The sequence below is a fragment of the Coffea eugenioides genome, chromosome 11 (genome assembly GCF_003713205.1).
Source record: "Coffea eugenioides isolate CCC68of chromosome 11, Ceug_1.0, whole genome shotgun sequence".
In the NCBI taxonomy this organism is placed as follows: Eukaryota; Viridiplantae; Streptophyta; class Magnoliopsida; order Gentianales; family Rubiaceae; genus Coffea; species Coffea eugenioides.
In genome coordinates, this window is record NC_040045.1 from 28,950,023 (window position 1) to 29,022,111 (window position 72,089).

The 72,089-nt window shown below is 35.9% G+C and overlaps 3 protein-coding genes, 1 long non-coding RNA gene and 1 pseudogene across 4 annotated transcripts; 3 read left to right on the top strand and 2 right to left on the bottom strand.

Annotated features, from left to right (window-relative positions):
* The first annotated feature begins 4,032 nt into the window (after window positions 1–4,032).
* Window positions 4,033–4,782, top strand: LOC113752206. Its single transcript, XM_027296335.1, has 2 exons — window positions 4,033–4,210; window positions 4,352–4,782. Exons 1-2 carry the CDS (start codon window positions 4,033–4,035, stop codon window positions 4,780–4,782), a joined length of 609 nt encoding a protein of 202 aa, XP_027152136.1.
* Window positions 4,783–10,605: 5,823 nt separating this feature from the next.
* On the bottom strand, window positions 10,606–18,812 carry LOC113753832 (rab escort protein 1-like). The gene is made up of 11 exons (XM_027298091.1): window positions 18,659–18,812; window positions 18,297–18,447; window positions 13,955–14,786; window positions 13,451–13,576; window positions 12,791–12,890; window positions 12,390–12,428; window positions 12,034–12,277; window positions 11,882–11,957; window positions 11,400–11,601; window positions 11,117–11,197; window positions 10,606–10,971 (listed from the first exon to the last, which is right to left on the bottom strand). Exons 3-11 carry the CDS (start codon window positions 14,764–14,766, stop codon window positions 10,873–10,875), a joined length of 1,779 nt encoding a protein of 592 aa, XP_027153892.1. The 5' UTR covers window positions 14,767–14,786; window positions 18,297–18,447; window positions 18,659–18,812; the 3' UTR covers window positions 10,606–10,872.
* LOC113752207 lies at window positions 18,690–22,889 on the top strand (annotated as a pseudogene).
* Window positions 22,890–24,047: 1,158 nt separating this feature from the next.
* On the bottom strand, window positions 24,048–25,227 carry LOC113754116. Its single transcript, XR_003465130.1, has 2 exons — window positions 25,152–25,227; window positions 24,048–24,406 (listed from the first exon to the last, which is right to left on the bottom strand). It is a non-coding gene; the product is annotated as an uncharacterized LOC113754116 (long non-coding RNA).
* Window positions 25,228–31,146: 5,919 nt separating this feature from the next.
* On the top strand, window positions 31,147–60,296 carry LOC113754376 (L-arabinokinase-like). Its single transcript, XM_027298776.1, has 29 exons — window positions 31,147–31,490; window positions 32,976–33,083; window positions 33,197–33,265; window positions 33,383–33,466; window positions 33,984–34,060; window positions 34,163–34,229; window positions 35,330–35,387; window positions 35,510–35,577; window positions 35,660–35,722; window positions 37,325–37,378; window positions 37,474–37,576; window positions 37,665–37,774; window positions 39,070–39,189; window positions 40,825–40,881; window positions 47,127–47,299; window positions 47,395–47,563; window positions 48,660–48,743; window positions 49,377–49,502; window positions 50,084–50,214; window positions 50,294–50,375; window positions 52,168–52,255; window positions 53,608–53,651; window positions 53,756–53,851; window positions 53,943–54,019; window positions 55,583–55,780; window positions 57,070–57,235; window positions 58,721–58,792; window positions 59,233–59,436; window positions 59,864–60,296. The coding sequence occupies exons 1-29, from the start codon at window positions 31,401–31,403 to the stop codon at window positions 59,984–59,986; spliced, it is 2,961 nt and encodes a 986-aa protein (XP_027154577.1). The 5' UTR covers window positions 31,147–31,400; the 3' UTR covers window positions 59,987–60,296.
* The last annotated feature ends 11,793 nt before the right edge of the window (window positions 60,297–72,089 follow it).

The following is a 72,089-nucleotide window of genomic DNA, read 5'->3' on the forward strand; positions in this document are numbered from 1 at the left end:
TATTAACCCAACTAAAAAACCACAAAAGCAAGCTACAGCAGCCATAGAAAAATCTCTCCCGCCGCGTGAGAGTTCAAAATTTTCTCTCTTTTGGGAAGTGTGCAGATCTCCCTCCCTGGAAGGGCTTCTGAGTAACTTTGTCTGAAACCAGAGTGACCATACAACTTCAAACCCATATGCAAGAATACAAAACTTTCTACAAACATTAAAGATTCCGACAAATTTAAGTAGAAGCATTAAAAGACAACGGACAAGATTTATTTTCAGTTTCGGATTGGTGGAGCCAAAAATCAAAGCAGTCTGGTAGGATTTCCACTAACCTCTGTCTCCAAAGCTCAGACAGGTAACTTTAAAGCTTTACCATACGGATCTAGCCTAGTATTGCAAGTACTCTTGAAATTTTTTTTACTGCGTTTCCTGTTGAGGTCCTCTCTTCCCTCGCTTTTATCTTGTGCATTACAAAAAAAAAAAAAAAAAAAGGTTAATTCCGAAATTTTTTTGCTTCCTTCTTGTTCTTGGACCGGAGAGAGCACTCTGTTTTTTTCATCTTTCAACTGCAGCTTTAGAAGGTTAAAAATATAATTTAAATAAAGAAAAAGAAAAAAAGAGAAGGCCAAATTTCGTCTTTTTATTTGTTCTGGTTTTTAAGGGCACTGATGCAGTTGTACGCTTCAAATCCATTTTCTGTCCAGCCGTTTCTCTGAACTGCTTTCCCTTCAGTGGAATGTTCATACCTAGAGTGTTAGAGTTCTGCTAGACCAACCCTGCTTTGTAGACTTAACCCTTGCTTCATTACCTGGAGGTGTCTTGGTCAGTGATATTCCTTATCTAGAAACATAGCTGGATCTCTATGGCTGAGGAGATAGCAGAGATTTTGCAAAAATTCGTGCTATCAACAAAAGAGTTGGGTGGCACAGAAATTGACCTGGGAGACGTAGGACCGAGCGTCAAGGAATGTGAAGAAAGCCTGGTAGGGAAGATAAAAGGTGAAAAAATTATAAATTTTGTGGGAGTGAAAAACTTTGTTACTTTAGCATGGGGATACCCTAAAGGTTTGAAGGTTGTGGAGGTAGGAGTCAATACTTTCCAGTTCTTTATCCCCAGTGACAAAGATAGAGACAGGATCTCTAAGGGAGGGCCATGGATCATCGACAGCCAAATGTTAGTAGTTAGGCCTTGGTTTGAAAGATTCGAAGAGGGAACGGCTGATTTTAACATCGCCCCACTATGGATACAAATCTGAAACCTCCCAGTTCATTGGATCTCGAAAGAAGTGGGGAGAAAAATAGCTTCAGTGTTCCAGGAAACAAAGGAAGTTATAATACCTCAAGAGGGAGGTAAGGAAGGAAGGCCCATTAAGGTATTGGTGATGGCAGATATATCTCAACCCCTTATGAGAGGTACCACGGTTAAAATGGATGGAAAAGTGAAATGGGTAAATTTTAGGTATGAAAGGTGCCCAGATTTCTGCTATACATGCGGAAAAATAGGACATAGTGAAAGAAATTGCACAGCTTGTATTCAAGTGGAGAAAGGTCAGGTAGATAACCAATTTGGGCCATGGCTTAGGGCAGGAGGGGGGAAGATGCCACCTCAGAAAGAATTGAGAGGCAGACAGCCAGTTAATATATCTCCCAACAAACAGCGTTGGGGATTCAAAGATGGGGAACTGGTGCCAAGGATAGGAGGAGGGAAACTGATAGAAAAAGAGCAACAAGGTATCAAAGACACAGGAGATAAGGAGGTTGGACGGAATGTGGCAGGTAGTCAGGGGGGAACAAACCTGGCTACAAAAGAACAAGAAAGAGAAAGCGAAAAGGCAAAAGAAAAAAGGGAAGATGTTAGAAATGGAGAAGAGTGGGAATGTAAGGACAGTAAGTGTGGAACAGGCTACGAAAGATGGGGATGGGATGTCCTGTGCAGAAAACTTGAACATGGTTCTAGAGAATCCTGGGGAACAACTTTTAAAGCATTCAGAAACTGAGAGTATGCAAGTAGAAGAATAGTTGAAAAATGTGGGGGACACAAGCAATCAGAAGACATCTACAAGGACAAGGAAACAGGCCAAAACTCCAGTCACAAGGAGGAAACCTCTGAAACAGATACAAAACCTCTTGGTTAATAAAGAACCTGCAGGGAAAAGGAAGTTTCATTTAGTAGATGAAGACATGGTGGATGTTGACGTAGTTGAGGTTATTGGAAAGAAAGGAAAAATGGAGATAGGTCAAGAAAGTTGTGTAATGCAAGGTGAGGGGGAGGTGACCAGCCCAACTTGGTCACCCATGGATAAATGAAAGCTCTGGTGTGGAATTGTTAAGGTGCTGGGAGCCCCTTGACAATTCCCCAGTTGAGGGAGGCTTGCAACCTCCTCTCCCCAAACATGGTGTTCCTGTGTGAAACCAAAAATAGAAAAATTTTCATGGAAAAACTACAAAAGCAGCTGAGGTTTGAGGAAAGTGTGGTGGTGGAATCAATGAATAAAGCAGGAGGGATGGCGGTAATGTGGAACAATGATGTGCAGGTACTAGATGTGGTTACTACTGCCTTCACAGTAGAAGTCCATATCATGGACTCTGAGGCTAATGTGGACTGGTGGTTCATAGGAATTTATGCTAGCACTGATGATCAAATTAGGAGGAATCAATGGAAGGTGATTGAGAGAAGGAAGGTGCTATGGGGACAAAGGTGGCTGATTTCAGGAGACTTCAATGATATTATATCCAATGACGAAAAATGGGGGGGGCAGAAGAAGAGAGGAAGGTTCTTTTAGGGACTTTAGACTTTTTATCCATCAAAATGGTCTCGTAGATTTGGGTTTTGAAGGTAAACCGTGGACATGGAGCAACCAATGGACTCAAGAAGGAGAAATTAGACAAAGACTTGATAGAGTACTAGGAAGCAGTGCCTGGAGCCAACAATTTGACAGAGCTACAGTCAAACACATTGAAAATTTTGGCTCAGACCATAGTATGATCTTACTGGATTCTAACCCTCTGCGAGGAAGAAGGAAAAAAAGATTCATATTCGATAGAAGGTGGCTGAAAAAAGAAGGTTTGGAAGAAGTAGTGAAACAGGCTTGGAACAGTTTTCAAAGTGGATCAAGAATGTACAAAGTGCATAGGAAAATTGCAACATGCAGAGTTGAAATCCTCAAATGGAGGAACCAGTTTCAAGGAAATGCAAGGAAGAATATTGACAAGGTAAAAAAGCAACTGGAGGAACTGAAAGACATTGACTGCCATGACAAAAAGAGGAGAAACAAGATGCTAAAAAGGCAACTGAAGGAGGCGTATGATGAAGAAGAGATGTTTTGGAGTCAGAAATCTAGAGTTCAGTGGCTTAAGGAGGGAGATAGGAATACACATTTCTTCCACTCTAGTGTGAAGGGTAGAAGAAAGAGAAACAAGCTTCACAGACTACTAAGAGAGAACGGGGACTGGACAAACTCAGAAGAGGAGATAGGAGAAGAAGTGATGAGTCATTACAAAGACCTCTTCTGTAGTAAAGGGACTGAACAGCTAGACATGGTTCTAGAAGGAATATCACAGACCATCACTGACCAAATGAACCTTAAACTTACTGAACCTGTTAGGGAGGTAGAAATCAAAGAAACCTTGTTCTCCATGAACCCAACAAAAGCTCCAGGCCCTGATGGCATGACCCCAAACTTTTTCCAGAAAATCTGGAATATCCGCAAAACAGATGTAATTCAAGCCATCAAAAGCTTTTTCCATTCTGGTCATATGCTCAAAGCTGTTAATCATACCATCATATCCCTGATACCTAAGGTAGAAAACCCCACTGATGTAAAGCAGTTCAGACCCATAAGTCTTTGCAATGTCATTTACAAAATCATATCCAAAATTCTTGCAAACAGATTGAAAAAAGTGCTGGATAATTGCATCAGTAAAAATCAGGCAGCTTTTGTGCCTGGAAGACAAATTTTGGATAATGTTAGTCTCTCATGAGTGCTTGCACTACCTCAAAAACAAAAGGCAGGGATCTCAAGGTTTCATGGCTTTAAAGTTAGATATGTCAAAAGCCTATGACAGGGTGGAGTGGGGATTTCTAAAGGCAATGATGATCAAAATGGGATTCTGTGAAAAATGGATCAACTGGATCATGGAGTGCATCACAACAGCTACCTTCTCTTTCAATATAAATGGGGAAGCAAGAGGATATGTGATACCTTCTAGGGGAATTAGGCAAGGTGACCCCTTATCACCGTACCTATTCTTACTAGTCTCAGAAGGATTCTCCAATCTATTGGCTCAAGCTGAGAGTAACCAGAAGCTGACAGGAATGAAAATTAGCCGAAGTTGACCATCAATCAGTCACCTTTTCTTTGCAGATGACTCCCTGATTTTTTGCAAAGCTGATACAAGTCAAGCTGAAGAGGTGCTGAGGATATTGGAAAAATATGAAAAAGGCTCTGGACAAATGATAAACATGGAAAAGTCTTCAGTTTTCTTTAGCAAGAATGTGGCACATGAAAATCAAAAAGAAATCTGCAGCAAACTAGGAAATATAAGGAGGGTGCATCAAGGAAAGTATTTGGGTTTGCCAATGGTCATAACCAGAACTAAGGAACAAATCTTTGGCTATATCAGAGACAAATGCCAGAAAACTGTCTCTAATTGGTGCAACAAGAAGCTTAGCCAAGCAAGTAAAGAGGTGTTACTGAAAGCAATTACTATGGCTATGCCAACCTATACAATGTCTTGCTTCAAGCTTCCAGTGAAATTGTGTAAGGATATACATGCCTTAATGGCAAGATTCTAGTGGGGAGGGGATAATGAAAAAAGGAAAGTACACTGGTGCTCATGGAAAAAGATGGCAGCTGGAAAGAACCAAGGAGGATTAGGATTCAAAGACTTACAAGCTTTCAATAAAGCCTTGCTGGGTAAACAAATCTAGAGGCTCCTCACAAGTCCAAACCTGCTGATGAGCAAGGTGATGAAAGCAAAGTACTATCAGAAGGAGTCACCTTTGAGCTGTGAAGTAAAAGGCAATTCATCCTGGATATGGAAAAGTATGATGGGAGCCAGGGAAGAGGTTAAGAGAGGAGTAAGGAAGAGGATTGGAAATGGAAAGGGGACCAGAATTTGGGAGGATGCTTGGATCCAGGATGGTAAGGAAGGCAAGCTAGAGTCCCCTAAACCCACAGGGTGCCTGATTAGCAAAGTGAGTGAATTGATATCTAATTTTAGATGGAATTCACCACTTGTTTTCAGGACATTTAACGCAAGAGAAGCTGGTCAGATACTTAACATCCCTGTAAGCCTAACTGGTCGACCTGACTGCTACTCCTGGAGTTATAGTTCCAATGGTCAATACACAGTTAGATCAGCATATGAGGCAATTACAAGGGAGGGTAAGCAGCAGGAAACAAACAGGAAAGTGAAGGGGGAGACAAGCTGGGAAGGAGGAAGTGAAAAAGTCTGGAAACAGCTATGGAAGTTGAAGATAAAGCATAAACAAAAGCTGTTTATATGAAAAAATCTGAACCAAGCCTTGCCGAGTAGGGAAGCAATATACAAACGAATAGGCAAAGGTGACATGATTTGTAAGCTGTGTGGAGAAAGTAGTGAGACAGTTGAACACATCTTTTTTCATTGCACAAAGGCTCAAATGATATGGCAGATGGCACCCCTCCAGTGGGATGGAATTAAGGAACACACTGCTGATTTTAGAAGGTGGTGGAGTATGTTAATGGAGGCACAGACTAGACGGGAAGGACTGGAACATATAGCTCTAACAGTGGAAATACTCTGGCAAATTTGGAAAGCTAGGAATGAAGCTGAATTCGAAGAGAAGGATAGACATCCAATGGAAGTTATTAGGAAAGGAATTAAGGATTGGGAGGAGTATCAACAAATGCAACAGATGGAACATCATATGAGCATCTCAGAAACAGAAGCAGCACAAGAAGATGAGGAAAGGTTGAGGGAGGAGGATAATTTGCTAAACATTAGTGTTGAGGTGGGACAACATGTAGAAGGCCAAAACATGGGAATTGGAGTTACAGCAGAAAATAACATGAGCCAGAAATGTGCAGCTTGGATACTGAAGGAGAGAAGTACTGGTTCAGCTGTTTTGGACAACTTTTTGGCCATCAAACTAGCACTCTGCAAGCTAAACGAGAAAGGGTGGCAACATATCAAGATCCAAATGCCATGCACTCAGATTCTGAATATGCTACGACATCAAGCTACTAGCAACTCAAGGCTGGCAACTCACCTGGAGGATATTAGAGATCTTAGCTCAATGTTTAGGAAATGCTCATTTGATAGCCTACCTGTTGAAGTGAATAGGCTCAGTGAAAAACTGAGTAAGCTAGCTATGCGTATACTTTAATGAGGAATTCTATGCTCCTCAGTGGTTTAGTCCACTTTTGTAAAGTCTAAGCTTGAGCCCTTGCTCATATAATGTGTTTTGTTCTCATTAATTTTATGAATAAAATCTCTATCGTTTCTGGAAAAAAAAAAAAGCTACAGCAGCCATCACAGGTCAAGAATGGAGGTGTCGGCCTACTGCTACTAGGACGTAGAATTTCTTTAAATTTTCGTCTTCAACAAGCCCTAGTTTGTCATCAAATGCTCATTCGATTTTACTTCCTATATACACCAAAAAAGGAAACAAGAATAGTACAATAGTTTAGTGAGGTATATAAATTATCTGCAGTTCTAAAACATCCAAAATTGTTCACTATTCAATTCCAACAAATGTTCACACTTCTGCGAACCAAACCACTAAAATGTAAATATCAATATAGGGGAGCACTCTCCATAGTTTACACTTTAGAACCAACCACATATTCCATTCAAGACCATCTAAGAAACAACTTCGCTAAAGCAGTGACCCAGCAATGAACTCATGAGAGCCAAAAAAAGGCATCCATATGTTTGCTTGCAAACGCAAACCAAAGGAGAAAAACAAAAAAAAAAAAAATCAGAGGAAGTGGAGCTTAATAAGAACAAACTTCTTGTCTCTGAAATCAAATAGAATCATTTTACTGGTGTGCTTCATATTTCAACCGGAAGGGGAAAAAAACCTAAATGGCTGGAGAACAAGAGGTTTCCAGAATTCCAAGCATCATTAACATAAAAATCGTTCCAAAAAAAAAAAGATGAAAAATGAATGTAGGATATCATTAGTATCAAAGTTTGAGCGAAGAGAGAGGAGGATATCATTTAGGATAAAAAAAATGATATCATTTAGGATATCGTTTAGTACCTGAAATTTTTCAGGCAATAGTAAGAAGAAACGAGATAGCAGAGAACTGAGAAGGCCTGAGGGAGTTGGGACTGGGAAGTGAGAGGTAAAACTGTAGAAAATGGGTGAGACCGAGGGAGTATGTGACTGTGTGTTGGGTTGTTGAAATATGGACAAGGGGCACAAACGGTTGCAGTACTTGTGGCGGTTTGTGCATTTTCCAAAAGCGCGTAATATTTTTTGCACGTCGCGTAACTTTCTTTACACACGGAGTAACTTTAGAACAAATTTTTGTGGGCCCCACATATGACGTGAAAATCGAGGTACATACTGTAATCTGAGCCGCACAAATTTCTGAGGCCACATCGTAGCCGTGAACCTTCAGGAACGGTTGTCCCCATTTCCTTGAAATATTGTGTGTGTGTGCGCGTGCGCGTGCGTGTCAGAAAACAGATATGCTTGAAGGCCAAGCTAACTGAGGCAAATCTGTTAGTCCCATTAAGATGTTTATAAAACACGCGTTTTTTTGGAAAGAAAGAATTCTTTTTTTTTTTCCCTTAAGATGTTTATAAATAGAGTCTATAAATAATTAAAAAAAATAAGAGTCTACAAATATAAGTTTACAGTCATTTCTCCAGCAAAAAGCCACCTATTAGGAGAAAAGGGGGGTTTCGATTGTCAACTCTTATGTTTAAGCGTCACCATTCTATAATAATCGTCAAATGATACGTCAGGATTTATTTGATTGGCTAAAAGACACAAATATATAAGTAAATTATTAGTATATATAAGGCTGTGAGGAAACAAACTACAAGAAATCAAATTTATGAAAAAGTAAATTATATGCCAGAATGAAGGAATAGAAAAGAATTCATTACGGCCAATTATGGGACCCAAAATTTTTTTTTTTAAAATAGAACGGATTATTTCTGGTTGAGTAAAACAGCTGTTTGGATTCATCAGTTTTTCAAAAACTAAATTTTCAAATACTATAAAAAATTTTAAAAAGTACTCTAAAAAGTAGTCTAAATTTTTTTAATATTTAAAAAATATCCCAAAATATATTCTAAAAATATCTCAAATTATACTCTAAAAACTCTGTTACAGTAAAATTTTTCAAAAACACACCAAAAAACAACTAATCCAAACAGCGTATTTACATGGTGACCCATACTAGGGCTGGAGCTGAACCAAGTAGCTCGGCTCGAGCTCGCGAGCTACTTGGTCAGCAGCTCGAGCTCGAGCTCGGTTGACCAAGCTCGAGTTGCTCGTTAGAGCTATCGAGTCGAGTTCGATCTTGGAAATATGATACTCGAGAGCTCGACGAGCTCTATCGAGCTTTTTATAATATATATTTTAATTTTTATTATTGTGAAATGTTAATAATATCCTTTATTTAAAATTATTTATAAAATATTAATTTTTATTACTTGAGCTTGATTAGGCTTGATTGAGCTTGAATAAGCTCGATTGAACTTGATTTGAATTAATTACATTTAATTAAACTCGAGCTCGAGTTCGAGCTCGAGTTCCATAAATTGATGTCGAGCTCGAGGTCGAGCTCGAATTTTAAAAGCTTGACGAGGTCGAGCTCGAGCTTAGTTATTTTGCCTCACTACTCGAGCTCGACTCGACTCGACAGCACTCCTAACCCATACACACAAACAAAAAAAAAAAAGAACATTAACTAGCAACAATTGGTAATATATTTTAGATAACATAGGGCTTGTTATTAATTGATTATTTTAACTAATTATAGATTCTGATTTTGAATAATTAGTTTTTGTGATATTCTCGATTGCTTCTGTATTATAATTATAGATTATTTAATCACTAAAAAAGCTAAATTTTATAATCACCCAAAGAGCAGCTTTTGCTAATTCTAATTATTGTCTATAATCAGTTTCTATAATTAGATCTTGTAAAATCTAAAGTAATTGAGAACAAGGCCATAGACTTCGGATGGATGCCCTTTCTCAAAGAAAATAAAAGAAACAATATGCCTTAGGCAGAATTGCATAAAAAGAAACCCAGACCTTTTTGTTTCCATCTTTTTTTTTTTTTTTTTTTGGCTGGATAAACTGGCAATACTTGAATGATTAGTACTCTTAAGACTTTATTTTGTTCATCAAGAGTGATACAAAACCCAAAAAATTTTCTTCATCTTTCTCAGATGCGAAACCTTGTTTGAAGTTTGCCGTGAAATTGCGCGTCCCATGCGGGAGCAAGTTTATATGTTCTTCTTCTTTGTAGGCACGTTATCATCCTATTCAAATTAATTGCAATGAAAAATTCCACACGAGATTGCCCACAGGAAAGAAAAGTAAAGAAAATCGGAGATTAGAAATTGCACTCGTCGAATGGATTAGAAGGGATAAGGTTCCTTTACAAAACATCCGAGCTAAAATTGATTATTGTTCCTATACAGTTCGAACTATCTATGATGTATTAGGCATAAAAATTTAAATATTTATAGACGAGGAATAATAATAAACTTTGGCTTTTCTTTTCCTTTTATCTAATTTAGAAAGCTAAATTTAAACCTCTTCATTCTTTTTCTCAAAACTAGTTTTAATTCCATAAGGTTAAATAAAAATTCGATTGATTATTTGATAAAATTGCTATGCTTAGTGTGTGACTTGTTGATTTTTTTAGGGTTAGAATTCAAAAAATCGGCCCCTAATAACCAACCCAGCACTTCGCAAAATCTATTTTTAATTAAGAAGTCTCTATCAGAAAGCAGATTGAATTCTTCAAATTAGGCAAAAAAGACGAATTTATTATTTTTATCTTACGTATATAAGTCAAATAAAATATAAAAAAATAAAGAGTTTTTTTTTTATTTTTCTCTATTTTCAATGATGCAATACATATTAATAATCTCCTATTATTCCAGTGTTTTGAAAATCAGATCGAATTGACCGATTCGACCAGTCAAACTACGAACGGATCATGCCTCCAATCCAATTCAATGAATAATCCAAAAAATCAATTGAATTCGTCAAATTTGGCCAAAAAACGGTTGAACCATAAAAATTTTGAGGTTCAACCAATTTTTATTATCTAAAATAAATATTTTAATTTTATTCAAAATTTTTAATGCTAAAATAAATAAAAAATTATTATACATTTGAATCGAAATTGAACCAGGCAAACTGAAAATTTTTTTGGTTCACTCTTAGGCCCGAATTTAAAGACATTGATTATTCCTAGCCTCATATACTTGCTCAAAAAGGCTATAGAAGTAGCAAATTTGGACGAGCGGACTGATACTCCACCCTTTTTTCCCTTTCTTTTTCCTTTTTTGTAAAGGATGTATTGCTGGCTGATCTAATCTCAGTCCGGACTGATTAACACATTTGATTCCGTTTGTCTACGGACCCCATTTAAAAAAAAAAAAGCTTGTGATGAATAAAAGTTGATACAGAAGGATTTCTCCCCAAGTATACCTGCCACTCATATTCATACTATCACAAGATTTCTTCGCAGTTTCAACGATGTGTCTCAATTGGTTTCTAGCAAAATATGCATGAAGCACAAAATTTATCAAAACCGCCCCTTAACTTAGTAGCAGCATACTAGCATCTATATCCTATATGACAAAAACAGAGAATTATTCAAAATCCCAGCACTTTCAGCTTAAAGATGTCAGGAGTTTTAACCCTCAGACAAGCATGCACCATTCTCTACGACCTCATTCCACCATGGCATTTTCTTCGGGAAGAATTCATCATCTGGATACATCTTCTGAAACAGCTGCCACAAATAGCAGAAGGGCCTTCCCTCAGTATACATATGTTACTATGCTACAGATCCAAATCAAATCTCCAAGTTCCAGGACAGAAGAATAAAAAAAAGATTAAACAGATCTCGTTCTGAAAATAATTGCAGCATCATTTACCTTTAATGCTGCATCTACAACATGGCTATATTGCAGATTCCCATCAGGCATAGGGGTTGAACTGACACAATCAAATCCACCCTACACGTACCAAGATTTCGGAGCCATCAGCCAAAAACAAAACGAATGCACATTTCAAACCAATATTAGCTTATCCGAAGGGTAAAAATGGGAGGATGAAATGCAGAAAATACATGCAAACTAATTGTAAACATGGTGAGAATCTAGTTTATAAGAAAAGGGGTAAGATAGCAAAAGAAAAACAGAAAGCACAAAAACAAACCATAATTAGCTCTTGTATGTACAGAGTGCTCCAAAGTAAAGTCGGTTTCACTTTCACAACTGTATTCTCCCTCAGAGGATCCCTAGAATTATCCTCTGAGTTACCAGAAACAGAAGTTGAAAACAAAGCTTCTATTGCTGCATTTATTGATCTCTTCCCTTGAACAACATCGCCACATATAGTTGATAGATAGACGACGAACCTGCACAAGAAGGGAAAACATCAGAGGATGGCACGTTCAGCTCCACATAAGGAATTTCAAGTTCAAAAAGCATGATTACTGTGATTTATAAATTGCACTAAAATATTGTTCAGAATGGCTCACATCTTTAGCAACTAAGAAAGAGTTAATTGAAAAGTATTTCATCGTCTCTTATCTTTGAATCACAAAAATAAGCATGTCTGGCACAAATTCTTTCCTAGCACATAGAATCTACCAAAATGTACTGGCATTCCACGTTATCTTTTGACAGGTAACTTACATGCCAGAGGGACAAGCCCGCACATTACTGCTCAATTGGAAGATGCGGACTGATGTCATCTGGTCAGGGCATAAAGCTAGAGAGTGAAAGTCAGCTAATAAAGTAGTCTAAATCAAATACAAGAAAAGAATTATGTTGTATTCGGAACTTACATTTAGGGGTATAGAACACCAGACAATTTGCTACATCCGGTTTAAAGGAATTATCTGTGATGCAAATTCCCCTGACCACCTTCTCTCTGGCATCTTGTTGGACAAAATCATAATAAACATCTTGTGGAGAAACTGAGGGAGTAGTCAACCCTGGTGGGATCACAAATGTGGGGGCAAGGATAAGATGATGGCTGAATAATTCTTGTCCCGTAACCAGCTTAACACCCTTATAATTCCCAACATCCTGCAAAATGTGCAAAGTGATACATACAAACTCATAGATTTCTCATCAGCAGCTATGCTGGGTGTAGAAGAGGAATGGCATAAAAAAGAAAGCAAAAAAAATTCAACCAAACCTTGTCAACAAGCAGACCAACCACAGGCATTTGAGTAATCTGCATGGAGAAATTAGTAAAATTAAGGAATGCTTATGACTCAACAAAAAGAACAAGAGAATCAGTGGCATGACTCATACATCAACCCATCACTCATCAGCAGTCAGGTCAAGGAAAAAGAGAGTAGGAATAAAGCAGCAGTGACACCCACAGGTTATTTTAGAGAGAGATGTTGCTCCTTTTAATGTTTCTTCCACCCCTTTTCTACCTTGACAATGGCAGCTAATTAAAACCCAAGTCCAAAAGCTTAATGTAACTAGTAATTGTCAATGCCCCATGATGAATAAAATGAGCAGCCCAGAATAAATAAACGTTTGAGTTGTCCAAATGTTAGACCATATGCTTTATGATTAAATACTCACCGAAATGCCACCCATGATAGCAGCACGACGGCAAAAGAAATGTGCCAGTTCTCCTTGTCCATAAATAGGATATAGCATAGCACCAGTTGCACCACGGAACCTATAAAAGTTGATAGAGTAATGCCCTTGAGCATGAAATTTCAAAACTGGAAAAAGAACTGAATGTATTCATATCTTTACTTCTTTACAAGAAAAATGAACAAAGAACTACAACGAAGTACAAGGAGAAACACCTTTGCTTCAACCCAGTAATCTATAAACACAACAATGGTGGCATTATAGCCAAATTGACTATGATGCAGGTTATAAAATCAATGACACAAATCATACAACTAATGAATCCCAGATGGGCTCTAATAAGACAAGCAAGAGTTTTAAGAGATCATAAAAAAAATATTAAACCTGGGGAGTTGTGATCATTTTGGACTGGACAACATACAGAGTAGCACAGGACAGAATTAAAATAATCCTGAGCGTAAGAACATTTACTCCCCTCAACTGCCAAATGTTGTCTGCGTGTTTTACTCGCTGTTGAGAATCAAATTAATGTTGATAATTCCCAATCTCTCTACCTCACACAAACTTAAGAATCGATGAATCTGTACATAACAACATTGGATGTGGTTCTCAAATGAAACAAACATGATAGAAGACGAAAACCTGCCGACGGATTTATGATAAAGCATTAAACGATCAATCCCCACTTTTGTCTTGACAATGTCCTTTTTGCAAGCTTCCACATTGTCCTGTTCATAATCTGCCATCGTAATCGCATATAAAATGATCCTAGACAGACAGGCAAAAAATATATCAAAAGTCAAAAATATGCTGAAATGCAACTAAACTCCAAGTAAATGCATCCTTAAGAAAAGAGAAGTTACAAGTATTACACTAGTTGATCAAAACATGTCAGAATTTGAGAATTTACTTTCACTTCGGGTATAGTAAACAGAGTCATAATTCAGGCAGTATTCACTCATAGTATTAGGCTAAAATTTAAGCCAATAAGAAGCCAATCGGAAAGAAGAGAAGGTAAAACCGTCCCATTCTATATCAAACCACAAAAGAGAAGTTAAAAAATAAACCCAACACAGTAAAAATTCATATAAGTTCAGAAACAGAGAAATCATGGGTAAATGGAAGAAATAATGGTTATCTACTTACGATGTTAGCTTGGGAGACAAGCGAATTTTGCAAGTCAAAAACTCCACAAATGGAGTCTCTAAATCCTCTGGGGTGATTTTCATGCAACTATTATTTTCGTCGTCCTCCTCGTTACTAGTCGTGGTACTAGATTTAGAATTGGAATGATAATGGGCCTGAAGCAGCTTGAAGAACCTCATTAACTGATTCTTCTCCTTCAAGCTCAAGCTTCTATCTCTGAATATGGCGTTACGTGAACCCGGCACACTATTCCACAAAAGCCCCCCACCTTTGCCTTTTCGGCATTCATCATAAATACAATAGCTGGTGTCCACGCTCATGAAACTCATGCAGTTCTGAACATCCACATCCACAATCAAATCCACCATGGGATCCGCGCAGAATAGAACCCTAGGCCCCGCTAAATCAAGGTTAAATTCTTTTTGCAGTGAATCATCCAAAACTTTTTCAGGGGAGTACACGTGGACCTCCACGGAAGAGTAGAGAGGGCGAGTGCTGAGGGGCAGAATGTTGAATGAGGAGTCGGTTGTTTGGTCGGTTGGTGAATCGACCGTACGAAAATCAGTATAATCATGATCAGAAGTGGTAGCAGAATGGAGATGGAGGAAAGAGATGAGGTCTTTGGGTGAAAGGGAAGCGAAGGGGCTATGGTAGTAAGGGTCAGGATTGATTTGAAGTACGGTCTTTCCGGCTGAAGCTGCAGCGGCGGCGATGATGGACTCCGGAAGTCCGGTGCCCACCACAATTAGATCAAAACTGGTGGGTTCGATTCGGGGCGGCCCTTCATCCTCCTCAGCCGCCATGTATGTCATCAACTCACCCGCTCTTTCGCCTACGGGGCAATGTTTTAAAACTCGGACCGTCAATTGAACCGGTGAAGTGAAAGGGTCAAGGTTCAATCGGTCGGACCGGTTCAACCCCGGTTCAATAAATAAATATATATATACACACACATATACACACACACCTATGCACATAATTAATACATAGCTAATTATGAATATTCAACAAATAAATTAATACATAGCCAAGGAGGATGGGAAATTTTGTATCAAATTTCTCAAATAACAAGAAGACATCCAATGGCACCTTAACAAAAGATAATCCTAGTTTTGTAATAATTGCCAAAACTAAAATATACACCTAGTGATGCACGGCTATGAAACATTAGTGCTACTAGTGATTCGGGACACATTATAGTGGATCAATTGTAAATTTAAAATGATTTGATGCATTGCAATAATTTTAGTAGAATCAATGATGCTTAAGACTATTCGTCCTTCTTTAATTCCATGATGATTTGAAGTCAACATCCGTGAACTTTTTCCACTTGTGACCATGAAACTTTCTATCTAAAATGGTACAAATCCTTACTCGATCCATCACTGTAATAAAGAAACAAGTATGCAAAATTTATGAAGACTTGCGGCTTTATCATTGTGGAATTTCAGGAAACATACGTCTACTGGAGTTCATGTGCATATGAGGTTTTTTTTTTGACTTTCATTCACAAAAGCCTATTCAAAAACATTTTGTGCAGAAACTCGCACTTTCTCTTGGCCAGCAGTCTCCATAGTAAGATAATAGATTAACCTATTGATTCACCTTTGCTACAATCTTCGAGCCAGGCAACAAAGGCAACTAACGAGTAAAAAAACAAAACAAAACAAAAATTACAGGACAAACAGACTGATGAGCTTATCTAATTTGAGGACAAACCAAAAAAAATACCTTATCTAATTTGAGGACAAACCAGATCTTTTGTTTTTCAACTTTTTTTTACTTTACCAAGTTAGTCTATGAAATGGAGGAATAGCAAAAATATAATCTAATCATTTAGGCTGCTGCTGCAATGACAAGTCAATAAAGATCATATGCCCAACAAACAAATTGTATAATTAGAGGCTCCCCCAAGACATTGAACGTACGCATGCAAATTTCATTACCGAATATCAGGAAGTATCGTAAACCAATTCATAGTGAAAAAAGAAGATAGATCCTTTCAGTTTCTTCATAGTCCTGCTAATTTCGAACCAAAATGACGCAACAAAAAATTTACCAATCAGCTGTGCAACTCTGGAGCAGGAAAATTACAAACATATACAAAAATTTATTCACACTATCTTATCTTTCAAGCAACAACTTAAAATGAAATAGGATTTTACGGCATCATCATTCTTCTTCAATTATGACGCTACTACAATTCCCTTCCAACAAAAGTTCCAACTGAACTAGTAACCAAAAGAAGATAACAGTACAGTTCAATCAGCTATTACAGAATCAGATCTACCACCTGCAACTGGACCAATCTACAACTACAAAACTCATAACTGCAGTGCAAGAATTATAACTAATAATCAAAACCCACAAAAATTCACAGAATATCAATCCAGAAATTCACATATTGCCTCTGATCTTCCTATAGCAAGGCAAAACATGAAACTGCAAGCATCAAAATTCAATCTTTTTCCCAAAAACAGCAACCACAAAGGGCCGAGGGGACGGTTCCTAAAACCCAGCAATCAACAAAGAAAGATTAAAAAAAAGGGAAAAAGATAAACGAACCCGGTAATAGCTTGAATTCCAGAGTTTTTTGGCTTAGAATCGATGCGGTGAGTAGAAAAACTTCATGCTTCCTTTTTGCTGATTGCTATGGATCAAGATTGGAGTTTGGACTTTGGACTTTGGAGAAGGATTAGGATTAAGCCATTAAGGGGAGAAGGAATTAGAGACGGCAATTTTAGGAAGCAGGAAGACCGAAGAGTGAAGATTGAAGGCTAGGTTTAGATAATTTCGGTAAATTCCACAATGATAAAGCTGCAAGTCTTCATAAATTTTGCATACTTGTTTCTTTATTACAGTGATGGATCGAGTAAGGATTTGTACCATTTTAGATAGAAAGTTTCATGGTCACAAGTGGAAAAAGTTCACGGATGTTGACTTCAAATCATCATGGAATTAAAGAAGGAGTACGATTACTTGAACAGAAATTCGCAACAGAAATCCAACTGCCGCCCAAAACCATGACGCCAATAAGATTACTTGTTTGGGTAATAAACATTTAATTCACGTAGCAGTAGACTATTAGTAGTAGACTATTAGTACTGTACCAGAAAAAGCTAGAGTGATGCAGGGGTCTCAATTGCAGAGTGATGCAGGTTATACCAATAGCAGTTAATGTTCTTCTTAAATGTGGGCGAGCCAAAGAAAAATAAGAGTATAAAAGAGGAAACAGGCCTGGAACTTATTGTAATATACATCCATCCATCCATTAACCAGGTTTTGTTACTTAGTTGGAACTTAAGGCTAAGCTAGACTTAGTTCGATACTTATCCATCCATTAACCAGGTTTTGTTACTTAGTTGGACAGATTCTGATAAACTTAGCTCTAAAGTGGAAATGAGTGAAAGTTTAACACTGTAGGGGCACATAATCCTTGTTTGCTTGTGACACAGAATACTGCTAATTAATATTGTGCTGAAAATGACTTTGGCGAATTCTCATAAACTTTCAAAGTTTTGTCTTAAGAAGGTTAAAACTTCCTTAGAAACCTATGACAAGCAGCTATGATGCAATCAGTCAACCAAATCAAAAGGGCAGACAATTATATTATTGAAATGCTCAACGGAATTGCAAAAATTCTCTGCATCCAAGCAATGCAGAGCTAAAAACACCATAGGATCATGCCTGTTGAAATAGCAAAATCCATTTTCTTTCAAAATCTGATTTATGGGATCATGCCTATGAACTGCTAGCAACGTACATACATAAAAATAAAACAGGTAACACAGGGACAGAGAAGTTGGTTGGTGGATTGTGGCTGGGGTTAGAGGTGGAAGGATGGACTGGAGACTGTAGTTGGTAAATTAGAAACACAGCAGACAGAAGTGTCTTGGAATCTCATGACTTGGGAAGCTGCCCTGCTTGTGTTTCATTTCGTTTGAGGAAAGATTTCAGTATATTAAGACAAAAGTGTTTCCACGGTTATATTCCCTTTTCAATCAAGCAGCTACGGCAAGAATCAGCCCGTGGCTTCACAAACTCAATGAATTCACTAAAACTTTTACAAACGGTCTCACCAGATTGTAAGAAAAGCACTACCCTACCCTACCCTATCCGGATTCTGATTCCAAGAATCATAAAACCCCCAAAACTCAGCAGCCAAATTAATTCATTAGCATCAATCAAATCAGATTTAACCCTAATCAGGTAAGAACAAACTAAAACAAAAGCAACCCACAAAAATTCATTCAAATGCAACTTCAAGAATCTACACCAGTAATTCTAGACAATTTCTCAAAGGAAAAGGGAGGGGAAAAAAACTAATAAGAGACCATCATACCTCTGGAAATACTTATGGAGTCTTCACCCTTGTTGGAAATGCTATTGTAGGAACGAGAATGAGATTGTGCTTAGGCCGTCAAACAAGCTAGTGAGGCTGCATAAGCAAACGCATCCACAATGGCGGGCACAGCTCACAAACAAAAAGCAGACTGAAGAGAGAGAGAGGGGGAGATGGTTAACGGCCGCAATGGCTAAGTCTAGTTCCGATGACCAGAGAAATGGACCACAGAAACTCACACTCACACAAACGCATCCACACATGACTTGAGCCGTTGATATTGGCAGCTTTTAAAGGAAAAAAATGAGAGAGAGAAAGAGAGAGAGAGAGACAGAGAGAGAGAGAGAGAGATCATCTGTTACCTCCGAAATTGGGTCTTTGCCGGAGTTGGAGATGCCGCTGCGAAGAAGGGATTTGTTCGCTGATGAGATGTCGCCGGAGGATTTTATCGATGGTATCGCTGGAGGCTTTTATTTGCCGGAGCTGAGGAGATGTCGCTGCGAAGAAGAAGACGGCTTTTTTAGAATGGAAAATAAGTGAAGTTATTTTCCTTCCGTGGTTGTAACTTCTTTTATGTCAGAAATTATTTTCCCAAATTAACTGACAACCAAACAACCGAAAATATGGAAAATGTTTTCTTGGAAAAGATTTTCCTTCCAAACAAACAGACCCTGAAAACATTTTCCAAGGGAAAATATTTTACTCCCAACCAAACAGACCCCTTCAATTTTATCAAAAAATTGAAAAATCGCGGTTCACGATTCGATTCGGATTTAACAGTTTGTACAATTTTTTACGGGTTTGACCGGTTTTTGGACCAAGTCAACACAAGTTATGAACCGGATCGGACACATGACCGGTTCACGGTTCGATCGGTTGAACCAGCCGATTTGGTTCGGATTTCAAAACATTGCTACGGGGTTGGTGAGTTTGATAATTTCTGGCGGGTAATGTTAATCGATTAATTGAGTACTACAGCTACAGTAGAAATTGTTTTCTCGTGCATCAAAGCGAGTAAACGTGTATTTCTCTACCGAGTGAAGAAACTTAAAATGCTCATGCTCGTTTGTCAAATGAATTTTTTAGATGTTTATATAAAATTTTACCGTAACTTATTATAGAAATTGTAGATAAATTTTTTAAAATATGTAAACATTTAGATGTTTTGAAATGTATAGTTTAAAAATTTTGAGAAGTTTTTTGAGATTATTGTAATTAAATTGTTAAAAATTTTATAGCAGATAAACTCGATTAAAAACTTATTTGCCAAATAGGCCCTTTGTCTGGTTCTTGAATTTTTAAAATCTGTTTGGATTGTTTTTTTTTTTTTTTTGGAGTTTTTGTAGAAAGATGTGCTGTTGAAAAGTGTGCTCATAAACATGTAATAATTTTTAAAATTTTTTCTCTTTTCTTTTGGTGGTGACCTTAAGAGAGTCGACACTATTTTCTCATCACAGTTTCACTCCAACTATGATTATATTTCCCACTAAAATTAACAACTCATTTAGATAACTCTTTCTTTGATCCCTTCAAAGAATGAAGTGTAACTCGAGAATTTTTCAAAGAATCACCAATTAAAAAAAAAAAAAAGAATTAACTTCAATTCAAATATTTTAATAAAATCCTGGTATATTAGTGCTGGTATGATCACATGTAGATAATTAGTTCTCAAAAACTTGTTATTCTCATCTAATTTTCAACCGGCTAATTTTTGGATACATCTATGACGCATCTAGGGAAGGCAACATAGTCCAGTCCAAAGTGTAATGATTAAAAATGGGATTGACAGTATTAGCCTTTAGGAATTTTTATTTTTTCTTTTTTTCTTTTTTGGGTGAGAATTAATTAGAGCTTGGAACTAATAATGCTGTTAGGTTGCATCTCTATACCATATTATGCTCTTATATTAATACCAACAAATTTTATCTAGGCTCAAACCAACCATACAGCAAGTGGAGCAGTTAGTGTTTGATCAATAAAAATACTCCACATTACTCGTATTAGTCATATATATATATTAAAACATTAGTTAAATCTGTTATTCTACTCTCTTACGAAACATTCGATCATGCTTGTTTGATTAGAATGCTAACAGCTATGCTAGAAGATTCACATTAATTATCTTTAGTTTGTTACACGATGGACTTTATGTCAAAAATCAGAGCTTTATACATTTGGTGACTATAATCTTCCGGAGGAGTCACCCGGAGGAGTGAATTTTGAGGAAGAACAAGTAATTTTGTGTGTGATTGGCAATACATAATCAGAATATATACAGCGTTGACTCGCGAGGGTGCTGATGGGATGGGACACGATTTTGTTTTCTGCTGACATCCTAAAAAGATAAGATAAAAGTAACTACAAAAGCCGAAATAGTTATTCTAATTGTACATTTGAGAACATCAACACTTTCGATGAATGATGAGCCAACACTCATCATTCATCAGAAATTCGAGTCAATCTTTATAGTTTGCTTCCCTTTCTTGGCCGGTTCTTACAGAGGTAAAAAGATCATTTGAGAAGATACAGAATGTTGGATAGTTGAAACTTGAATCCCAAGACTTTGACTAAATAATACACTTTACAAAATATCATCATTACATTCATGGAAGTATATACTATATAGCTAGCAGTCTAGCACTTTGCTCATACCAGTAGAGTCCATGATGGCCACTGAATTCAATAGATTTGCTTTCTTGATTCCCTACTTCCAGGTTCTTTGCTTGGCCAATGCAGTTTCTTTTCAGATAACTCGGTTTACTCCTGATTTAAGCGCCATACTCTATGGAGGAGATGCAATAGCTTCAGTTGGAGAAATTGAATTCAACAATGTTGATTATCTTTATCAGGTTGGTCAATCTATCTATTTAGAGCCTATTCCTATCTGGGATTCACACTGAGGGAAAGTAGCTGACTTCACTACTCATTTCTCCTTCCATCATTGACACTCAAAATCGTACCCCTTATGGCCAGGGGCTTGCTTTCTTTCTTTCTCCTGTTGATTTTCAAATCCCACCAAACTCGGGCGGTGGATTTCTAGGATTGTTTAATACCAGCACAAGTGATTCCTCCGACAACCAGATAGTTTCAGTTGAATTTGATTCGTTTGCAAATCCAGAATGGGATCCTCCTTTTGAACATGTTAGTATCAACAATAATTCAATTACTTCCTCTATAACCACGTCCTAGAATGCCAGCTTGCGCAAGGGAGACCCTGCTGATGCTTGGATTATCTACAATTCTTCTACGGAAAATCTGAGTGTTTTCTGGAGTTATGGATCAAGTCCTGACTCTAGTATTTCTTATCAGATAAATTTGAAGGAGATTCTTCCTCAATGGGCTGCAGTTGGATTTTCAGCTGCCACAGGTCCGTATGTTGAAAGACATACACTTGAATCATGGGAGTTTAGCTCGAACCTCGATATAGCAAAGACACGTGGGAGTAAAGCAAAGAAAATTGGATTAGTTGCAGACTTAACAACAGCTGGAGCAATCTTGATTGTGGGTGGATTAATAGTAATTGAAGCTTTAAGGAGAAACAAACAATCTGCTATGGCCAATTTGGAAATGGCTGCCAACTCGACAACTTCTACCAATGATGATTTAGAAAGGGGGGCCAGGAGCAAAAAAGTTTTCTTATGAAGATCTTGCTTCAGCTACTAATAATTTCTCCAACGAGAGAAAGTTGGGTGAGGGAGGATTTGGAAAGGTTTACAAAGGTCAACTAGTTGATTTGAATATTGCAGTGGCTGTGAAGAAGTTCTCAAGGAGTTCTAAGCAGGGGAAAAAACAATAAGTAACTGAAGTGAAGATCATAAGTAGTTTGAGGCATCGAAATCTTGTCCAGCTTATCGGCTGGTGCCATGATGAAGGTGAGTTCTTGCTTGTCTATGAATTCTTGTCAAATGGAAGCCTAGATACTCATCTATTTGGCAGGAACAATGTTCTTGGTTGGAGTCAGAGATACAAAATAGCACTCGGGTTGGCATCTGCTTTGTTGTATCTTCATGAAGAGTGGGGACAATGTGTGATACACAGGGACATCAAATCAAGCAATGTAATGCTAGATTCAAGTTGTAGTGCCAAACTTGGAGATTTTGGCTTGGCTAGACTTATGGACCATGAACTAGGACCACGATCGACAGGTTTGGCCGGAACATTTGGCTACTTAGCCCCTGAGCTTGTAAGCACTGGCAGGCCTAGCAAGGAGTCCGATGTATATAGCTTTGGGGTGGTCGCTTTAGAAATTGGTAGTGGAAGGAAGTCTTCAACCGATCCAATGTCGACTCACGAAAAATCTGAAACAGGACTCCTGGAATGGGTTTGGGACTTGTATGGATCGGGGAAAGTTTCATCAGCTGTGGATGGGAGGTTAAACAATGATTTTGATCTCAAACAAGTCGAGTGTTTGTTGATATCAGGCCTGTGGTGTGCTCATCCGAACAGCAGTCTTAGGCGCCATCCATAAAACAAACAATTCAAGTCCTCAATTTTGAGGCAACACTTCCTAAGCTTCCAACCAAAATGCTATTGTTAACACTTCCTAAGCTATTGTTAGATTCACAATCAGACACTGTAGTTACTACAATTTGACATATCATTGTCCTCGAATATATTTACATGGACAGACTTTGTTGACGGGAATATTCGAAAACTGGTCCTTATTACTTTACAAAGTTTTTGAAAAAAAATTTTTTTTTTTTAAGTATCACCACGTTAACATAGATTTGGGTATGCGACAGAGTTAAGAGTTTCATCAAATTGAAGGGTGGAGCATTTAAATTGTGCATTATACACATATTCAAAAACAACACTAAACAGTGGATTTTTTGGAGTTGAGGAGGAATTATTGCAAATAGATCGGTGGGATCTGCAAAAAAAGTATTGATCGAGTGGTGAGTGGCTAATTCTTTCCGTAGGGCAAAAATAAGAGGGATGCTTAAAATCAGCTGGCGTGTGGTCTGAAATCAAAGCTTTGAGACTTGTTAAACCATGGCTTGACGAGAAGCTATCTATGACATGGCTCCTGTCATGTGTGGATGCTTCTCCTTCCTGCAAAGTATACAAAAACTTCCTCGCTCCTTGCTGCCGTATGCGGATGGGGGCCTCATAAATTCCATTTCAAAAGATGATCCAAGGACAAACTTGTGGGAAATGGAACTTGTGAAGCCCCATCCACCGAGTGAAGGGAAACTTGTCTGTGCTTGAAAAATGTTTCTCTTTGTTTGTAACTTCAATACTTGATAGTTTGGGAATTGAGATTCAAAGAGCAAAGACGAGAAAACAATACAGATAGCCCGTATGCAAACCTGATTCCTGGAGATATTTTCTGTAGGCTCGTTCATTCATGGAGAAAAGGTAACAGGGTAGCCGATGGATTAGCTAAAAAAGAAGTCTAAGGGAGTGGCCAGGACTGAAGATTTTGCAGAACCCCTTGGAGAGATTAGGAGCTTTCTGTATGCGGATATGATTGGGATTTGTGACTCCAGGCTGGTAAATAGCTAATGGGATTTTAAGCCCTCCAATGTACCCCCAAAAAAAAAGAAGGGAAAATTTACTTGTTTGGGAGTTTTAAGTGCAAAGGAAAGAATGGAAAGTGGAAGGAAATGGAGGGGCAGACTGGCTAAGAAACTTTTCTTCCAAAAATTGTGGGAAAAAAAAGGGAAGTAAAGTTCCACTTAACCTTCATAGATTTTTTCAAAATGCCAACTTTACCCATAAAATGTTAAACAATAAACTCATATTACAATGTGTTCAAAATCATTTTTTTTTCTTTCATAAACTCCCGATCAATTTGAGAAGAAAATCACATCTTTTCTCTTCTTTACTTTCATAACTCCAAGTAGAATACTATTTGCTTCAACCAAGTTACAACATCAAAGGACAACTCTGCATAGAACACCCAAGGACCCGAGATGGGAGAACAAAGTGCTAATACAAAATCACCACCACTAAGCCTTGACAGAATTCTTCAATTGAAACATCTTCAGATACTTCAGCAGGATTTACCTGGGACATGGTCAAAATGCTGAGATGAATTTCTGGATCTTTGACTGTGCCCTTTCTTTCTCTTCAGGACCTTCCAGGTCACCAACATTGTCGTGATATTCCTGTTTCCAAACACAGTTAATGCAAATCTATGGCAGCCTGCCAATATTATTGGGCTTTGTACTCTAGAGAAACATAAACAAGATATTAATATATTTCTTTTTATGCAAAAACAAAGTTTCTGAAACCAGCCACTAACCAAGAACCTTAACACCTGATAGTGCCTAAAAGTTTAAACCTTCTGTTACACACATCCACTCCTTGGCATTTCCCGCATCGTTACCTCCCATTTATGGTATTCAATACAGTCTATTTTCAACAACTTACTAGAAAAAACAGAATTTCGTGATAATATTTCATATCAAACAAATGTTTTAGCAAATGAACAAAGAAAATACAATTTACATCATCTGTTGAAGAAAAGTTATTCAACAAACGTAAAATTTCAACAAACATAAGATACCACATTGTGCAAGTGGGTGCAAACACCATCTGGATGTTAATTCTATTGATAACAGACACTTGCACCAAATATAAGATAACTGCCAAACTTTTCGTCAGCATACAAGTCTATGAACTTCATGCTTATACATGGGACTCTATGAATTTTTTTCCTCAGTGTCTAGTACTTCAAAAGCTGACAAGTCTCAATGCTCTTGTCATGTTCCATCCAAGTTTGTACAAGTCTTCACATGCAGAAACACACCCTCTAACTTGCAGATCAACCATATCAAATCCATGCAGTAAATCTTGGAATAGGTAAAATAATGAGTAAACTGGCTACAAAAGTAGCTCAAAAGTGAATACCTGAAGTACGTCCTTGACATCCTACCTAGAGAGCTTATTCTGCTTCAATAATAGTTCGATTCTCGCTCTCATCTGATGATGCCTACATTACAACAATAAATCATCGGGAAAGCATGAGATTAAAGACACCAGATACAACTAGTGGCTTATTGAGCCTTATTGAGTCGAACTGAATTGAGTTTTCGAGCTGTTCATTCTATTTAACAGCACTAACAGTGATAAGTTTTTCATATACAATACTATAGTATAATATTTTAAAAACACCCTCAAAAACACTTATTCAATTAGTGGATAAGTACACCATTAAGTTGTTAACAAGAGATTGATGGATATCTCTTAATAATTAGTCTTTTTTACTTATTAATATTGACTTACTATTGGCATATTAATTACAATTCTAGTTATGCATTTTGGTCAGTCATTCCAAATAATTTTAACTAACCAAAATGAAAAACTGAAAAATGTATATTTTACGTATTTTTAGTGTATTTTATTAGTTAGTTTTGATATGTTTAAACTACTTTTGTAGCTACTTAACTAGGATTCTAGTGAAAATATGCATTTTATAGTTTAAGTGGTAAAAATTGCATTTCTATGGATTTTAATGGTAAAAATTTCATGTTTTTGTAGGTTTAATGATTCAAATATCAAGTAGAGGGAATTGATAAGATAATTGGATGATTGATGATGGTTTGAAATAATAAAAAGAAAATATGAAATGCAAAAGAGGAAATGCAATTAAGAATAAAAGGAAGCAAGTTTCATAGTTTTGACACTTTATAGTATTTTGGCTATATATTGATTATAAGCATTGGATTGAGGTGATTCTTGTACCATTTTGAAACTAAGAGATAGATGTACATTTTGTATGAAGATATCGATCCAGTTTAGTCATTTTCCTAGTCAAAAATTTGAAATAAAAAAGTACAACTCCGCTGTCAAAAGCTGAAACAGAGTTTTGACTAGTCAAGAATATTTTGGTCATTTATCGGATCACAGAGCTCTAAATGGGAAGATTCTTGAGGATTGGAAAACTATCTTAAAGGGCTACAACTTTCATGTTTTGTACAAGAGCTAGTTCAGCATCCATCAGTAAGAAAATATCAGTTGAAATTAGACAAAAAACATAGCTAGTATGAATTCTACCCAGAAAGTGCAAATCTACAGAAGCAATACATGGGTAGACAATACGCGACCTAAGGTCACATTTTTGAGGTCGCGTATTCTCCAATTTCAGCTGCAACTTGCTCTACAACTTGTGTTATATTCACACAAGTTTTTTGACCCATTTGTTGCAAGAATTTTGGTGGAAAGAAACCAAGACAGCTGCCAAAGAAGCTTTACAACTCAAATCTAGCTTGTTTATGGTTTCAAGAGGAATCTTAACATGATTTAACACTTTGTCTTTTGCATGGAATTCCTCTATAAATAGCAGCCCTTGGAGGATACTTTCACAACTTTGGAAGGTTAGAGGAACTTACAAAAAATGTAGTCTTCACTAGAATTTCCTTGGTTCATGAGTTAGGGTAGCATAGTATAGGTAGTGTAGTTTATTCTTCTTGTATTTGTAGTTAGATTTGGATGAAAAATTGAGGAACAAAGATAGAGAGTTAGAGCTTATGTGACAAGGTTGATTTCTCTCCTATCACTTTCTCTTTTATATTTAAGTTTATGTTTGACTATAATACAAGTTTGGATCTTATTTTCATGTTTAGTTAAAGTTTATGCCTAGAGTTATGGATGAACTTTCTATATCTTGTTTGTGATGTTTACTTAGTTATTTGGTGATATTATTTTGAACAAGTTATTTATCACTTTTGCTTTTCTAATCATGATTAACTGGCCATTAATTGTGATAATCTTAAGGTGTTAAGTTTACAATGAGAATTGATATTTAATACTAGTTCAAGGAAGTGATAAATCTAGGGAGTACATTCACGAGAGTAGAGGTGTACCTATGTGGCTTTGGTGACTTGTTTCATGTAATTTTAGAGAGAGTAGGTATGATTTAGTTACAAGTATCACTACGAGAGTAAGTTTCACATATATTAGAAAATTGCGCCATAACTAGCCAAGATAATAGCATTTTCTTAACCGGTAATGTCATTTGTAAGAATAGTAAGGAATTCCATACTTCTAAGAGTTTTCTATTGTATTTGTATTACTTTTATAGTGTAGATTTAATTTCTTATACTTGTAATAGTCTAAATAATAAAGGAGTTCGAAAAACACCGATAATTGATAATTTTCTTTATGGGATCGACCCTTAATACTCTATATTCGCTTTCGACTCGTATACTTGCGAAAAATCATGTGTGGGGTATTTATGAATTTATAAATATAAAATTTGACTGTGGATGAACTAATTGTTATATGTATACCTGTGTTCGTAAAAACAAATAACACTTTGGTGGACATGTACAATACTTTGATTTGTCTCTTTTATTTATTAATCTTGAGTTACTATTTGCAAATTAGTTAAGATTATAATTATGCTATTTTGGCCCGTCACATTTTGGCTAGTCACTCCAAATATTTTTAACTAATCAAAACTAGGAAGAGCTAATACTTTGGTGGATATGTACAATGCTTTGAAGTAATCATCCTAATTGGATAATCTAGGAACAACTAATACCTTGGTAGACATGTACAATGCTTTCAAGTTATCATCTTAATTAGATAATCTAGCTTGCCAATCTTACCTATTGATAGTATGCTATTATTGAAAGCCTACCTAAACTCTAAAGAGGAAATTATTATGTTCAAACAAATGTTCAAAATGATAGATGAGGATATTAGCAAACATATTATACTAGAGCAACTCAAAATTGGTTTGGAAAGAGTTGTGCTACTCTATGGTAAACAAAAATAATTTACTTGATGCAAGTTGTAAATGCAAGTCGCTCAAAAACCTCTCTCTTTAAAGTTGGGCATGTGTATCTAGAATTCTAGTTTTGTTTTTTTGAACTTTCTTTCAAAAGTAACTAACTTTAACCTAGAGGAGTGAAATATCACTGCCATTTTCATTGAGCTTTTAGAGTTATGGTAGCAAGTAAGCACATCAATGAGTCGAGTTTGGATTAAATCTCTTTGATCTAGATCCAAACCCATAGTTAGATTCAAACTCTGACCCGAATTTTTATGGGTCTTAAAAAGTACATTCAGAAACTTTTATGGGTCTAAAAATGTACATTCAAAAACTCTTATGGGTCTAAAAAGGTATATTCAAACTTGGGCCTCTCATAGGTTTGGATATTCAATGGACATTTGTGGGTATTTTTCTGAACATATTAAAATAAAAATATTTTAAAAATATATAGAGTTAACAAATAACATAAATATCATCCAATTTTTATTTTGAAATAATAAAGTTAATATTCAAGAAGTTGAACACAATATTATGAACTCAAAGAAAGAACTATTATCAACTACTTCAATTTATTTTCAAAACTTCATTTTCATTTGTTTGTTTTTACTTTTTCTCTTCTTCCTAAAAAAGTTTATACAAATTACAATGACAAGTGGGAATAGATGGTATTTTCTTAAATTAAGAACATATCCTTTAATCTAAAAGTCTTACTATATTTGATCTAATGGTCATAGAATATTAGAATATTTTATAAATTTACTGATGTGTACATACACATAGAGTTTTTAGAGTTTGAATTTGGATATAGATCATACAAAATCAGATCCTACCTAAACCATGACTGTTTTATAGGATTTGGGTTTAAATAGGGTATGGATTTGAAAAATTAAACCCAAACCCTATCGAATTATATTGGGTTTGAGTTGGATTTGGACAAAAGCCAACCTATTGACATGCCTATATATAATATCTATACTATCTATACTATATACAAAAGAAGAAGGAGGGTTTGGTGTAAAATTTTTTGTATCACTTTATATTCTTCTTAAACGAGCATTGAACGCTACCCACTTCTAACTTCCAACATATCATTCTTCCAACTAATATGTATTTCTTATTAATTTTTTAATTTATTTAATAAATCTTAAATTTTATTAGCAACTATCAATTATGATTATGAATTACTACTAAACAATTATTTGTTTATACATTTTATTTTAGTGAATTTTCTACATATTTATTATTACAATGTAAAACTAATTCTCTCGAAAATAATTTTAAATATTCTAAAAAATTTTGGCACAAATTTCTTTATTAATTGTAGTGTGTGTTCTGAACACTAGTATAAAATAAACAACACTGGGTTTGGTGTAAACTTTTTTTTGTCTTTATTAAATTTCTAACTTTACCCTCACAATCACTTAATTATACCCTTACCAATCGATTTCATGTTAACCATATTTCCAATTAATGTAATTGTAACTAATTTTCACCCATAATCACATCCAAACATTATAAGCACCAAGTTAATTAAAATTCCATTCACAAAAATTTTACAAGATGAACGTTTATTTTTTTGTTTATGAAAATTTTATACTAAATTCTTTCATGTAAAAAGTAATTGTTCCAAATTGTACGCACATCGGCTATGCTGATCACTTGTGTCATGTAATGCCTGGGACCTATTACCTTAAGGTTGGCGATACTGTCTTATAAACCTAGGTTTCTTCTTTTTTGTTATATTATTTTTTTAAGGAACCTAGGTTTCACTAAAGTTTCCTCACCGGAGTCACCACTGCCTTCACCAATGTATTCATTTAAAAAATGGGGCCTCACAATTTCTTATTTTTTTCCTTCGAGGATAGCCTCACAAGTTTTATTTCACACAAGTTGGTGTAAATTAACAATCTATTTTCAACTTACGCCAAATTGCTCTCAAATCACACTAAATAATAATAATAATAATAATCAATTTATACCTAATTGTACCTGGCCTACAAATCAAGATACACCAAATTTGTACCTGATTTACATTGAATTAAACCTCATTTATATTGAAATTCTATTGATTTATACTACAAGTCAACTTGACTTGTACGAATTTGTATGATGGCTCTGTTTGGATTGTAAATTATTTGAGATATTTTTACTGTAGTACTTTTTGTGATGTGATGTATGTGAGATAAAAAAGTAATTGAGAATGTAAAAAGGTGTATTGGAAATTGTAATGATGATGTAAGCAAATAAATTTTGACAAATAATCCTCAATCCAAACAAATTGTGAGACCCCATATTCATCTTGTTACTTTCTCCATCGAAAGTCAAACCCGCCATTTCCCTCTCTCATTATCGGCTTCTGGATTTTAAAAGTCAAACCCACCATTCCCCTCTCTCGCTATCGTCTTCTTGATTCCCACACTATTGTATCTTGAAAATTTTCCAGAAAAAAAAGTGAAAAAATACCAGAGATCCATTCCACCGCCACTGAGAATCTTCCATTCAAAAGAAAAGAAACAAAACAATTGCTCTGAAAATTTCAAAACCATTCTCCCGACAACCCCCAACTATGACAACATAAAATCATGAAACTATGGATTGGTGAAGGTATTTTTGGTTCTTGCAGCAACAACTACTATTTATCCTCTTGATCAACTCTATAGGACTAATCAAAGAACAAGCGTGATAAAAGGTAGATACACAGGTCAGCCTAGGGCGCCGCCCTAACCCGAGCGCATCCTCATTTATATTTATTTATATTAATTAATGATAGAGATGGCAGTTTGGCTGCTTTGGCATTTGGATTTATCATAGGTATATCCGGTCGGAGTTGTGTGGGGCCCAAAAACTCTTATACTTTTCCTTGAATAAGGAGGGGCGGATTTGTCTTTCTATTAAAAAATTGCTCCTCCTTTTTGATATCGCCAGGTCATATGATATGACATGGAACTCAGCTGTGGACCACTGGACAAAATCATTGGGAAAGCCATTTTCCCAAATTTGGATAAGGCCGATTTGACGACCTTCCGTAGACGACGTCAACATAGAGTGCTATATTTATTTATTTTGTAACGGACGAATCATGACGACGTTAATTATTAACTCTCTCCTGAGCTTACTTGCTACTTCAAAATTCAAATTTTGCCAGAAAAAGGGCACGTTTTCATATAAATCCCACCATTTTTGTTCATCAATTTAATGTTTTCTTCCTTTCGTATCCCATTTCTAAGCTGTTAAGATTGAAAAGAGAGAGACAGAGTGGGGCCCACTATAGCAGTGGCAAAGGCCATTGAAATTTCTTGCTATTTAAACCCCCTCCCGAATTTGTTCACTCATTTTTTGGTAATCTGAGCAAAAATTTGGAATTTATTTTTTTAGCAAAAATGGGGGTTGAAGATGGAAGGAAGCATCCTCTGGTTTTTGCTTACTATGTCACTGGTCATGGGTTCGGACATGCCACTCGTGTTGTTGAGGTAAGCCTACTCGTATGAATTCCTCCAACTCTCGTGGAAGATTGGTTTTTTTTTTTTTTGCTTTATTTTTTTTTGTGGTGAAGTATTGATTTTGAAGAAATTGGTACTGTGTGGGATTGAATTTAGATAAATTTCTGATGGTGCTCCCTTTGGATTTTTGTTTTTGGAGTTGATTGTGTATGACTTGTGCTGTGGCATCTTTCGGATAAATGTGTAGGGGAATGAAAATTTTATTGATATGTTTTTGAAGTTTTTTTTGGTGACATATATCTGAGGATTTAATCTGCAAAGTCTGAATTTTTTTGATTTCTTGGACCAACTTCTAGTTGAGAATTTTGGGAAGAAGGGGAAATTTAAGCTCTGTTTCATTGGGGCTGGTAGCCCTGTGGTTTGGAATTGGATTTACACTTAATGGTGAGACATTCATAAGCTGGAAAGTCTGAATAATAAGCCTAAAAAGAAAAATTCGGAATAGATTGTTTAACACTGTGAAATTGTTACTAATATCGGGAGAGTTGTCAAAGTGAAATGAAAAAACAGAGGGATAGATTTGGATAGCATTTTTTAAGAGTATTTGGAGCACTTTTTGGAAAGTGAAAATGGTTCTGATTGCAACTTTCAGAAATGGAAGTTTGGGAGTGCTTCAAAGCATTAGCTATAAAGAGGGCAAAATTTGTTTACATTTATTGATTTATTTATTTATTTTTTGTGTGAGGAGACCTATTTGTTTTTAAGGGCATCAACCGTCAAAATGTACTGTGCATATATCAAATATACGATGTTTTGTATGAAATGTATTTACACATGGAACTTATGCTCTGAGGGATAAATAAACAAAAATTGCACCATAGTATTCTGAAGTGTGCCATTTTTAGAAAATTTTCCTATGAGTAATTATTTTGGTGGTTGGGGGAGATTCTTAGAAATTTTTGTGAAATGCAGTCAAACATATGCATGTCTCCTGACTGTTTTAGTTGAGAATTCAAATTGTGAACAATGAGCACTTCCAGTTGTGAATGTTTGGAGGAAGGGGAAAATATAGTTACATGCCATTGGGCTAGTAGCTCAGTTGTTGGATGCCTGCTCCCTAGTGTCAGAAGTCAGAAATTTACCTCCTGCCAAAAATCAAAGAATGGTAAAAGAGTGGGCATACACGTTGACATTGTCTGATAATCTAATGTCAATAGCTGTACTGAGTTATTATCCTCAATGGACTAGAACTTGCTTATGGTCGTTGATCTGTTAATTGTCTACGCATACACATATACCTGCTTGCTACAAAGAAATAATTGAATGACCCTGTCTAATTGGTGGTAACAACTGGACGAACAATCATGAAGCGACGGAATATATGGTACTTTGCTGGATACGCTGTCATAGAAATCCCTGCTTCCCCCTTTTCTTTGGGATAAAACTGTAGAGAAATACTTCATTTATTGTGATTCACATATGGTTTGTTAATTTGCACTATATACATTGGTATAGGTTGTGCGGCATCTGATTAATGCAGGGCATGATGTTCATGTGGTCACTGGTGCACCTGATTTTGTTTTTACCACTGAAATACAGTCCCCTCGACTGTTTCTCCGCAAGGTCCTTCTTAATTAGAAAATAAGTGTTACTTTTTTGAGCTGGAGTTCAACTGTTACTTCGCTTGTTAGGTCGTGTTATGGCTTTGAATGTTATTCAATGTCCGCAATTACCAGGTTTTGTTAGATTGTGGAGCAGTTCAGGCAGATGCTTTGACAGTGGATCGGCTAGCTTCACTGGAAAAGGTATGGCAGATTATGACATGCAAGGATAATGTCAGATTTGTACAGTTATTTGTTTCATGTTTTAGCTAGGCAGAGTATCTTGTGAGCCTAATTATGTGTATTTGTTGATTGGTATAGTACTCAGAGACTGCTGTTGTGCCTCGTGATTCTATCTTGGAAACGGAGGTGGAGTGGCTGAACTCGATAAAGGCAGACTTAGTGGTAAACACTTCAAGTAATTCTTCTTCATAAATTACAAGTAGATGTTTATTGGCAATGTGAAACTCTACTGATTTTATCTTTATATCTCTCTTACATAATTTTTTGATCAGTTTTTGAGACTTCAGAAGAGAGAGAATTAATAGTGAAAGGTTATTAGACAAGAAATGTACATATGTTTCAAAATAGGTAGAAGAATTTAGTTTACTAGTTCTGCTTAAAATTTGAAGTTCAATATAGAAAAGGGCAAACTTGCAAATCATTTTCACTATTGTACTTGTTTTTATGATAATGATTTGCAAACTTGTTTAGTCCAGAAGGTGTGTACTTAGTGCTGATGGAAAGATGAATTGAAAAATGGTTTTCTTTTTTCCCTGAATTTGTTTTTCATTCCTCTGCAATTCACGAACAAGATAAATTAAGTTCTTTGATCTCTTTCTAACTGGAATTTTAAGTGCACACATGTCCTTTGATGCGGTAGAAGCTGGTTAAGCTAAATGGTATGTGCATGTTGAAATAGGTCTCAGATGTCGTACCAGTTGCTTGTCGAGCAGCAGCTAATGCAGGCATCCGTTCTGTTTGCGTTACAAACTTCAGGTAATGTGTCATTAAAAGTGTATTTTAATCTCTACTCATTTACTTTTGGATCTTATTTCATTGTAGCTAGGCTATGCTAACACGCTTAATTTCTTTCTGCAGCTGGGACTTCATCTATGCTGAGTATGTCATGGCTGCCGGGATTCATCATAGGTCAATCGTTTGGCAGGTGCTGATCTTAAACTAATTAGTACTCCCCCCCCCCACCCCGGCGCCGGGCGCCAAAAAAAGGAAAAAAGAATGTACTAGAATGGTACACTGGTTACTGTTTGCTTTAGTCAGGGATTATTGGGGGAGGGTTGGGTTGAGTGGTAAGGGGGGGAGGAATTGTAACTAGGAGCTCATGGGTTCAAGACCTCCTACTTAAAAAAAAAAGAGTCAGGGATTACAAAATAATTGAGGTCTTGCATATTAAATCTATGTAAGATCATGGAAAAAGACTATGTTAGAGAATATGGTAATTGATGATCTCAGATTTCAAATATTTGGCAACTTTTCTATGACAATCAGGCAAGAAAAAGTGGCACTATGCAATTCTTTTGATTCTCCACTTGTAATGTTGCTCATGTTCAATGATAGTGCTATACTGTTTACCTCTTGTGATTCTGTATTCGGTTATTTTTCCATATGATTTGTAGCCTTTGCCTACATGTAAACATGATGTATTTAACTAAGCCTTTTTGACTGAAATGTTAATTCTGAAAGTTTGCATATGTGTTACATGGTTATTGAGATGGTAACTGGAATTATAGAAAACAAAGTGCAAGTAAATTTATCAGGATGTCATGCAGCACCATCTGAGTTTTGAAGATAGATGAACTTATCAGAAACACACATCAATAAATACAAAGGTGTAAATGCCATAAAAGTTTTATTTCTTCAGTTTTTAACTATTATAGTGATATCAACCATTCTTCGTTGAATAGATAATGAAGTGTTGAAACTCTAGACTCAGGAGGTGGATCATGTAGTGCATTTATCAGTGACATTGAATTTGAATGTGCTTCATTTCTGGATGTATAAGAGGACAAATATTTGAAGTTTGCCACAAGTTATTTGCATGATGCTGGATAATGTGAACGTCTACAATACTCTTTACATCATGATGTCTATTACTCATCTAAAGAATCTATCCTTGTGCTTGTTGTAATATTTGTTCATTTTTCCCTTGGTGCTTCTTTAGTACTGTGGCCAGATCCCCCTCTTCTAAGTATTTTTCTTTGTCACATTTTTCAAATCTAACTTCATTTTCTCTTTGACTTCACACAGATTGCAGAAGATTACTCTCATTGTGAGTTCCTTATTCGCCTCCCAGGGTACTGCCCAAGTATGTTAATTTTTTTATATTCTTATTTTTTTTTTCATTCTCTTCTTCAAGTATATAAAAAGGATGGAAAATCTGATAGCTTCGTTTTCCTTAACTCTGAAAATGGACATGCAACATTGCAGTGCCAGCATACCGTGATGTGATTGATGTACCTTTGGTGGTGAGAAGGTTACACAAGTCTCGCAAGCAGGTTTGTGTAGGGTTTCATGTGCGGTGATCGTTATTATCCTCAGCATGCTTGTATGAATTGTTCCACAGTTTTAATAATCCAGGTCAGGGAAGAACTTGGAATTGGTGAAGATGTGAAGGTTGTTATCCTCAACTTTGGTGGGCAGGTATATGTTGACTAATTCATGCTTATGGAAAATTGTCTTTGATTAGTCTATTAGAAAGTTCACATTTTTATTTTGTTCTTAGGCTCCAGTATCTTCTTAGATTTTGGTTATTCTTTGCTTAGTCAAATGTGTTGAGATTAGATTTGTAATCCATGTAGCGTGTGGCTGTTATTTTTAAGGTTTAAGAGCCTGTTTAAGGACTCTATCTTTGATGTTTCAAACCTCTTTAGTGAGAGGTCCTCAATTCAGTAGAGTTGAGTGTCCATTAGTCACGTAACAGGAGTGTCAGTTGTACTTCTTAACAGTACTTAAAGCAGTAGCTTTATTAGTATAAGTCAAGTGACTCATACAAGTATTCAAAGAAGGGCTTGACCTGGTTCTAAATAATTTTCTGCATTTTGATCTAGTTTTGATGTTTCAAAAGGGAACTTATTTCAATTATTTGTCCAAGATGCTTATCTTGCTCTGTTTGATGATTTGGTTTCTTCTTTAGATATATAAGTTTCTTGACACTTCAATTTACACTGATGCATATCGAGGAGTGGGTGAGTTTGGTGGCATTTGGATCTCATTTTGCAAAGAGGGCTATGGTGTTCCCATTACCGCGGTCATTTTAGGTCCTGTTTGGATTGTAATTTTTTTAGAGTTTTTCTAATAAAGTATACTGTAGCGATGTGATGTATGTGAGTTAAAAACATGATTGGGAAATGTGTCAAGCGAATATTTCAAACATTTTTTCTGTGAAAGCTAACAATACAAATGGGCTTTTTTTATTTTGTTTGTTTTTTAACCTAACAGTCATTCATGAAGCTTGGATACAGTTTATAATGATGGCAGCCTTTGTTACATGGGTTGGGGATGGATGTCAGTTATGGGTGTGTTTCCAGGTGTCAAATTCTTTAATTTTTTTCTAATAATAGAGTACTGTGACATGGCCAAAGGCTATGGATGCTAGTGCCAAGGTGTGATCTGTATGCTCATTTTTGAGTAACATACTAAGCAGATATGATGAAATAAAACCGATTTATATTAATTGACGTGTCCATAAATGGGTGTAAAATTAATGTTTTGGTGGTGATAGAGATGAAGCATTCTTCCTGTAGATTCTAGTAAAACTTCCTTAGTTGGAGGAATTTCAGCTTTTGGTTTCATTTTTGAAGTACTGAATGGATAGACGTGAAACACTTGGCATGGGTAGCTTTCAGACCGCTTATTTTGGCAAGCATCAAATAATATTATCTTTTGGTGACAAGCAAGAGAAAATAATAGGCAGGTTGCACTACTTTAGGTTGTAGCCAGATAATTTTGCTCAAACCAACCCATTCTGAGTTACTTTTGTTAGGATTACAGAGACAATACCTGTCCTCCTGAAATAGGTGGAAATATCTCCAAGGCATTATAACTCTAATTTTGCTTTCGATATCTTCATACATTGGAATTCAGTAAATATTTGAAACTTTTTTCCTTCTGTTAGTTTATACATTACGCATGGAACTTTTTCTCTGGTAATAAGTTTAACCTTGGTCTTGTGCATATTTTACGTCTTGTGAATATATGAGGTCTAGTTGAACATGTCACTTTACATGTCCCAATTTCTTTCAGCCAGCAGGTTGGAAGCTAAAGGAGGAGTACTTGCCTTCTGGTTGGCTCTGTCTGGTATCTGGTTTAAATAGCGACTGAATTTTGTTCACCAACAGAAAGTGCCAATGTTGTACAATTGATAGGGTAAAAATCCACTTCATTGCATCCAGGTTTGTGGTGCTTCCAATAGTCAGGATCTTCCTCCCAACTTCATAAAGCTCGCAAAAGATGTCTATACCCCTGATCTCATTGCAGCATCTGATTGCATGCTTGGTCAGTTGGTAAAGGATAGTTGTGTTGAAGTTTATATTTGAGAAATAAAAAAAAAGTTATAGTAGCCTTACCTACTCTATTCTTTTAGGCAAAATTGGATATGGGACAGTCAGTGAGGCATTGGCATACAAGTTGCCCTTTGTCTTTGTACGTAGGGACTACTTCAATGAAGAACCCTTCTTGAGAAACATGCTTGAGGTATCATTACTGTAACTCCAGTTATGTTTTTTTTTTTTTTTTAAATTTTTTTGTTAAAGTAGAATTAAGAGGTATAGGTTTGGAGGAGAGGTGTTGTATCACTTCCCCCAGAAGAAGTCCAGAAAGTGTTATTTCCTGATACTGAACCCTTGTTTTTGTTTGAGGTGGAGCACTACATGCTCAAAAAAAGAAAAAAAGAGTGCAAAAAAGTTTTGGTCTTGATGTTTTTAATAGGATTAATCTTGTAGCTCTCTGTCCAAAAAAAAAAAAAGGAACATCACTTATGATTGTTTTGAATAGGAAAAGTTCACGTCTCTGTATGAGGTGGAGACTAGCTACCCAGGCTGCAGAACAAACCAAAAAACCCACCTCATGAGAGAAGTCTTCTCAAGAAAATTCTTCTCCACTTATTATAAATTATATTATGATTTGACGTTGAGTTCCCATTGCTCTTTGTTTGCTGTCTAATTGTGCCTTTATCCTGCAAAACTTCTTCATGGTACTCTCTGTTCCGATTGATATTGTCATTCTTTCTACTTTGGGATTTCTAGAAGTTATTAACTTACTAAATTCATATATGGACACTACCTTTGTTTCAATTACTACAGAACATTGCCTAATGAATGCACCTTTTATGAGTTAACTGGGGAACAGGTTGCAATTACTATGTGTGCACTCTGAAAATGTCACAATTTAGGCTTCATTTCCAGCCCTGCATATTCTCCATGAAACATTAATTCCATGTAGTCCTATAAATGGCTTCTTCAGCTAAACAGCTACATCACTGTCCGTTAACAAGAGTGAAGGAAAGGCATGGAAATTCATATTTGAAGCTAAGATTCATTTTTGCACCAAACATCTACCCAAACTTGGTACTCTTATATGAAGCAAAGCCAGATGGCAGACAGATGTGAATCCCTTAACCTCCTAACCCTCGTGACATCAATCCCCATTGTTACCTGTAATTTCAAGCCATGGCTATTGAATCTCGTCTCTCACACCTCTAATCTGCTCAACATCAGAATCTCTTTGCAATGCTCTCCTTGCTCAGGACTTTGGAGAATTGTTAAGTTCAACTCCTGAATCATGTTTTTCCAAAAGATTAATTGTTCTACTTGGCATTATAAAATTTAGCATAAATATATGATCATATTTGCTACTAAGAACTGTAAGAACTGCTGGATGCTTCATAACATGTTAAAAATTGCAGAACTCGCTTTAACTGAACTACATTAAGAAACTTCTTTCTCTGGTTTTATTCCTTATGAGTGATAGGGTAATTTTCCTGTTTTAAGCAATATCAAGGTGGTGTTGAGATGATAAGAAGGGATTTACTGACTGGTCATTGGAGACCATATCTTGAACGTGCACTGACCTTGCGCCCATGCTATGAGGGAGGCAGCAATGGTGGTGAGGTATCACCCTCTTCTTTCTTTGATGGTGAACTTGATGATAGAAATAGCAGAAAGCAGAACCTGAAACTATTGATTCTTTGAAAAGGTTATTGTGTTTACTGCATTGTGAAGTTATGGTAGAACTTTGACATTGAGTTTAAATTAAGTTTGGCAAAAGTAGTTCCCGATGAGATTGTGAGATAGATGTCTGGCTTTATATTTCAGAAGATGTTACAATTATGAGAAAAGATGTTAAGTTGACATAACAAATAAGAGTATCTTGGTTTTGTCATATTTCATCCCTTTGTCATCAAAGAACAAGTCTATGTGCTCGTGTTCCTTATTTGCTGCATAACATCAAAGTACATGTTAAGTTGGTGGGAATGAGCTTAAATTTACTAATCAGGGATCATGCTTTGAATATAAGCTCTTTGGTGCCACTGGTGCCATCAAGAAATTGAGAATTAAGGGGCTAATTGCAAATTGTGCTGTCACACACGGAGATGCATACTTATACAAACAATATTAGCTTGGGGTCTTATTGCTTCTGCTTTGAGTAGGACTTATATCTTTATTGTTCTTGCTATCAAACTGAACTGTGCTTTAGAGACATTAGCTAGCAGCATTTATCTGAACAATATGACAGAAAACTTAGGAAAAAACATCAAAACTTCTAAAATGTACTTTTCATCGCAGTTAGACACCAGAAATACATCTGGCACTGACAATCTTTCTGCTCAAAAAGTAGTTAACTGACTATTCTGAGTCTAGAAAATTTCAACAATAGAATCTTGGTCATATCTGAACAAAGGTGGTGAGGCCTTACTCCACATTCATCAGAACCTCCATGATTACGAAAGCCAAGCTACTGCATCGTGACCTCATACAAGACTGACACACTTTTTTTGTGGTGGTGATGCTGTCTGATGTTGGATTGCTGTTTGCCATTAGGAATAAACAAGGGGCCTCATTCATGTTTGAGCTAGAATAAGTACTGCAACAGAGGCTCCTTATGAAGAATTTTTTAGAAGTGGCTGTTTATTAAGAATTAAGAGAGCAAAATGTAAATATGGTTGACTAAGCTTTTAAGATTATTCTATGCAAGTTATCAAGTAAAGTTATTTGCCTGATTTACTGGAATTGTCAAAATATTGCAAGTATATTCCCCTTGAAACACGATGAAATGGTACAAAGTCTTACCGTCTACATATAAAACATGATGCTTACATTTTAAACCTGTAAAGAGAGGTTCTCTTGAAAGTCTTTGCAATCTTTTTTACTTTGTGTTCCCCAAATACTTTTCCTTGATTGGGTATTACTCACTTAGCTGGATGCAATGCACTTTACCTGGCAGCTATTAGAAATTGGTAATATAATCTGTTCATTGGTAGAACTGCAAGAAAACCATACAGAAAAAATTAGATAATGACCACATCATAACATGCTACTGCCCTTCTACAATTTTGACTTTGAACCATTTGTCCACTTTGATGAGATGTTTATGTACATTATTAACAATTTAAGCTGCATCTGGGTTTCTATGGAAAGGCATAATAACCCTGCTGCTCTTAAAAACTATTTAGGCTACTATCATGATTTACCCCTTTTCTGTGGAATAATGTCAAACCTTACAATACTTCTAATGCATGATTTCAGGTTGCAGCACGTATTTTGCAGGATACAGCTTCTGGGAAAAGCTATATATCAAATAAGGTAAACTAAGATATGTTTCTTCTGTTTTCTAACTTTTTAATTCATGGTTTTGTATGTATTCGGGGTAGTTATGACTGTACATTAGAGAACTTGGTCCAACCATGACCCTTGTCTATTGTTTTGCCTCGAAAATTCTTTTCTGTTGAGGTGCCTCTTGTGTTGTTTGAGAACAGGTATCTTGGAGGGAAAACATTAGTCACCGTATTATGAGTAACCAACTAGTAGTTATAGGAGTAAAAACCTAATAAACTATTTACAAGAATACTCTTACTAATTTATTATCTACAAGAATACTTATATTCTCCTAACACTCCTCCTCAAGTTGGAGCATATATATCATAAGCACCCAACTTGTTACAAATGTATTTCACGCTAGAACCCCCTAAATTCTTGGTAAACAAATCAACCAATTGATCTACAGACGGTACATGAGATGTCTTGATAATTCCGTCAAGCAATTTCTCTCGAATGAAATGACAATCAACTTCAATATGTTTTGTCCTTTGATGAAATACTGGATTAGACGCAATATGAACAGCTGTCTGATTATCACACACTAAATTCATAGGTTGTTTATGCTCAAACCCAATTTCAAGTAACATGCTCTTTAACCAAACCAACTCACACACAGTGTGAGCCATAGCACGGTATTCAGATTCTGTACTTGATCTGGAGACAACTGTTTGCTTCTTACTCTTCCACGACACTAAATTACCACCAACAAACACACAATATCCTATGGTCGATTTTCGATCTGAAGCAGAACCAGCCCAATCTGCATCACTATATTCTTCAACATCAGTGTGTCCATGATTTTGATACAGCAATCCTTTTCCAAGAGCACTCTTAAGATACCTGAGAATCCGTATAACAGCATGCCAATAACTAGTACGAGGGGTATCAAGAAATTGACTTACAACACGCTGCAAATGAAATATCAGGTCTCGTTACAGTGAGATAATTGAATTTACTCACAAGTCTTCGATATTGCTTAGGATCATCTAGTAATATACCTTGATCTCCTACTAATTTCACATTAAGATCCATAGGAGTATCCACAGGTCGGCAATCTAACATCCCAACTTCACTCAGCATATCGAGTACATATTTCCTTTGACATAAATAAATCCCATATTTAGACCGAACTACTTCAATACTTAGAAAATACGGTAGATGACCCAAATCTTTTGTCTGAAAGTTTGCCTGCGGATTGGATTTAACTTTCTGGATCCTCACAACATCATCACCTGTAATCACAATATCATCCACATAAACAACTAATAAGATTTTACCAGCATTAGAATGCCGATAAAATACAGAGTGATCTACTCCACATCTTGTCAGATCGAATTGCATGACAGCACTACTAAACTGGCTGAACCAAGCCCTCAGAGACTGTTTTAATCCATATAAGGATTTTTTCAAACGACAAACCAACCGCGAATTCTCCCCCTGAACAACAAAGCCAGGAGGTTGTTCCATATATACCTCTTTTTCCAAATCTCCAAGTAGAAATGCATTTTTCACATCCAACTGATACAATGGCTAATTATAAGTTGCTGCCAAAGAGATTAGAAGACGAACCGAGGTAATCTTTGCAACAAAAGAAAATGTTTCTAAGTAGTCTATTTCATATACCTGAGTAAACCCCCTAGCTACCAGACGAGCCTTCAATCTATCAATAGAATCATTAGGCTGCACTTTTATAGTGTACACCCATTTACAACCAACAACAGGCTTACCAGAAGGAAGAGGGACAAGATCCCAAGTACCATTTTATTCCAAAGCAGACATCTCTTCTTGCATAGTTAATCTCCAACCAGGATGATTAAGAGCATGGGTAATAGACTTAGGAATGAAGACAGAATCAAGGGAAGCAACAAAAGAAAAATATAACATAGAGAGACGAGAATAAGAAACAAAATTTAAAATAGGATGAGAAGTATAATGCCTCTTACCTTTGCGTAAAGCAATAGGAAGATCTAATTCAGAGGAGGGCGTCATACCTGGATTTGAAGATTAAGAGTTAATTGGTGAAGTGCGTGGCATATCAGGAACTTGCTCAACCATGGAACGCCGAGAATAAACTTGAAGATTAGGACGAGATAATCGAGCTATAGAATCTCCTGGACTAGATAACTCAGGTAATAAAGAGGAAGGGACTGGTAAAACAGGAGAGAAAAAAGAGGGACATTGGTCTAACTCACAAGGCATACTGTGTTTCATAAAATATGGAGCGGATTCAAAGAAAGTAACATCAGCACAAGTAAAAAATCGATTTAAAACTGGACTGTAACATCTATACCCTTTTTGCGCTCGTGCATATCCTAAGAAAACACACTTAATAGCACGAGGATCTAATTTATCCACCTTGGGAGCAAGTTGATGAACAAAACACACACATCCAAAATACGAGGAGGTAATTTGAACACAGATTCATGAGGAAAAAGAACGGAGTGAGGTAATTGGCCTCCAAGAATATTAGATGGCATGCGATTAATTAAATAACATGCAGTTAGAACTGCATCACTCCAAAATTGTTTGGGCACATTTATGTGCAACAAAAGTGTCCGAGCAAGCTCGATTAAATGTCTAATTTTTTTTTCAGCAACTCCATTCTATTGTGGAGTGTGAGGACAAGAGGACTGATGAATAATACTGGACTTAGTCATAAAGGTATTAAAAGGAGTGGAAAAATATTCTTTCACATTATCACTGCGAAGTATACGTACAGGCACGCCAAATTGATTCTTTATTTCTGTAACAAATGCACAAAAAATGGAATATAGTTCTGAACGATCTTTCATTAAATAAAGCCATGTAACTCTTGAAAAATCATCAACAAAGATTACAAAATATTTAAAACCTAACTTTCAAGCGACTCAACTAGGATCCCAAACATCAGAATGAACTAGCATAAAGGGTTCAGAAATCCGTTTATTGACTCTAGGAGCAAAAGAAACACGATGATGCTTTCCTAACTGACAAGACTCACATTCTAACGAAGACAACTGACTCAAAGTAGGAACCAACATTTTCAAATTTTGTAAAGACGGATGACCCAAACGACAGTGAATTTCAAGAGGAGAAACAGTAGTAGGTCATGCAATCGGACCATTGAAGTTGAGAAAATAAGGACCATTATGCTCATGCCCTCCACTAATCGTCCTCTCTGAATGACAACAAAATCAAGAGAAAAAGTAACTAAACACTGTAGAGATTTAGTGAGCTTACTAACAAACATTAGATTAAATGGCAAATTGGGTACGTAAAGAACAGAAGACAGCGGAAGAGGTGGGTTAACTTCTACAGTGCCTAGTCCTTTAACTTTAGTGGTAGATCCATCAACTAAAGTAACATGAGGAAAGGAAGTAGACTCTTGAAAATTATCAAAATTTTTAGAGGTACCTGACATATGATCAGTAGGCTCGGAGTCAATAATCCATGAGTCATTACTTTTTTGTGCTAAAGAAGCAAAGGGAAGAGATGCATGATTTGTAGCTTGGTACTGTAGGAATTTAACATAATCTTCCTCAGATATAGTAAAAGTCTTCTGGGACCCATGTGCTGAAGAACTTGATTCAACTTGGTCAATGGTAACTGCATGAGCAAAACTTTCAGCCATAGCAAATAACACTTCAAACCAAAAAAAGGTCAAAACTCGAGATAAACAGCGCGCGTGAACAGCCACTATGAACAGTGTCTCGTGAACAGTCGTGTGAACAGTATTTTAACAGTACTCGATGAACAGTATCCGTGAACAGTCTTTTTGAACAGTCGTGTGAACAGTATGCGATGAACAATATCGCGTGAACAAGACTCTTGCTAGATGTTTAACCCTAACCCTAGGGCTTTAGCTCTGATACCATGAGAACAGGTATTTTGGGAGAAAAACATCTAGTCACCGTATTATGAGTGACCAACTAGTATTTATAGGAGTAAAAATCCAACAAACTATTTACAAGAATATCCTTACTAATTTATTATATGCAAGAATACTTATATTCTCCTAACACTGTTCACTCCTGCATTATGGCTTGCTTTCCTTTTCCAGTGACATTTGAGTTTGTTATTTGGATGATAACTCAGTCAACTTTGTATTTGTTTTTGGAAGTGAAATTTCATTCACGTTGGTTTTTTCATGGTATATAGACACTTCTATTTAAACGTTACTAAGCATTTCAGAGTAGCTTAACGGAAAAATATGGTGAAATCTGGAGTTTCCATGTGTTATAATTTTGTGGTCCCTTTAATGCCAAAGAATGAACAGATCAGAGATTCTCTCATGGAAATGTTTACCCTTAAATATATAGTTGCAACATTCCTGGAAATCAAAATGTCAAGTTTAATGGCTTAAACTATTGCAGTGGTTTTTTTTTGGGCCTCCCTGTGTATGTGCCATGTTTACAGACTTCTATTTAAATGTTACTAAGCATTTCAGAGTAGCTTAATGGACATATACGGTGAAATCTGGAGTTTCCATGTGTTATATTTTTGTGGTCCCTCTAATGCCAACGAATGAACAGATCAGAGATTCTCTCATGGAAATGTTTACACTTCAATATATAGTTGCAACACTCCTGTAAATGAAAATGTCAAGTTTAAAGGCTTAAACTATTACAGTGGTTTTTTTTTATTTTTATGGCCCTGTGTATGTGCCATGTTCCTCTCATGGTGGTCCTTTTCTTACATTGATGAGTGGTCTACTTACCACCTTGTTTATCTAACAGCTTAACTTTGAGAATAACAGTAATTGATGTCAACTATGTACAGATATGCCTCTTTTAGCTTGACTTTTAAGAAATTTGGGAAGTTTTCTTCTTTTGTAGTTGTTGAGGAATTGTAATACCTTATTGGGTGCTTCTTTTCTCCTTGCTTCTTTCCATTCTGTGTTGTTGGGGGTTGCCTGTGGGGAGGGTTGGCGGCTCATGGCTTTCAATTAAGTAGATTATATTCACTAAATATAGGATTGGAATAACCATATGGTCAGCTTATATTGGAGCTATTCATTACCATAAGACAGTGCCCTGCAGCCCAAATTGGATCTTTTACTTGACTAGGCTCGAATAATGAGTACACATAACAGTTTGAAAAGTGGAATGTGGATCCACCATGTTATATATAGGGTTGAAGTGTGGAATCAACTATCTTTGTCAGTGTATAAAATATTTGACTGGAAGAGTTTTTTAGCATAAGGATTTCATACAGGGAACAGGACATTAAAATGGAAGAGACCAAAAATGCAAGGTATTGGATCTCAATGCAGGTCCTTACTCTTTTCCCATGAATTTCTAACAGAAGATGGTGATATGAAGGTATATTAAGAATGCTGAATAACATTCTCTTCATCAGGAATAAAAACACCAAATTAAGAAGTGAGAAAACCTTATAACTGTTCTCATGAATGTCGATTCATCTAATTCTCTCCAAAGGACATATGAGAACTTGACTTTCTTAGAAGGGAGGATTGAAGAAGGAAGGTGCGGTACTAGGTTTACTAAGAATGAGATTGGTAAGAGCTTCTAATTATGCTAGCTTTGCATGGTAGAAAGTTTTTAACAGTCTTTTACTTCATAAGGACAATTAAGAGTTCAACAAAATTCCGTTCAAATTCCATCATTCCACCTTATTCCTGGAGTGTTTTAACTGGTTTAGTTTCCTAGTCCTTTTAGAAATGCTCATTTTTTGTTTAAACTCCATCTAATTTCAGAAACGTTCAAGTCGGTCAATTTTTTGCACTTTCTTCCTCTATAAAAATTCTGACTATTTCACACCTAGTTATTTTTAGAAGCTGCATTGGGTGAGCAGCTTTTTTATTTTTTTTTCCATGCACATAATATTTTCTCAGAATTGGCAACATTTGCTATATATATATATATATATATATGTATATATATAATTTCTTAGCCCCATCTTCTTTAGATGGTGATATCATTTTTAAGACTTACAAACTACTACAGTTATTTGTTTTGAAATGTAATAATTATTTGAATAAAATTGGTTTTCAACTGCTGCTTGATTTATTTCCAATGAGTTTGAAGGATAATTTATGGGTTATGCTGGAAAAGCTGTGATGGACTGCAGTAAGATAATCACAAAATGAATACTAGACAATAAATTCTTGAATAGAAATAGACAAACTTATATATTTCTGAGAGAAATTTGATATGATGTATTACCATCCACTTGCATAGGCATATCCTGCTACTGATCTGTTGGTGAATTTTTTCTTTTCTTTTATTTAGCTTAGTGGCTCTAGGAGATTGCGAGATGCCATTGTTCTTGGGTATCAATTACAAAGAATGCCTGGAAGAGATCTTTGGATTCCAGACTGGTATGCAAATGCAGAAACTGAACTTGGTCTGCGTACAGGATCACCAACTGCTGAAATGCGTGATGATAGCTTCCTCATGGACTCGTAAGTTTTGTGCACTCTTTCTTCTCCTTTTTGGTCTTTGCCATTTACAGCCTCTGATTGCTGCTTGTATGAAAATTTGTTTGTCATTACCTTAGATACCAGGAAGACTTTGAAGTTCTTCATGGGGACCTTCTGGGTCTGCCAGATACTGTGAGTTTCCTCAAGAGTTTAGCTAAGCTAGATGCTGCGTATGATACTGTAAAGAATACGGGGAAACGCGAGATAAGGGAACGCACAGCTGCTACTGCCCTCTTTGATTGGGAGGTAATCTGCACTTTCAGCATCCTACCGTCTAATAACAAATGAGCAGAATTGCCACAACTAAGTGGATTAAATGTCAGCAATGAAAAGTTACTATTTTTCGAATATTACTGACAGCAAATCCTTTGCAAACTTTACTGTGACTAAGGCCAATTTGGAGCATTGATTGTTTCTTTTGAATAGCTTCATAATCCTGACGGGGTGTATTCCTATCCAACCTAATATCAACTACACTAGAAACCTCATTATCTTTGAAACTGCAACACTGGGTTTTATGCAGTTTGAGTTATAAGCACATAAAGGTATCCTGGGTTTGGTGTAGTTGCACATGCCCTCCTCTCTTATGTCCTATATCACTTTTACCTGCCTATTAGTTTTTTCAAGTTGATACTTTTGTGCTTCTATGTTTCATTTAGTTATCTGTCTCCACATTTCTCTTGAAGGTGAATTGAAAATCACACTCGTACAAATTTAGTGGCGATCTTGCTAACAGGATATACTCCTGAAAGAAGGTCAATATAATTTCAGAAACCAGGATGCAGGTCTCTGTGTTAATTTAAAAATTTTTTGGACAGTGCAATTAAGCATGATTAAATGATTCACAAAAATTGTCACATTATGGTCAAATGTTATCTTTGTTTATCTCTTTTTAAAGTTGAATGCTTTGTTTTTAATTGGTTGATTTTTAATGTGTCTTGATACTTGTTGGGTGAAAAAAATGAAATTAGCCATTCAGTTACATTGTTGCTCAAATTGCATGTTATGTTGTTTCTACAATGAATGATCAGCTGTTACAGTGAATTCGTCGGAATTTTGATCTTTTAGTCATACATAGAGAATTCTTTAGCAGAAACCTTTTGTAGTATTCAATATACTGAACGGAACCATGTTGTTGACTTGTTGTATAGTTTTCTCCGTATGGATTTTTAAACTCTTGTCCTTTTTTGAGTAAGAATGTACAAAATTTACATTTAAATAAACTTAGTAACTTTCTCAATGTTGTTTGCGTGTTATCCTCCTTGGATTTGCCTCTATCACCTTGGATGAAAGTCCTTGTTGAAACTGCTCGGTTCTTTATAAGCTCTTGTTATTTATATAGGAAGACATTTTCGTGACGAGAGCACCAGGAAGATTGGATGTCATGGGTGGAATTGCTGACTACTCAGGAAGCCTTGTATTGCAAGTAAGTGAAATGCCCCTACTCCCTCATTTTTATTTATAAATGCAATTTCTTTCTGCATCCTTAGATTCTTTGCTTCTATAAGGTGCTTCATCTCAGTATCAGATTTAAACCTACTGCTAATAAGCCTAAATTAATGAGTTGAGCATTGGCTGATTTGAGTTCTGCATATGATCCCTTCACTACAGAACTGTATTTGGATTTTTTATTAGAGAGGTCCCTTTTAGATTAGTTACTAAGTACAGCTTCTTCTAAGGAAGCAGATTAAAAGCCTTTCAACTTAAAAAGGCGTTGTTTATTTACTCCTGCTAGTCAGTCTCTTGGCAGAGCTCTTAGTTAGCTGTATGTGTCTTATGAAGTTTCAAGGTGGAAGCCTATCACCACACTTTTTTTGAATTTTTTGTTTAGTATAACTCTCTGTTTTATCTTCATCTTACATAAATACTCTTATTATCACTGGAATTTTTTTCTGTAGGGGAATTCACATTTTGTGTTTAGAATTCTGAACTCTTTTTTTCTTTTTATTTATGAGATTCTAGTACTTAATTTATCTGTGCATATTCTTGTGGTATTTCTCTGTCCTGCCTTTTTTTTTGGGTTCATTGCAAGTCTAATCATCTTGAGAATATCTCCCAGATGCCAATTAGAGAAGCTTGCCATGTTGCCATCCAAAAGATTCATCCTGGTAAAGAAAGGCTGTGGAAGCATGCTCAGGCTCGAAAACTTGCAAAAGGAGATGGACCAACCCCTGTGCTACAAATTGTATGTAACCTGCATTCATTTGGAAATCCATAGGATTGTAAATTACTATATATGTCTGAATGCTACTGCTTGTCATTAGGGATCAAGTAAGATGGTCTAGAGGAAATAGACTCTTAAGATTTTGTTGTCTATTGCTGTTCTATTTTCTTAAGGATTTTGTTACCCAAAAAAAAAAAAAAACAGATAAAAACATTATATTGCAACATTATCCATGGTCTTCATACTTGCATTGGGTAAATCTTCTCTAATTGATGATCCTAAAACCTACTATGCAGGCAATATGGTAAATGTATATGCTTTAATACTCAAGTTCTGTGACCTCTCTTTGATTGAGGAAGTTTTAGGCATTTCATTACAAGTCCAGCATTTTCTACTATAGACTTATATTGGGGATTCAATTTTCTTTGTGTTTTATTTATGTCAAGTTCAATGTTCTGACTCAAGATGGATTGAAAATGCTTGTACAAAGTCAAAAGAATTCAATAGGAAAAACCCTGTGGTGAAATTATTTTGCTGGATTTGTGTTCATCTAGCTACTTCCATTTACAATCTCTATTTTCTGCATACATTGGGCTTAACAGGTGTCCTTTGGGTCGGAGTTAAGTAATCGTGGCCCTACCTTTGACATGGATTTGTCAGATTTTTGGGATGGAGAACAACCAATGTCATATGAGAAGGCGAGAAACTACTTTGCTCAAGATCCGTCCCAGAGGTTCAGAGTTCCTTTGTGCTCCATTCATTTGTTTTGTGCGTAACTTGTATGACGCTAGCTAACATGATTCCTCTCGTAGATGGGCTGCATTTGTTGCAGGGACAATTCTGGTTTTGATGAAAGAATTAGGCATACGCTTTGAGAACAGTATTAGCATGCTGGTACCTCCTATTTATTTAATTGAAAGTGTATTATGATGTAACTGTACAACACACTGCATACTGCATACTGCATTATCACTTCACCTTATCAAATAGTTTTTTGGACTAATAGTTCAGACACAATTAGGTTTGGCTTTTTATGCATTAATAGAAATGATTAGCTATGTGTTTGGCCTTATCTGTGGAGTAAAACTTAACTAGAACACTGCCTAGTTACTTTGGGATGCGAAGCTCAATTCTCTATTGCTTGAGAAACTCTTAGTTCTTTGTGAAATCTGGTTGCTAACCTGTTTTGTTGGCTCCTGGTGTGATTCGTCTTGTAGAATCATCTAACTGAAGCTAAATTTCTGCCAATTTTGATGCTTTTAGGCCATCTGCTGCAGATTTGGAAGGGCAATCATAAATTGAATCATATGGTGTTTGGTTAAAATTTAGGATGGCTAGCATTTGCATTTTTTTGGCTTAGTCTTCTGAGGGGTGGATTTTAAACTAATTAACTTTGTGGTTCTTTTTCCTGTTTCCTTTACCTCATTCCTTCAGTAGTTAAAGCCTTCATTAGGAACCATAGCTGCCATCAAATTCCATTGACTCACTAGACTGCGAAATTTTGTGGCAATTCCAAATGACAACATACACACAAACAGTTTTCCTTTTTGACCTCAGAGCCCATTTATGCTGTCAAAATTTTGCATGACAATATAGAAATGGATTCCTTTTTGACCTCAGAACCCATTTATGCTGTCAAAATTTCCAAAAACTAACCCCTTTGCCGTGAGCCATCTATAGTAACACATTCTTCTAAATGTTTTCTACCTATTTCCTGGTTTTATTCAGTCCAAAAGTATCTGATAAAAGGAATGATATGTTGACCAGAGCATGGCGTATGATGTAGATTCAACTGCATTCTTGTTTTCTCATTGATTGAAAGCAAAATCTAATGAGGCAGTTTAGATTGAGGTGATCAATAGGTGGTGCAGAGGGTGGGCTTGAGGGGGCAGGGAGGTGCGGTGGGGGGAGAGGGAGAGAGAAAGAGAGGATTAGAGTCGAGAAGGTTGAAGAGAGGCAGTAGGAGGATACTGGTTAGGATTTGTTGTGTTTTTAGTTTTTAGAAGTCTATTATTACTAGTATTAGTATGATAATTTTTTCTGTGAACTTAAGATTTCAGATTTGAAATAAATTTGATAACCAAATGATGGCACAGTGTTGAAAAACCCACGGATGGTATGAAATATATCTACTGATTCATTTCCTCTCCTAGTTTCTGAATAACGTGGTATAACACTTTTGATATCGATTGTGGAGTGTCGAAACCCCTTAGGTAAACAGGTCCTTCAACTTGCTGACTCATTTAACTGTTGGTCAGTTGAATTTTCTTTCTTTGTTAACGTTTATGTTGGATACTATTTCTTAACTTGTTGCTCGCCTCACTATTACATGTTTCGGCATCAGGTGGTGAAACTTCAAAATGGCACATGCACAAGTACTCATAGATAGAAAACCTACAAATGAACTTCTACTAAGTTTAATCTACTTTTTGAACTTCGACTAAGTTTAATCTACATTTTGCATCCATATTTCTGTCATGCTCTTTGGGCAAATACATAATGCTTTAACATTCCTTGATGTAGTTGACATGTAAACTATTAATTTAGCCAGGCACAACTTCAAGCAATTTTCCTGTGCACCTCCTTTTCCTCTGACAAAGAGAGACTGAAAAAACAATGTCCATTTTATTGAGACTCTGGCTTCTTTAAATATGTGATGCAATTCTTCTCTCTTGGTCACTTGTAGGTTTCTTCTGCTGTCCCAGAAGGCAAAGGTGTCTCTTCTTCTGCAGCTATTGAAGTTGCCAGCATGTCTGCAATAGCTGCTGTTCATGGTAACTATGTTCTTTTACTTCTCATATTCTACCCTTTGCTGTATTATGGTGCTCTGATACTAGTTTGTCATTTTCTAAAATGGAACATATTCAGATGTAGCATATTTAGTGGTGTTTCATAGTTTGTTAATGCTTTAAGAAAAATGCATGTGTATTACACCTATTCTTAATATTGTAATTTTAACCTGGATAATGATCCTTGATTTCTTCAGATAGGATGAAGCTAACATTGTACTAAGAGAATTCATGCTGCAATTACCTTCTTAAATTCTATGTATTTATTGTGGCTTTAAAATTAATAAGAGATGTCAGGTTTGAAGATGCCCTACTGGGTTTTTATTTCCATTTGTACTTTTTTAATCTTTTTCCCTTTTGTAAAAACAGGCTGGAATCTTGATCCTTTCTTATCAAAAAGAAGAAAAAAATAGAATGCTAGATATTTGATCCAGATTCTGATTTCAGAAGCTAAAATACAAAATCATGTGTGAAACCGGCAAGGTTTTTGTAGTGTAAACATCCTTTTAGGCGAAGATATTTTTACCAGCATCATTCTCTGGATTTTTTTTCCTGCAACTGGATTTGCAAGTTTTTGCATGATAATTTACTATCAAACTAGTGCAGGAAGCACATTACAGCGATTGCACCAGTTAGGGGGTGGTGTGAATGGTGAAGAATTAAGGTGTAGCCCCTGATTTCTGGGGGACAAAGGGGAACCAGTCGCAGAGGAGGGGTCTGGAGGTGCAATTTGGGGATGAGGGAACTGGAAGGAGGATGGCAGGTGAGTTCTGTGGGGATGGGAAATGGAATAAAGGGGAAGGAGGGAGCTCGTGGGTGAAACTGAGAAGTTTTCATAGGGGATTGAGTGGAAGAAAAGCGATAAGTGGGAGAGAGGGAAAAAGGAACAGGATCATCTTTTTCGTTGCTACCATTTTATGAGAGAAAAAAACTAAAAAAATTGTTATCAAAATGTCCTTAAAAACTGTGGTTGCTTGGTTATGGTGGATAATTAAGCATTATTGCATGATGGAATTTATTTTAAATTATTTCTCTGAAGCTATTATTGCATGATGGGATTTATGTTACAGAGAGCTCTAAATTCTCTGATTCATACTGGAGTTTACAGCCGTAAGTGTTTTGCTTTTACGAGATTATTTGTTTACTTGAGTAAAAGCTAAAACCTAAGCGTTTAGTGTATTGTCTAAGCTGAATAGATCATATCTGGATGATGATCTCGAATTTAATTGAACTGGAAAAGTAAATTCTAATCAGTTTCCCTCTAGTCAGTCACCTGGAAAGCGTTGTTCCTTGTGCATACATGCTTTGCTTTAGTTATTGTGATCTATGTTTTGCAGGACTGAAAATACCCCCAAGAGAGCTTGCTTTACTCTGCCAAAAGGTTGGATGGTGGCGTGACCTTTTCATGGATATAATTCTTCTTACTTTAAGTGTTTTATCAATTGGTTGTACTTTCTTACATTTTTCTTTTACATATTCTCACAGGTAGAGAATCATGTGGTTGGAGCTCCATGTGGTGTGATGGACCAGATGACTTCTGCATGTGGTGAATCTACCAAACTTCTTGCAATGGTTTGCCAGGTATTTTTCATTGTTGTTTGGGCAACACAAGTACTCTGAATAATTGTTAAAGCAAAACTTTTCTCAAGTTTATGGTTGTTAATTCATGCAGCCTGCCGAGGTATTGGGTCTTGTGGATATACCTAGTCATATAAGATTCTGGGGAATTGATTCAGGAATACGGCACAGGTAATACAATCTTCATGGTATATTTACTTGATTTCTTTGCAGTTGTGAATAGTTATACACTCTCTTGAATGATTGGGTTTTTGGGAATTATTTAAAGACCAAGTTTTGGAAAATTTCCCTCTCAAAATTTATATTACATTTCCATGTTTGAGCTATGAGCAGGTGCAGACAGCTCCTTTGCCTGTACTGCCATGCATTGTCATTTATACGAAAAAGGATCCTTGATGATAATTATATGAAAAAGCTAGTGCTCTTTAGCCCAGCAAGTATAGCCCCTCTTTTCATTTCTGCATGTTGCATGGCTCTTATTTAAGAGATTTCTGAATTCTTTAGCTGCTTCTCAACCGTTCACACTATGGTACACATGAAGCAGGGTATCTGTCGAAAGGGAAATTTGGTTTGTTACAGCAGCTGTTTTGACATGAAAGATGCTCAATTTTTGAGAACCATGGGATTTGAATTGAAATATCTGAAGTTCGAAACATTTTGCAGGCTGCATAAGTTCAAACTCCATTTCTTTGATTGCATATACTGCAATTATGAGACATTTAACTTGGTCAGACTTGAACTTTAAGCAGAGATTAGACCACTTTGCAAATTCGGAAGCAAATGTAATCCATTTTGCAATATTAATTTCTTGGTTATGACTTTCCCTGAACTGACTGAAGTAACTAATTTCAAAAGAAGTGTGAAAGGATAACAACTAAATTACTTGAAACTATAATGGCCTAAATGAATACTGGTTGAATTCTTAATGCTCGGTGTCCAAGTCACTTATAGTATACGAGTTGTATAAACCATTCAAACAAGACTTGTGAGGCTGATTTTGGAGAAAGTGGGAATTATCATGTCCCCCTGTCATAGCTCTAGTTTCCTCTTAATTATCCAAATAATCAGTCAAAGAGGGACCACCACTGGGTTGTGTAGGATTTTAAAGGTGTTTTCATATAAGGTTCTACAACTGAATCATGTTCCACATGGCAGCACTTATGCCCTATGGTTGCAGTTGTTGGCCAGTTCTTACCTAAAATGTAATGACCTGGAATTGCAATTAGTTGTAACTTCGTGGAGCCTCAACTGCTTGTACAAATGCTTACTCCCAAGTTTTAGCATATGTTCCAAAATGCTTGCAGTTGTAACCTGAACCAATGCAGTACAAGGTTCTTTACTAGTCGAACTTATTCTCTCATGCACAAATATGGGTATATCTGATGAATTGATAATGGTAAATTATAATCATGTAATTGTTGTATGAAGTCCTTGGTTAACTTGAAGCATTCACCAGGATTGTGGTACCTTAAACTATTTCTGTAATTTTATGGGCTATGGTACTCAGGTGGTTCATGTCAGGTATGTTGTGCATCATTGAGGTCATTTTGTCTATTCCTTATAATATCAGTAGATTTTTTGTCTAACTGAAAGTTTTTTGTAGTGTGAATAATTTGAATTTTAAACTCTCTCTCTCTCTCCCCCCATGTGCGTATCTGCATTTCAAGTATAAATAAGAAGACTGGAAACAAAAACTGGAAAGCAAAATAAAGAGTAAGCTGGCTGTTTTTGCAGTGTTGGAGGCACAGACTATGGATCTGTTAGAGTTGGGGCCTTCATGGGGCGGAGGATCATTAAGTATATTGCATCAACATTGCTGTCACAGTCACTGTCTGCTAATGGGATGACCCCTGATGATGTCGAAGAAGATGGTGTCGAGCTACTTGAATCTGAGGCTTTGCTAGATTATCTGTGCAACCTCTCACCACACAGGTGAAATATCGACCTGTTTCCACATCTACAGATGATTCAAGAATATGAGTATCATTGCTGCATCTTTACACCCTTGTTTCAAATTTAATGCTTTATCCAATTTAAAACTCTCTCTCTCTCGCCCCCAACCGTCCCCCCCCCCCCCCCCCCCTTTACATTGCTTTCTTTTCCTTTGATGAAAGGAGAGGTTTTTGAATGTGGGGAGAAGGCCTTGTATTTGAGCAACGCAACTAGGTATTGTATAAAACATAAATTGGCCTGCTCTAGGACTGCAGAGTTTAATGTGGTACCGAAGCAGGCTTAAAACTGGACTTAAGACGACAGTGATCTTTGCCATCAGAAGGAACGTAAAACCCACATGTAAAGGTCGTTGTAATGGTGCCTGAGTAGAGGAAAATGAACTCACTTCCGTCACCTAAGGGCCCTTGTCATGTTCACGTTGAAAGTAAAATCAGGATGCGTATGAAACTCCCCTTAGTTGTCCATAATTATGGGCTAATTTTCATATTGTATGGCTTTACCCTGCTAGTTGTCCTTACATCCTAGTGTGTCTTCCTGATATACAAACTCCAGCTGTCTAGCGACCTTAGTAACCTCACTGGTCAAGTCATGTGTCCCTGGTGTCTGTTTCCCATTTTGAATGTCAAAATTGTCGATTCTGATGATCAAGGAAATTGCCTCCACCTCCACCAAATTTTCGACTAACTTGAAAATTGTTGACCATTAATATTTATAATCTTGACAAACTTAAAAAGTTGACTCAAACTTCAAACCAACTTGAACTGAGAAAAAGTACAAAAGGTCGCACCCTCAATTTTTGGACTTTTCTTCTAAGAGAAACATAAATCAAACAATTCCTCAGCATCTCCTTCTGTGTAAATCATTGACTGAAGGCATTCTAAAACTCCAGGGCCACCTCCATTCACCAGACAAGCACTGGAATTAGGTGAAGGATGGTTGAGTGGGGTGATCAATTTATGAAAGGAGGAGATTTGGAGGTTCTTTTTATTCCGTCTTGATAGGTGGCCTTCCAGTCTTTAACTTTTTTTTTTCATATATTTCTTTGGGCTAAAACAAACAATATTTTTGTCAAGCGAACACCTGAATAATGTGAAAGGCCAAATGAATTCAGGAATGGTTTATTCCTGTTTTTGGGTTTGCCATACCTACAAAAAATGGGCCAGTTGTGGAAGTAATGATTTTTATCTCTGCCTAATTTTGCTTCCGGTTTTTTATCGTTTGCTTCTATTAGTTTTTTGTGATCTTTACTGTTCTTTCTGCTTCTTCAGATATGAAGCTCTTTACTCAAAGGTACTGCCGGAAACCTTGCTTGGTGAGACATTTGTGGAGAAATATGCCGACCATAATGATCCGGTCACAGTAATAGATATGAAACGCAATTATGGACTTAGAGCAGCAGCAAGACATCCTATTTATGAAAACTTCCGTGTGAAGGTTAGTGTTCTAGTTTAGAAATACTCTTGTTCTGCTCCATGGACTTAGAAACTATATATACATTGAATTTGGCTTTCAGATTGCTTCAAAACCTTTATACCAGAACATACCAATATAAGAGCAACAGCGTGAGGCTACAAGAAAAGCACTAAACAAAATATGTACAAAAAGTTTTCTATGCTAGATATTTTTTTTCCTGTAAGGAGAATCTCAGTGAGAAATCAACAGCAAAATAAGAGCATATAGGAAAAGAGGATGACAAAGCACTTTCCTGTCTGGGATCTAAGGATTTCTAAATGCTTTGAGACTATGTTGTAGTCAGAAGAAAAGCAGGATAAAGACACTAAGTCTAAGAATGCTGCAGCATAAATTGTGGACCTCAGTTAGGTCCATGGCAGCTCCATCCATGTATATTATATGAAATAACCAAAAAAAGATTACCGGCATTTACTAAAACATGCTTATCCTCATTAAGCAATATAGATTTGAAACAAATTGGTTGGAACTGGCACCCAGTAATTTTATTTGGTATCAGAAAAGCAAGAATATTAGCTTAGAAAGTCAAAAGGGATTTGACTGCATTTCATTTGTGAATGTATGTATTTCGTCCTTGACTGTTCAAGCAAACCAATGAAGATGTTTTATGAGAGTTAAACTGTTGGGCAATCTTTATAACAAAGTATTTGGATTTTCTGAAGTGTTTCCTGCCTTTGTTTGTTTTCTTCCAAACCAATTCGATGTCATTTAGCCCTTATTGGAAGGAATCAATAGAATGTTACTTACTGTACTTGGTCTGACCGTCCGAGAGTGCTTTAGTCTGTACGCATACAGTCTATATTTCAATATGTTGATTATTACCAATGCTTTATCCCTATATGTTCTGAATCATGCTAATAATTGTCTTTAAGCTACACGATTTCAGTTTATAATTATATTTTAATATTTTGGGGGGGGGGGGATGGATGGGTTGGGCACTTGGGTGGTACGGGGGAAGGGAGTGTAAGTGAGAGGTCCTAGGTTTGAGACCTCCCACTTACAAAAAAATAATAATAATAAATTCAATGTAGATTTGATTTCTATAAGTTTATGGGCTTACTATATCGTGCATCAAACTTGAGTATTATACATTCAAGAGTGATTGCTATAAAACTTGACTGATGACAAAAGCAAGGAACTATTTTGCTCCAGCAGTGTTTGCAGCATCTTTTGTGCAATTTTAGTAACTATAGAATGTGTTTCATAACAGGCATTTTTGTGAACCATACAAGGTGTAAAGAATTTTTTCAGTCCAAAATGACTTTTGACTAGAGATGGGCTAGTTAGTTTATCCTTGCTAGTACGATACAATTGATTTTGGCTGAAACAATCGAACATAATTGTAACTGCTATCACCTTGGTTGAGATTAGCACTTTGTATGCAAGTATACCAATACATAAGTTACAATATTTTGAATGCATCAATTACTTAGGTAACTTGATATGCAGGCTTTTAAAGCTCTATTAACATCTGCAACTTCAGATGATCAACTCACAGCTCTTGGCGAACTCATGTATCAGGTATTTTGTTTCACATATATGCAAATTCTACTTGTCAAATGAAGTGACTTTTTTCCCCATTGCAATTTGCTTTGGTTAGAGGCTATAATATGACAGATTCTTCTGAATTACAGTGTAGTGACTCAGCCTTCACACTGACAAAAAAGTAACTCATCATCCATAACTTTAACCAACCTGAGGAAGATTTGTAAGCTTTTCAATTGTAGCCAAAATCTTACCACAAATTGTTCTCACCGGGGAGCGATTTTAACAAAAATTTATTTTGATTCACCTCTTAGTGGCAATTCAGTTACCTTGGTATGTGTCATCAATATTCCAGCAACTTGTAGTCAAATGTTTCTTTGGAATTTCAAGTTGAAAGGAACCCTTCTTATTTGGCGAATCATTTCAAGTACAAAATTAGGAATATGTTCTTAATTGTGTATTAATTTGTTTTGCAGTGCCACTTCAGTTACAGCGCCTGTGAACTTGGCTCAGATGGGACAGATAGGCTTGTTCAGTTAGTGCAAGAAATGCAGCACAGTAAAATGTCAAAATCTGTTGAAGGAACTCTATATGGTGCAAAAATTACTGGAGGTGGATCTGGTGGAACAGTTTGCGTCGTTGGGAGGAATTGCATACGAAGTAGTGAACAGATTTTTGAGGTACCCTCACTACCAGTTTATTTTTTAACTGAATAAAGATTGAATGCATCCTTGAATTTCCAACTACATTTTGCTTCCCAATTCCAAAGAATGGAAAAGGTTTGGTTTCATGTCCACTAAAGTAAACAGCGATATGTTCTTCAAATCATATTCAGCATTACATAGTGGCGAGGGACTGGGTAATTTCATGGCTGTTTAATATAGCAATATGTTCCTTTTTTCCCCCAGTTCTCCCTTTTCTTATGCATCCTTCTAAGAATGGTGAGGTCTTATATGCTAAGTCTACTTTCTTGGGATGGAGTACTGCTTGACAGGAACGGTAACTCTATGAATATGCCCTTTCTTTCTCGTGTATGAACTGTTATGCTGAAGATGCTTGTATGCCACATGATATTAATAGGATTTTCTGCTTGTGATTTGTTTGCAGATTCAGCAGAAATACAAGAGTGCCACGGGATATCTGCCAATAATTTTTGAAGGCTCATCACCAGGGGCAGGGAAATTTGGACACTTGAGAATTCGTCGCCGCAATACTTCCAACAAAAATTGATGTATACTGAGGGAAAATATAAAGACTGATGAGGGAAATACCCAACAGGACAGAAAATATTATATGTTGGATGACATTAGGGTGCAACTAGCTAAAGTGCCCAATGTGCCATTGCTGGGAAATATAATTATGACATTTCTTAATTAGACAAAAATGTGGTGTACCTTTACTATGTCCAGTTGATGTAACATTTATTTTATTTAAATCATGATGTCCTTGTACTGCAGTTTGAAGCATCAAAGCCTTGCCCTGACATGTGTTGTTTTGAACAGTTACAACTCTGCAAGTAAGCTAGTGATTATCAGTGAAATCGAGTAAATCCAAGCAGGGCTCATGGAGGACTATATATATATTTGCTTGCCTATCAATAGAGTGTTCTTCTGCATTTTCCTGCCAATGGTCAAGGGCAGCACCAGTCAGAGTCTAAATTGCACTTGACAGGCATTGAAGAATGACAGCAGTATGCTTGGATCTTGCACTACGTATAAAGGAAATCCATATCATTACATCAAGAATGACAATATTACAAACTCTAAAGGCAAGGAGTGCAATAATCACCCTGATGATTCACTAGGGACTTTTCATGAGTTATGTGGAGCTTACCTAAAACTATATCTTGAATTTATACACTTTTTGTTGGTCTCTAGAGTATCCTAAATTATTTGTAAAATATGCAATCCTTTTGTATTGCAGGTCCCATTACCTGTTGGTTTGTAAAATCTATAAGGTGGTACGTATACATGCATTACCTATTGTATAAAACAATTCTCACAACACTTTATATTTCAAAGTGGACAAATTGCCTATATGTCAATATAGTAAACATTTGTATATTGTTATATGCTTTTGAGTAGGGGTGAGCAATTACGGTAATTACCGAAATACCGACCGAAATCGATTTGAATTTGGTAATTTGAAATCGGTAATTCGGGAATTCGATTGATAAATCGATGATATCGAATTAGGGTCGAAAACGGTTTTGGGGTTTTTGAATTTACCGAATTCGAATTTACTTCGGTAAAATGGTAAAATAATATCGTTTTCAAATTCGAAATTTCAAATAAAGTTTAATATAAAATAAATATATTCAGAACTTCGGATGCTTAAAGAAGTGGTTTTTACTTCTATACAAACAAGCAAAATGATTGTTTGTCATGATTGTGTCCAAGTGGCAGGGCTGGAAATAATTGCTTGTCATTATTATGCTTTTGACTAAGTTGATTACTTGATTAGTGCTAAACTCGTATTTCATTTTCTAAGTGAATTCATATTTATTGATAATTTATTGTTGCACTAAATTGTACAATTTACTTGCTAAGATTTACAAAAAAAAAAACTATGTCTACTAATGGTAAGAGTAATCCAAGTCGTGAAGAGCTGGAACAAGAAGGATCATCTGGAACTCTTCCTCCTAGTCCTACTACACAAAGCAGTGAAGAATCTGGTTTTGTCAAGAAAGAAGAGAGTACAAGAAGAGGTCCAAAGCTTGGGATCACTTTCATGTAAAGCATGTGAATGGAGTTCGTCATGCAATTTGCAAGTACTGTGAGAAGAACATAACTGCGGATTCCAGAAGTAGTGGTACGACTCTTCTTAATACTCATGTAGCTAAATGTCCTCTAAATCCTAAAAATAAGCAAATTGGACAGGCTACTTTGTGTTTGGGTGAAACTGAAACCTTAGAGGGACAGGTTAAAGGAGCACTTATAAGTTGGAAATTTGATGCGGAAGCCATTAGAAAAAGCATAGCTTATATGGTAATTGTTGATGAGTTTCCATTTAAACATTTAGATGGAAGAGGTTTTCAATATATGATGCGGATTGCTTGTCCATCATTTAGAATTCCTTCGAGATGGACTATTTCTAGAGATTGCTATCAGCTGTATTTAGATGAAAAAATTAAGTTGAAACATCTCTTGAAGAATAATAGTTGCAGAATTTGTCTAACCACAGATTCCTGGACATCCATTCAAAGGATAAACTATATGTGTCTCATTGCCCATTTCATAGATAATGATTGGAAACTGAATAAAAAGATACTAAATTTCTGTCCTATTGCTAGTCACAAGGGAAATGAAATTGGTAATGCCATCGAAAAGTGTCTACTAGAATGGGGAGTTGATGATATCCTAACTGTTACAGTTGACAATGCAAGTTCCAATGATTGTTAGGGGGGAAATGGACTCATGTGAGGTGTGTAGCTGACATAGTGAATCTAATTGTTAATGATGGCATCAAAAAACTTGGGGATTCAGTTGATTGTATCAGGGTAGCAGTTAGATATGTTAGACAGTCACCTTCTAGATTGAAAATATTCAAGGAGTGTGTTGAAATTGAAAAAATTGAATGTAAAAGATTGCTCAGTTTAGACGTCTCTACTAGGTGGAATTCTACATATCTAATGCTAGATACAGGTCAAAGGTTTGAGTGAGCTTTTGAGAGGTTTGAGGAGCAGGATCCTTATATGCTTCAAGAGTTAGAAAATCTGCCAACAAAATTTGATTGGACAAAAGCTAGATTCTTGTTAATTTTTTTGGAAAACTTTTATCAGCTAACTGTGAAGGTTTCCGGTTCCAAATATATGACTTCAAATAATTTTTTCACTGATATTAGTCACATCCATGGCATTTTAATTGAAATGATAGCAAGTGATAATGATGAATTGAGTTCAATGGCAAGATCAATGAAGGAAAACTATGATAAGTATTGGGGAAAGATCGAAAAGATAAATATGCTGATTTTTATTTCCTCCATTCTTGATCCTCGAACTAAACTTGAATACCTTGAATTTGTGGTTTGCCAAATGTATGGTAAGTCCGATGGTACAATACTAGCTGGTCTTGCAAAAGATGCAATGTTTGAGCTGTTTAATGAATATAATATGCTCAACACACCTGCTTCACATTCTGTGTCTCATGCTTCTTCACTTTCAAGTGATTCTGAAAGGAGTAGAACTACATTTCATGGTTATGCCTCTAAAACAATCATTGATAGGTACAAATTGGCATTTAAGAAGAGAAAAATGGAACTTGGGGGTAGGGATGCAAAATCTGAATTAGAGAAATATTTAAATGAGGAGTGTGAGCAAGATGATGAGAGATTTGATATCTTGTTATGGTGGAAGGCCAATAGCCATAGATTCCCAATCCTTTCCAAAGTTGCTTGTGATGTGTTAGCAGTCCCAATTTCTACCGTGGCCTCTGAATCTACTTTTAGTACCGGGGGTCGTGTTCTTGATACATTTAGGAGTTCTTTGACTCTTAGAATTGTCCAAGGTTTAATATGTGCTCAAGATTGGTTTCGGTCCTCCAAGACAGAATTAAATGTAGAAGAAAATCTGGAAGAGCTTGAAGCCTTCGAATCTGGCAAGCTATCAAAATTTTTATTGCAGATTTTGAAGTATTTATTTGTTTCTAATAATTGCCTTTACGATACTTGATAAATTTTGTTTGTTCTTGCAGAGTTGCTGAAGACTGGAGTTGAGCCAACTATAATTGACCTTTGAGAGGTCACAAATGCTGAAGTTTGTATTTTGAGAGTTGAACCAACTCTTCTTGCAAGTTGCAATTTTTGGACAATTGGCTTTCTGGATTGTGGATTGCAATTTATCATTTCTGGACAAGTTTATTTAGACTTTTATCTCTGTTGAGTTATGATTTCTAGATTGATTTATGATTTTGGAGTGTTGTTTCATGAATTTTATTTGTGGACAAGTTAATTTCGACGAGTTAATACTTTTATGGACTATGGAGTGTGAATTTTAGTTTCATCAGTTTGTAATTTGTGGATCAGTGATCCAACTATTATGTGTGTTATAAATTGTGAAATATCAGTACTCATCATTAGTTCATGTTTGTTTCATTGTTTGTGGCTCAGTTAGTGTAATAGTATTGCTATTTGCTGATAAAAAATGGTCCAAAAAATTGTTTTCTGAAATTCGTTTAAATCGGTAAATGTCCATTTTTCGAATTGAAATCGGATTGAATTCGAATTCGGTAATTTCTATTTCGAATGCGAATTAGGTCGAATTTTTCCAGAACCATTTACTGAAAATTACCAATTTCAAGCTACCGAATTACCGATTTCGAATTCGATGCTCACCCCTACTTTTGAGTCCAAACCTTAAAATATGGTATGCTCGTGATGTTATTTTCTTATTCATAAATGGTGGCAACGGTTTCAAAGTAAACAAAGTGGCCTTCTTTATTTAAAAGTTCTTGTCGAGATGTCCTAATGGCCTTCTTGGCCATGTCTTTATATTAATGTTTTCTTAATATATATTTAGATGAATTGCTTTTTAAAATTTTAACTAAATCAACACTAATTTTAAGTTTCATACCCAAATCTCCTCTACCATGACACAGACAAGTTAGTTGGACGAATTTCAGAATATGACTTCATTAAAAAATAATCCAGCAATTATAGTAGTCTTGATCACTTGAATTGTACTAATCGACTACACAGACAACTCATTGGACCAGCTAGGCTGGTTTCAGAATATAACTTCATTGAAAATTAATCCAGCTATTATAGTAGTCTTGATCACTTGATGCTATTATAGTAGTCTTGATCACTTGATGCTATTATAGTAGTCTTGATTACTTGATGCTATTATCGTAGTCTTGATCATTTGATTTGTACTAATCGACTACACAAATAAGATTCTTCGATGCTGTGAAATTAATGACTAACCTATTTCAGTTTACTAACTATAGTTTGTACTAAGGTTTCAAAATCAAGGGGAAACAAATGAGGTTTCCAGAAGAAAATTTTTGTATAGCTGATACACTAGAATATCTAATGCATACTTACAAGGTAACTTGGTACTAAAGTGATGCCTCTATCATGCAATGTGGCTCAATATGAATATAATCTATAGGAATTTGTCTAGGTGACTCCTGCTCTTCCTTTTTTCCCCCTTTCTTTTTGTTGGTTAATAGGTTTGGGGAAAAGGATTGTTTGGAGGAGATGACATTAGCAATGTCTTTAAAATTTTACAATATATGAGACCACATAAAAATCACTTGAGCAAAATATGTTCTATGCGGCTATAAACCTATACAACCGGTTTGTTCTATTTGTTAAGTCCGAAGGAAGATTTCATAGTCATAAAATTTAGTCTTGATCTCAACTAAAATAGTTATTAGATGATTATCTAATGTTATATTCATTTTCCTTTCATCTTTTGGCGGTCTTTTTGCTTGATATAATGCAGTGAAAGACAGGTTAGTTCAACTTTGGGTGGTTTTTTTATTTGATTATTTGATATAATCATATAATGAATGATGCTAAACAAGGTTAGAATAAGAAGGTGAAAAGTGGGCTTTACTTAGTTTTTGAGTCATTGACATTGACAAATTACTCCACAGTTATTATAGTTTCTTGGTAATCCTTGGGAGCCACTAAACTGTCGCAGACATTGGATGGTTTTGTCCATGGAGGATCAAGTGCAAATACTTCATGAAGAATTTAATTCTTGGGAACCATTTTTAGGCATCAACTAGAGAAGTTGGATAAGCTACACAAAAAAAAGTGAAGAAACATTTAACAACATCTGCTTGTAGGAAAAAATTGAGAACCTTGCTAAAAAAGAAAGTAATAATAAACAGAGAAACTAAATGACTCTGATACCATGTTGTTTTCAAATTTGTACTCCTTAGTGTATCAAGTTTAAGTATCACAACAGAATTAAATTTCTCTCAACTTCGCATCGCTATTAAGTACTTGAGATCAGTCGCCACTATCTAGATGGTGCAAGTTTTGAATTGTAAGGGACTTGCCAGCGACTATCTAGATGGTGCAAGTTTTAAATAGTAAGGGACAAAGGTTAATCTTTTTCCTTTTGGTTTAATCTTCTCATTTGTAATTCCTGAACTATAGGACATAAATTGAACTGGTAATTATGTTCATTTTGTAGATTGTAGGGCCTATTGTTTTCCAAGTGGACTCCAAATTTGTACTTGATTCGGCGAAGGGTAGTCACAATCCTGATTTTGGTGAGTTTTTATCTGCATTAAATTTCCTAACATGTAATATGTTTCTTTTTGCATGAATGTTTAACGCTTGCCTTTTGTAACTTTTACCATATTATCGTGTAGCTTAGTTTGTTCTTCCTGCTATCTATTATATTTGTCATGCAGCTTTCATTTTGTCTCTTTAGTATTTTACTCATTGTCTCTATCACTACTTATTTCACCAACATATGATATTAGTGAAACTTAATCTGACATTGCAAATCGTTAAAACTACAGTAAAGTTGCTAGCCACTTTGTTGCAGTATCGAAGCTATATTTCTATTAGTTTCCTTTATTGTTAGTTTATCTTTTTCTCTTTTTGCTTGCATTTTTGTTTCTTTATTAAAGATATTCAGTCATTCTTGTATGTTTTGTCTGTTATATACTTTCATTGATCATCTTCGCATAAGCTTTTGTTGCCTGAACTTTCAACATATAAAGAAACAGAAAGTCTATCTATAAAGCTAATATATCTGATAAGTTAATTTATCATCAAGCAATATCTTCTGCTTTTGATTCTTTGATTCCACAATTGATGGATCAAACCTGTAAGGTTATTGAACCACATTCATGTGGTTATTGAGTAAGAACAACTGATGTTAGCTATCTTAGCAATCATCAGCATGCTGCTAAGGACATGATGAACAGTAGTTCTGTTTGCAGACCAGAACAATCGAGTTCATTGCCTATTGAATATGTGTTTTCTTATCTAGAGAAAAAAACCTATAGGCAGAAACCTTATTTGAGGTGGAAATCAAGAAAAAGTCACTCAAATAATATGCAGTTCAGGAAACAAAAAAAATAGCTAAGCTTAAGTTGTTGTTCATCACAAAAATATAGACAATCTGCTCTGCTAGCTGGTACAATTACTAGAGAGTATAGTCTTGTACATACACAATCTATTCATTCTGGCTCTACTACAAATTTCAGTAGAGATACACTTATAATCCAACCAGCTGCTTTAAGTAGGAGTACTTCTATCCTTCTAGATAGACATCTAGGTAGTACTTTCTACTCTCAAGAAAATTGTCCTTCCGTTTCCATAGATTCTCATGATAGCAAAATCTGAACTTCTACATTTGACTTTTAGTAGTCAATAGTGAACTTGTTGAAGAATCGGCTAATCAAAGAATTCCTGGCCAAAATAAAAGAAAACATCCAGGTTAGCTTTGACCTTTCTTATTGGTTTAAATTCGATACTATTAATAGGCATTTAAATTATTGGTTGTTTCAGCTATTATTTTCTGTTTCTGTTAGGAAGGACTGCTAGGAAAAGAAGAGAATTGTTGGATTTAATAGCTGATACTCCCGACATTTTGCCAAAGCAGAAAGATTGTCCACACTGTGATGCTAAAAGTTTTTCTCAGAAACAACAAACTTTTGCTGTCCTAATGGTGATATTATATTGGCACAAAACAGACTTCCTGATATTCTAAGAGAGTTACTGACTTCATCTTCACAAGAAGCAAAAGCATTTAGGGAGCTCATTAGGACTTACAACAATCAATTTGGATTTACAACTTTTGGTATTAAGTGTGATAAGGATATGTGTAGACGAAACAATGGAGTCTATACATTTAGGATTCAAGGACAAGTGAATCATATTTTAAATGATTTGATACCAAGTAATGGTTCAGGCACAAACATGCAGCTATACTTTCATAATATTGAGAATGAGGTATCTAATCGTCTTCTGCCTAGCCTTGATTGTCTGAAAGTGTGATAAAGAAATTAATCACTATTCTCCAGCATAATCCATATGCTCGATTCTTTAGGAGTCTATGTCACATTCCTAACTTAGACGGCTACAAAATAATGCTACGTACACTTCCTGGTCTAGATCAAAAGGTATACAACAAACCAATAGAATCACAAGTTGCAGCATTATGGGTAGAAGGAGAAGAAAATGGTGAGAATAGCCGTCGTAACATACAAGTGTATACTTGTAGTGGCTCTCCACCTAATATTGAATATTATTACGGCTGCAATGATCTATTACAGTACCTTTTAATGTTTCCATTTGGAGAACTTGGTTGGCATCAAGGAATTCCAAAGAAAGGACTAAAAGGAAGAAACACAAAAGAAAGAAGGAAAAAAGAGTCAGCTAAAATTATTGCACTAGCAAGTGCATTAAGTGCTGATGAACTACTTTACAATGAAGAAATTGATCAGTCAAAACTAAAATTTAGTTTATGTAGTATTAGAAGTATAGAATTTTTAGTCATTTTAAAGGGTTACATGGAGTCACCTTACAGCAATGCATAGATTGGAAGAGGATCCAGTATTTGTTTCATTAAGGGAATATTACGCGTACAAACTTTAGATCAGAGATTCATCTAAATCTCTGATTCTGCATTTTTGTAGATTATTCCAGCAATATGTCGTTGATGGCTATGCGAAGATTGAGAAACAAAGACATGACATTTTCAGGTCACAATAGGAAGAAATCAAGAAAGAATTTTTGAATGACATAATGGATGCAATGGCTACTGGAGAAACTCAAGAGTCAAATATTGGCCAGCGAGTTGTATTGCCGCCAAGTTTCATAGGAGGTCCTAGAAATATGCGTCACAGATACATGGACGCGATGACTTTGGTGGAAAAATTTGGAAAGTCGGATCTATTTTTGACAATGATCTGTAATCCTAATTGGCCAGAAATAATGGAGCATTTGATTCCCACAGATGAAACATAGAATTGGCCAGATTTAATTTCGAAAGTTTTTCATGCTAAGCTAGAAAAGTTGAAAGATGAACTTTTTAAAAAACACATTTTTGGTGAGATTGCTGCTTATACATATGTAATTGAGTATCGAAAGTAAGGTATGCCTCATGCGCATTTCCTTTTGATTCTCAAATCTAAGTACAAGCTATATACTGCAGATGAATATGACAAGATAGTTTGTGCTGAGATACCTGACAAGCAAAAATTTCCATATCTCTATAAAATGGTAGTTAGACATATGCTTCATCGTCCTTATGGTTCAACAAATCCACAAAATGCTTGCATGAAAAAAATGGAATCTGTAAAAACTCTTACCCAAAAGAGTTCTGCGACACAACTATTCAAACAGCTGATGCATATCCTAAGTATGGACGAAGAGATAATGGCATTAAGGTTAAAGTGAGGAATGTATGGCTTGATAATCGCTGGGTTGTCCCTCATAAGCCATATCTACTTGCAAAAATTGACTCCCGTATCAATGTTGAGATATGCTCAACAGTAAAGGCAGTCAAATATATATACAAGTACATTTGTAAGGGACATGACAGAACCAGCAAGATGGATATCTCCTCTAAAGGCTACTTGGAGAATCTATAGATTTCTAACTAACGAAATAAAGCTAGCCGTTATCCACTTCCAGTTGCATCTGGAAAACCAGCAACCAATGAGTTTCAAGAAGAATATTGACTTGCGTAATATTCTCAATAATACTTGATTGAGAAGAACAATGTTAACTTAATTCTTTTGCATGAATAGAATAAACAAGGAAGCTTAGGATCCAAATTGCACCTACGTGTAATTTCCAGAATATTTTGTTTGGAAACCAAGCAAAAGAATGTGAAAAATTCATGAACAGAGAGATTCTATAGGTAGACTAGTTGCTGCACATCCCGGTGAAGGTGAAAGATACTATCTGAGACTGTTGTTGACAAAGTCAGATATCCAACCTCATTTGCAGATCTCAGAACTTTTGATGGAGTTCAAGTGTAGACTTTCCGTGAAGCAGCACTATTGAGGGGATTATTGGAACATGATAATAGCTAGGAACTTTGTTTGCAAGAAGCTTCTCACTTTCATATGCCCTATGAAATGAGGAGATTGTTTGCAACCCTGCTGGTTTATTTATGCCCCAATGATCCACCAACATTATGGACTAAATTTGAAGACCTTATATCTGAAGATTTTCTTAGATGTAAAACCTCAATAGCAAGCCAAGTTAGGACAAAGGTACTTGATCAAATAAATGGCTTCTTACAATCTATGGGGAAAAACATCTCTTCATTCAACTTATGCCCCCATGATTTTTCAATGGATGATATGGAAAGTCAAACAAAAGAGTTAAATGCAGAAAGAAACATAGTTGTTGCAGCAGCTGATGTGGATGCTTGTATTTTGTTGAATCAGAAGCAAAAAGATGCATTTAATGTCATCTTCGAAAGAGTTTACAGCAACAAATGTGGTGCTTTCTTCATCGATGGTCCAGGAGATATCGAAAAAACTTTTTTATATCGTGTATTATTGGCAAATATAAGGTGAAAATGGTCATATTGCACTCACCACTGCAACATTTGTCATAGCTGCTTTGATTCTTCCTGGAGGACGAACAGCTTACTCATGATTCAAAATCCCAATAGATATTTCTGATAAAGCAACTTGTCGTGTCAGTAAGCAAAGCTCTCTAGTAACTTTGATAAGAGAATCAAAGTTGATCATTTGGGATGAAACTCCACTATATAAACGAGCAGCTATTGAAGCATTGGATGATTTACTTAAAGACATCATCAATTCAAGCAAAATTCTTGGAGGAAAGGTAGTGATTTTTGGAGGAGATTTCAAGCAAATGTTACCGATTCTTCGTACTGGAACTAAGGCTGAAATAGTTAATGCTTGCTTGATTAATTCTCTCTTGTGGCCACAATTGCAAAAGTTATAGTTAAATGAAAATATGAGAGCAAAACTAGATCCATTATTTACGCAATTTCTATTGAAAATAGGAGATGGTTTGAAACAAACACATAGTGGTGATTTAGTTGTTATACCATCTTCAATTTTGATTAAGTACACCAATGAAGCTGATGCACTTCAAAGACTAATAGATGCTGTCTATTCTAAAATTAACAGTATATTAGAAAATGTAGCTTTATTTTTGAACAGAGTAATACTCACAACAAAAAATCACTTTGTTGATGAAATCAATGATCTGATGATTGAAAAGTTTCCAAGAGAAAGCATTGAATACATCAGTTTTGATCAAATAGTTGACCCAAATCATTAGGTTGAATATGTTGATTTCCTTAACACATTAACTCCAAGTGGTTTACCTCCTTACAGGCTTGTGCTTAAGCCAAATGCACCGATAAGTTTGTTACGAAATCTTGATCCAACCGAAAGGCTATGCAATGGAATAAGACTAATCTGCAAATCTTTGACTAAAAATGTGATTCATGCATAAATAGTAGTTGGTCACTTGCTGGCAAAGAAGTCTTCATATATAGGATTCCTTTGCAACCTTCAAATGATGAGTAATACCCTATTCCCTATAAGAGGATTTAGTTTCCTATTCCATTTATTTTGCTATGACTATCAACAAATCTCAAAGGTAAACACTTGATTTTGTTGGTGTGTATTTGAAGAAACTTGTATTCTCGGATGGACAATTATATATTGCTTTGTCCCATGCAAAAACATCCAATGCTATGCGAGTTTTGATTAAACTAGAATATTTTAGCTTGCATGATATTGATTGCAAAAAAAAAATATAATTTATAGAGAAATATTGGACCAATCTTGTTATTTATCTCAAAGTAAATATTCATCTTTACTTGCTGCATTTTTTCTTTTATAAAATCTATAAATCTCAAATGAAGATTCATATATGCCCTGACTTTGTTCTGTTGTTATTACTTCATGACAAGATGAGCAGACGTTTGTTTGAGATACTCAATGTCAATAAACAAACTGACCATGGACTATTCTTGTTCAGGTTGTTGAAAGAGGAAATGTACATGTGGCACGCATTGCACCCTACAAGAAGTTTCATTGATTCTTGTTGACCGACTCTCAGATATAACATAATATATAATATCTACCTGTTTTTGGTTAGTTTAATTATTAGATAACAATGCATGCTATATATCATGAAATAGGGGACTTAAGTATCTGTTGTCCTTTACAATGCTTGCATCAGACAATTCTACCATATGTTTTGACCATTCAGGAGATATTATGTTTCAAAAGCTTCACTGATGGACACTTCTGTCAACTTCAGAATTGATGATTATCTATTTTCATGTCTATTAACAATGACACTTTGATTGAACCTTATGAAGAACCAATTCCACCAACATTGCCATGTTTATTTGAAC

Coding starts and splice junctions, on each gene's coding strand:
- LOC113752206 (XM_027296335.1), top strand. CDS start 4,033: ATGTCAAAAGCCTATGACAGGGTGGAGTGGGGATTTCTAAAGGCAATG. Junction 4,211..4,351: donor TTCTAGGGGAATTAGGCAAG/GTGACCCCTTAT, acceptor TTTTCTTTGCAG/ATGACTCCCTGATTTTTTGC.
- LOC113753832 (XM_027298091.1), bottom strand. CDS start 14,766: ATGACATACATGGCGGCTGAGGAGGATGAAGGGCCGCCCCGAATCGAA. Junction 12,278..12,389: donor TTGGTCTGCTTGTTGACAAG/GTTTGGTTGAAT, acceptor CACATTTTGCAG/GATGTTGGGAATTATAAGGG. Junction 10,972..11,116: donor TTGTAGATGCAGCATTAAAG/GTAAATGATGCT, acceptor TATTTGTGGCAG/CTGTTTCAGAAGATGTATCC.
- LOC113754376 (XM_027298776.1), top strand. CDS start 31,401: ATGGGGGTTGAAGATGGAAGGAAGCATCCTCTGGTTTTTGCTTACTAT. Junction 35,578..35,659: donor TACACAAGTCTCGCAAGCAG/GTTTGTGTAGGG, acceptor TTAATAATCCAG/GTCAGGGAAGAACTTGGAAT. Junction 37,775..39,069: donor TCTTGAGAAACATGCTTGAG/GTATCATTACTG, acceptor TCCTGTTTTAAG/CAATATCAAGGTGGTGTTGA.